We start from the raw sequence: 59,132 nt of genomic DNA, 5'->3' as shown, positions 1-59,132 counted from the left end.
GCGCCGTTCCCGTGGAAATTCGCTTTTGCGCGTTGTAACGCCCGACGAGCGATCGTGTCGCAGACTCGTAAACCGGCTCGTCTATCGATATTTCACTCGTGTCAAACGGGAGTCGCGCTCACGGTTAAAATCGTCCTGCTGGCGCAGCATTGTTGCCCAACTCTCATGCATAGAGTCATGATGGGTTTAAGCGATTGCTTATTGCTTGCCTGGTATAACCAGTCGCCATGGACTGACGCACTGCCTCAAGTCCCGCTCGTTTATCTGCATTGGTACGTGCGTGCGTACATACGCGCGGCTATACGTGCACACGCTGGGAACCGTGCGCCTTGATTCGTGTACTCGAGTATCGTGGACTCTGATACTGTGGTATACATCGGTCTCGATCGTTGGTACTGAATCAACTGTCTGTCCCATGACAGATACGCCAAACTCGGCTCGGTGAACTTTTTCGAACTGTCGGACAGATCATTTGGGACTTATATTGTCGTCCGTTTAAGATTGATCGCAAAACGTCTACGGCTTTTTCTCGAAAATCCAGCATTTTTTTACGTCTTACAAGTGAATCAAGACAACGTTCTCTTTCCGAATTATTACGTGGCGGGAGGCTAATGTCGAGGGGTAAACCGCTGCGGGCATTGTGGCGTACAGATTTGCGGCATTACTGGGCATTTTTTTGGGGGCATTAGTTTGAGCACTAGGCCTTACTGGGGCATTAAAAGAAAAAGTAAGATAAAACAAGATCAAATAAGATAAAGTAATGCCCACTGGGCGTTAGTAGGAATTGGTGTACATGATTTTGATGAGCGGTTTACCCCTCGGCTAATGTATTGAGAGAACGTGATCAATGTCCTATTTATATCGTTGATAAAATGAGCAAAAAAATTTTTAAGTCGTTCACGTTCGATGCAATTCTTTTCAGATATCTGCCACAAATGTCAGGATGTATTACGACTTTTATTTTGACCCGAAAAACTGATGTAACGTAACTAATGAAAAAATTAATACATTGAAAATTGTATAAATTTTCGAATAGCAAGCGTGATATTAAAGAAACCAAATTAATAACTGCTCAATTTGGATATAAAAAGAACGATTGATTGGCCAAGGTTAGTCGCGCGAGTTGATTTTTGACGACTTTGCAACGCTTGACTTCTTTCCGCAGTTGATTAATGTAGATTGAATAATGCGATGCACTTGTAGAGTCAGCCCGTTGCTTTCTATACATACAAAATAAAAGGTGTACATGACTATTATAGTTCAAAATTGCCGGAGATTGCTAATAATTATAAACCGACCGATTATTCAAGACAATACGTCTCTAACATCGAAAGTATAGTCGCGATTTGTGACACGAGCAATTTAGGCGAGCTGAATAGTCATAGGCATGAGTCACACAAATTTAAAGAATAGCTTTTCGAAGTGAATGTTCGCCGATATGCTCGCTTTCGCATTAAGAAATGAGATTGATCCATTATGTTATTAAATGCCACTTAAACTTTTCCTGTCGTAATCCGTTCTGGTCGACAAAACATTTGGTTTATTGTAATAACAGTCCAGACTTTTCCTTGTTTTTTTTTAATAAAAATTTATTTACAACTTCTTTCTTCCTGAATTTAGATACAAATTTACATATTTGGAATGTCTTTAACAATGAATTACATAGCTAATATCATTGTACTAATTAATGTCGTAGACATTAAGAATGATAAATAGTAATCACAAAATTGAAATATTCCGGACTAGTAAAAAAGAGAAACAAAAGAATTAAGTGTAGTCAGAATTGTGAAAACTGAATTTATGTATTTATTTAGATATGTTGAATATATCTAAAGAAATAGAAATACATTTTTTTTTCGTGTGCTACTTCTTTGTTTCTCCTTGAATGTGCTCATTCTTAAAGGCTTTTTCCAAAAGATCTTTCTGAAAAAAGATGATTGTAGGAAAAAATTCAATTTTGCAATCTATAAACCAATGTGTGATTTATTTTACTAAATATTAATCGGCCTCAATGTTGTTTCTTCGTTAAGGCCGATTCGCGAAATGTAGCAGCGTATTATTCTATGGGTTTTGAATGGAGAAGTTAACATTATCTATGATATTAAATTTCGGACAAAAATATTAAGTAAAGACAACAGCCGCAGAAGATTTTCTTATTATGCTGCAACATACTACGGAATTGTACAAATGGTATAATACTGCGAGAATGTCCAAATGTGAAAAGACACATTGTCATATTTAATCTCCGTATAAAAGGAAAGAAATTAATTTTTTTAACGTTTAGGAGTGCAGTATACATGTATATATCACGTAAATTATCCACCCTATATATATTTATTTTTGCATTTATTGCGTTTATTTTTTTAGAAGGTTTCTTCCCGGAACACTTGATAAATAATGCTTAACAATAATGATGATACTCTTTTAATAATGACAATAACGATAATAATTGAGTCTAATAACAATAATAATACTAATGGTAATAATAATAGTAATAATATCTTTTTACACATTCTTCCATACCATCGATAGTAGTGAAAATATTTCAAATCATATTGGATGAAACGTATATATATATATCTGGATATGCGTGCGTGTTTGTTTGTATGTATCTGTATGTATTGCGCGAGTGTATGATATACTGATATAAATATGTATACTAAAACTTTTACTGGCCAATATCTCACTCTGACTTACCGTATGCAAAATATAATCTTTATCTTTAGCTTGCATGCCAACGAAAATGTAGCATTCCCTACAGTCAATCTCCCAGCTACTTGTACAACGAAATAAACTGTGTCTATGTGTTTGTTCGAAACGATATCGATTGGAGAATGACTGTATAGATCCGCCTAAAGTTTTTAAACGGATATCTTTTTAGCTACACCAGTAATAATCTATTAAAAACGGCTGCACTCATACATATATAGATATATGTATATGTGTGTATGTGTATGTGTATATATTATATGTATATATACACACACACATTTGTTAGCCTAAAATAAATTAAACCAATCTAAATTGCGTCCATTTAATCGGTTCGAATTCTGTTACATTTATGTACAAAATGAACACATTTTCATGATGGTACTATCTTTGACCGGTGGTCCAAGTGACCAGCCTTTCCTCGCGCTCCGTCAACGTCGCTGTTTTTCCATCGCGAAAATTGTTCTATATACATCACGATCCTCGCTACGTTATTCGTTTCTATTCACGTTATCAATGGAATTGTAACTATGATGAATATTGTTCATCGTTTCTCGCGAAACCACGCGGACCTTCGAGGGTGTTTCCGCGCGTTTCTTCAGAGACGAGTCGAAATTCCGAAAATTTACCCCGGTCCAGTGACGGCCCTCAAAAACAATTCGCCGTCAAGGACGTACCGGTGGAAAGCGTTAAATCGAGCGGATATGCCGTGGTCTCTTCCTTTGGCGACTTGTCGTTCTTTTCGTCCCGTTCTTCCTCTTTCCCTTCCTTCTCCGGTGATTCTCTGGACCGCGGCGGACTGCCACTCGCCCGCATGCTGAGGTCCATCGGTTCATCGCCGGTGGAATTACTAGGATTAGAATTGACCAGAAGTAGATTGTTATACCTCCATGTAGACGGGAACGAATGTGTCTCCGACGTGAACATTCCCCCTGGGAATAAGAGGGAATGTTGACCTGTCAGCATGAGCATGCCATTGATCGATACTCGCGGTTTGGACGGCTCCTGCTCGTTTGCTCTCGTGGGTGTAGACGGCGATCGACTTGAACTGCTCCTGGACTGCACGTCGCGAAGATGGTCCTCATCGTTGGACTCGCTCTCGGATCCATCGGCGTTTCTCGTGTTTCTCGATATTGATTCCGCCGGCACGGGTGATCGGTGACACTCCGATGAGTAAAACGATGTCCCCGGAGTGAATATTGCGGAAGCCTCCGCGGACGGACTCTGTTGCCGCGGCGAACGATTGTCGAAGGGCGATGACGAGACTTCCCTCGATGTCGGCGGGGGCGTTGTCACGGATGACAGTGACGGCTGATGTTCCCCCAAGTACCAATTGCGCAGATAGAGCTGCTGGTACAATGCTATGTCGTCGGACGATGGATGCGGCGATCCGTCCGATCTCTGCAGCATCGCGGGCGATGGTATGTGGTAGGGATACGGGATCGTTGGATTTTCCTGACTGGTCGACGGGCCATTGTCCGTCTCGTTGCTGCCGTCACTTTGCGGTTGGTAACGAAAGGACGAAGCGATACCGGAACGACGGAGCGATGCCATCTCGTTCGTATTTTGGCTACATCGCCTTATCTGGTCCGAGAAATAAGTGATCTTGAACCAGTTCGAACGCCGCCCGTAGCGCGAGCTCGACTTGGACATACCGACGTCCAGGCATTTCTTTAACCGGCAGGCTTTGCAAGCCGTCCGGTTCCTCTTGTTAATTATGCAATTGCCGCCGTTCTTACACGCCGTCACGTTAGTGGGGTTGTTATACGTGCGACCGAAGAATGACTGTAACAAAAGATTATAATAATCCCATTAATCGTTCGCATCGTAATATTCCCACCCACGAAAAATGTATATTTCAAAAAGTAGGCGAAAATATATTTCATACGTTTGGTATATAAAAATTATATTTAAAAATCGTATAAAAATATACTAAGAACGTATTTAATTTATATTTTTATAATTTCGTAATAACGCTCTTCGCTGCCGCGAGGCGGCGATCGCACGTTACACTTTCTCGTATTTAAAAATCAATCAACAGCAGTAAGTGGCGAGAAATCCGATACTTGGGAAAATTTCATGCAAAAAGAAATGACGGATTTAGCGCTTGGATAACAGCGTTACCATCGACTTCGTATAACCATTCAAAGCGCCTTGGCACTTGATATCTCCAGATTCCCGCCACTTACAATCACACGGTGAGATTAAGGAACGGAATATTTCGCTGACGCATTCGTAGAAATTAATGCGTGTTGCTCGTTAAATTGATCTACAAACGTACTTATCGTCGCATCGGATACCCAACGGCTGCGCGGTTACGGTCGTTGGACGAGCGTGAATTTTCGCGCGATGGCTCTCGACCCGACCTCCGACCCTCGACACGTCCAGAGAATAGCGGAGAGCCGGCGGTGCGGCGCTCATCCATATAAATTAATCGGATTATCGAGACAAACGAAGCATTATCGCGATAGAGGCTCGCGCCGTACTTTCGCACCGGATATTACCAGATACGTCGACGAGAAAGAAACCTCCATACGACCGAACCATATAAAGGGTCGACGGTCGGTGCCAGTGTGTAAGCCACGCGCGTTTCTACCGGATTAAACGTCAGGGTTTAATGTTACGCGCGTCACGTGAATTAGCATGCCTGTACCTAGAAGAGAGGCGCGCGCGAGGAAGAAAGAGAAGGGCTGAGTGACGAAGAGCACGCAGGAGAACGTGCAAAGGGTGAAGGGAGCGGAAGGAGCTGGAGAAAGAAAGCGAGAAGACGAGGTGGAGGAGGAGAGGAGGAGGAGAAAGAGGAGGAGGAGGAGGAGGAGATAGAGTATATACGTGGCGGGGCCGCTCGTAAAGTTAAACGCCTGTCGGCCGACGATAAAACTGCCTCGAGAAGACCCGTTGCTTCGAAAGGTGCGCGCGGTCTCGCTCGCACGGTCATCGAGTACTAATTTACGACGCAGCTTTGCAGTCTTTCGCCGCTCGCACCCTCCGGAAATTTCGAGAGATGCCGCAACGCGAGCGCGCAACGTCCGCGCTCGATAGGTCGGTTATATATCGTTCGATTAGGCTTCTGTATTCGGGAGAAATTTCTGATCTGACCACAGTCTCAGGGTGTATGGTTTGTTTCTTCAAGGACATAAATGAAGCGACGAATTACATTAACATTTAATTCGCATACGGAATGGGCCGTACTGCAAATGAAGTTAACATCAATATTAAATTCGAACAAAAAAAAATGCATTTACCTTCGCAATTGGCCTGAACTAAATTCCAACGTAGACGTATAGATTCAGCTCTCAGCCGTATCAGACTGAATCGTCTTTAAGATTGAGCACGATCGTGCCTTGTTAAAGTGTAGTTATCGCATATGTTACGAGATCACAGGAAGCAATCTCGCGTATCTGTCCGCGTTCCCACGCTTCTCCCGTTATTACGATATTGCGTCACGATCGATTTAGCGCATAACGCACGCGTGTGTTGCGGAACAAGATGCGGAAGGTGGAATGTAAAGAAAAAAAAAATGTCGTGTCGTATCGCCGTGGAGGCTGCCGAAGGACACGGATTCTGGGTTCCACCTGACCGAGGAGCCACGTGGGCGGGCTGGTAACGGACTAAAATCCCGAAAGTTCGCGCGTAGCGGTAAAATGTCCAAGTACGACCAAGTGTCCGCAGTGGCCAAATTCACGGCCCACGACTCGATCGAGTTCGGTGGCACTCGATGACTCGCTGGACTTCCGGATGATCATCGCATCGGTGTCATTGCTGTGAGTCATCCGGAGTAACACGACGATTGAGTGCAGAAAGTTGTTCGTATGAAGCATCGGCAATTCCAAGGATTAACGGATCACACGGTTCTTTTCGCTTGGCTGCGCTCGGAAACCGTCATATAAATGTCATAATTATCGGTACGCTTAAATCGGTTAGTCCAAGCCGACGTGACTGCAATCACGGCTTGTCTCTTTCGGGGAGTCTCTCATTTATCAATTTTGAGTCGTAAACCAAATCCCCTGGTCTCCAAATTGATTATAGTAGTTACCTGGTTAAATCCATAGACCGTGCTACGTTAGGGAGAGATCGTGACTCGATGGATCGAGATCGTAATCAACGAGCGACAGGTGACGGGTTCGTAATCCCCGCGAAACGCGCACACGTCCGAAATGCGCGTTGAACGAAGCGTTGAACGATAATGCAATTTTCTGCCGGCAATCTTGAATCGCGACGATCCGAATGTGTTGGAAATAACTCTCCTCGTACACCAGATGATCTTTAACCGTCGCCACGACTGCGTGAAAGAGATTACGATGCCATTCTGCGCGCGGGACTCTCAAGTATATACGAGCCATCGGTATCGACGCCAAATGGCGCTTCGCCGACGATTTGTCGATCATACAGGAACATATCCTTCGCGTATATTCGCTTCTTACTGGCGTTGGAATCATTAATGTATCGGGTGCAAATTTTGAATACTCCACTCTGGGGAAAAAAGACAGCAACTCATTTTGGTAAGCATTTTGGGACCCACAATTAGTAATCGAATTGTCAGGATTGTTCGTAGCTCTACTCTGGGAAAAATTTTGACCTTTTCTTTTTGTAGTTAAGCAAACTTAACATTACGGTTGGTGCCTCTTAAGTGAAAATAATCTTTGCGTTACTGAACATCGACAGAACTACATAATTGAGAGAATTGATTAGTGTTACTTTAAAATCTTGGATATTGGTAGAAGAGCTAATTGCGATTTTTAGTTACGCGGGGTACAATTCGTAAAAGATTAGAGTGTTACGAACAATCCAAATAATGCTATTACTAATTGTGGGCCTCAAAATGGGTTGGTCTTTTTTTTCTCCTAGCAAAAATGGATAGACTTTCCGCGTATGCTGCTTTACCATTTATGATAATGGTACGACGAGCAAAATATATTATTTGCAACAAGTGTTGATTTGGTTGAACGGATTTGAGAATTCTGTAATTCCAACGTGTAGTTTCTCGAAAAAAAAAGTTGACGCTCGATCGGGTCTGAAAGTGAGAAAAGTCGCGTGCGTGCGTTACGCAACGGTGTTCGATATGATTTACGTGTATCACGGACATTGCATGTTCGATCGACTCGCTCAAAGTCGTTCATGCGGTGTAATTGATCCGGTGCCGCGCTTCTGCCATATCGGGTTTCGGATCGCCTCGAGACTAGGGAAAAGTGGCCGACGTTCTTAAAGCGCCGCGGACGACTTCGTCTTTCGCGGATAGCGATTGCGTCGCCAGGTCCTGGTCCGGTCGTCGTGTGTTTACTCGGTCAGCTGCGCACGGACGGATTCTCGGACAATTCTCGATGAAGGGGGACAACGGGATTCGCAGGATTGCGTAACGCCGTGCGTGCGAGCGCGTGTTCACTCGGGGTTTTCAAGTTTTTGCACAATTCCTCGTCCGGTCGTTGGACGTGCGCGCATACGGGCCCGACACCAGGAACAGCGGGCGACGATACGACGGCAATAGCAACAGCGGCAGCAACAACGGCGGCAAAACCTGATCTCGTCCGCGTGGAGAGCGCACAGTGGCTGGAACACGCGCCATTTACGGGCGCGTGCGACAAATCCGTCAAGAGAAGCTAGGATTATCTCAAATCAGCCGGTATGCCCGGAATCCTGGACCGATTTGTAACGCCATAAAGCGACGCGGAGAAATCAGTATCGTCCGTGATCGTGAAAAGAAATGTAAAAACGGTTTGTAGAAAGTAAAGCGCATCCTCGAATCTGAGTCGATCCGATCGACACTTTACTAACAAATTATTTTTGCAAAAAGTTGGTATAAAAATGTGTAATACACATGCCAAAAGTTACATTGTAGATACAGTTAACCCTTTGAAGCATACATTTTTCTATTGAACCATTTTTTTGTGAAACTTCGTACACGAGGGTTTTAGGAGTCGCTGATTACGAATACGTTATTAGATTTTTATAATTCAAAATGGCGGAATCTAGGTGGCGGGATTCAAAACTTAAAAGAATAACATCATTCAACTGTAATTCAACTATGCTAAGAGACATTATTTAGATATTATTAGGACCCATGGAATCTAAATTCCAGTTGAAAATTCTTTTATAGAACATAAAAAATAGCGCGCGCGAAATGGCGGATGCAAAATTGAAGTTTGATAATTTCTCAGAATTTACTCATTCTTACGCGCGAAGCACAGGGAAGCAGAAACGCTACGTTTTCTCAACGCAGTGATAAAAATGTCATCAGCACGACATTCGGCGAGCCGATCGGCGGCGTGACCGTTAATTTTTCTCGAGGGAGAACCGCGATAGTTTCTCGTGCGTGAGGCGAATCGATCGGAAACCGCGCGGTTTTTGTTACCAAATGGGGAGCGCGAATTGCTGGGATCGACGTTCCAGAGATTCGGTTTCCAACAAAATCGCCAGAGAGCCGATCTTTACGGGCCTTCATCGCGATTCTATCGTCTTGACAATTCTGCAAATGCGTTACGTGCGTGTTTAGCGCGACCATTATTCGCATGACACATCGGATTTCTTCGCGACGAGCTAAGTAAGACGACAAATAGAATTTTTGCTTTAACAACACGACGTGTTGTAGATCGATACATCGTCGCGATTGACAACGAGGGAGGCTGCCTATTCGTAGCTGCAATCATTTCCATCGTACTATTTGCTGTTATTCTGTTGTTCGATCTTCGATCGATCTTAGTCTCACTGAGGATGACCCGACAATGGGTCGAAACGTTTGATTAGTGAATGGTAGATTAGTAAAGTGATTAGTTAGATTAGTAAAGTGAATAAAAGTTGTACATGGGACAATTTCGTACCAGTTTCTGCGTTAGGCTCGCACTGGCCCTTTCTCCTCCCTACACTATATAATATTATAATCTCGCAGCAAGCAATGGAACATTGCTGTTTTATGATTTGATGAAACTGAACATTTCGCATTATTAAAGTTTCATGCATGATAGAGCGTTAATATTCTGTCAGCGCCGAATATCGCGTTCGACAAAACGCGTTCAGTGTCTCTGATGAATACCGTCGGAAGGACTTGATGACTTGGATAACGTTTGAGCCATTTTAATTTCGTTATGGCAATCTTATAAAAATATGTACTTGTCTCTCTTGCCGTATAAAATATCGCTAGACGAGCATTAGTCCCACGCTATGCTGCGCGCAGCGCAAAGCGTAACGTGACGCCGAGCGCGGCAATAGTCACGCTATTTCCTAAAGGGACGATTATCCTCCTATGAACGTGAACGACCCGCGGGAGAAAAAGACGAAAATTACTTTTGAGGAAAGAAACGGAGGCTCGTGGCGTTATTGGATTTCTCGTAAACGTTTTCGCGAGAAAGTCCGCGGCACATATCGCACGGGTTTCGGCGTGCAGCATCCGTCGTGCGCGAATCTGAGGTCACAGCACGAACGCGCGCGATACGGGGAGGGAGGTGGGTTAGACACGTGGTTGTACGCGCGGCGACGGGTGGGACAGAGAGGGAAGATGTGCGGTGAGGAGTCGGAGAGCCGAGACACACAGTCGACACGGCCACACCGCGACTCCAATAGCATCGCTGGCATAGCTGGACAGGCCATTTCACATTCCCACGTCCTTAATATAGATTGTTGATAGGCGCGAGCGAACAAGCGAGACGGGACGAGCGGGAATATACATAATGGCAGCGGGGCGAGGGGCAGGGGAGGGCGACGGGACGGCGGAGGTGACGGGCGAGGGAGAAGGACAGGCGGCAGGGTCACTGCGCGGAGAGCGAGAAGCGGCCGGGAAGAAATGGACCGAAAGAGACTTAGATGCGCGGCGTAGGAGCGACGGGGATGGGAGACGTTGCGTTACGTCGTCGCTGGTGCGACGGAGAAAGGCGCGGCGTGGTGGAGTGCCTGGCGGCACAGGTGCTTCACCGTGCGCCGCGCCGGTGTGCCGGAGCGGGTCGTGCCGACGCGCGGACGAGGAAGTGAGACGGAGCAGGAGGAGAGAAAAGTTCGCCAAGCCGTGGTAGACCAGGGACACGGCTGCCAGCCTCGGCGGTGGTCGCGTCGCGCGATTACGCCGCGAGTCAACTGCGCGCGCGGCGTACAGTTACGCTGTAATCGCGAGTGTCGCCGGCTACTCCGGCGATCGGATAGAGCGAATCGGCCGAGACGCGATCGACAGGTCGTAATCGAGCGTTACCGTCTTGACAAATCGGGACATTCATTGTCCCAATTGTTGTTGGTTTCTTCGCAAAAAGTTAAGGCGCTGGTCGTCGACAGCATCGCCAGAACTTGGCCCAAGTTCTAGTTCCGAGAAACGTGTAGCCAGTCAACTTGCAGCTTCTATCGAATAGCCTACACGTTTCTCGAAACTAGAACTCCGGATCAAGTTCTAGCATCGTGGACGGAGGCTTTAACGCGAAATTGATTTAAATAGACGAAATTAAAATCCCGCGATATCAATAAGATCCAACAGTCTTCCTCGCAAAATTTGAGATTCACGCGAGCAACAATGGCGGATAGTCAACGTCGATTTCGTCGCGACGCGGCGGCTCGAAACGACTCGTTAACATCTCGAATGAACACGATATTAACACATGAATGCGCGGGTATCGGTGACCCTGATACACGATGCCTGTCGCGGACGAGCGCGCAAACCGTACTCGCGCGTCATCCTCCTTATTCGCATCCGGTCATCCTTTGCCCGCGTTTCTTCACGCTGGCTTTCCCAGGTGAGGATGACGTGGCGCCGTAATCCGCAATGATCTGGATTTCGCGGCCCGGCACTACGTGGCACTGTACGCCTGTACCAACTGGCCGCGCTAATAATAATCGATTACACAGCCGCGACGACGGTGTTTCCGCTGTGACGTACTATAATGGACTCGCTAATGGCTCTTCTCCTATTCCCGCTCGTATTATTCCGCAATTTGCCGCGCCACGGATTCCGGATAGAGCTCACGTGCGCCGAGGAAGGAGCGTTGGCGGTCGCGCGTTCCGCGTAAAATAAAAACGTAACTGGATCCGTCTGGCTATTTTTAATCGTTGTTCATGGCAGATCCGCGTCCATTACGGCGGAGTAATTGTGCATTCTCGCGATTATGCGGACGCGCCGCATCAAAACGTGTACGTAAATCACGATTCGCTTCATTACACGTCGCGGAATCCATCCGATGCCTTCGAGATAAGTCCAATTTGCTCGTATCCGCTAATGAAATGCACCTGCAAAGCGTAACGCAACGTAAGGAAATTCAAACACTTCACAGTATGACGTTTGTTTTACCGGGAACGCTACATAATCGGGAATAACCATTTTTTTTTGCCGGATTAAAACTCGAGAGCCGAGATTACCTGGGGGCAATTGTTGTTGCCAATTCGCGCTATCGTTGAAGTGCACTCTGCATTTATTTAAATTTAAGAGTGTTATACAACTATCATATAATAATTAACAGAGGCGGCAGCGAAAACGATGATCAGTCTTCCCGCATTTTGCGTAGCGTACAAATGGAATATAAAGAAACGTATGAAGAAATGCTAGATTAAAGTACGAATTTCTGCAGTACTGCTACGAAGTTCGGAAACCGCGGTGATTCGACGTTGTTTGGCGCGACTCCAAGAAATCTGGCGAAACGAGATCGTGGAAACCGCGAATGGGACGAAGATGGACGGAGACAGACTGACGTCACTCGGTGGAATGGACCTTGAGCCTCGTGTGCTCCGCATACTTATTCCGAGCGTGGAGCACTCTCGTTTTCGTTTCGAGTGATTTCTAATCGAGAGACGAGTCTCAGTCGCTGGCGCGTCGCTATTGATAAATGGCCGATTGGCTGATTTGACGAGGCACTGATATTTCCGCGAATCAAAGTCAACGATGCAAATGCGCGTCGATGAATATCCTGTCTTCGGTCGATTGAAAAACATTTGCGCGATCATTGGCGTCTTGACACAGGAATGTTAAGGTGAAAGATATCTTGGTCAATTAAGTAACGTCGGAGCTTCTAGTTTCTGCGTCATCCGATCTAAACATCCGCGTAATTTTTATTCGTGTAACATGCGACGCGCGTTTAAATATAAAAAAGAAAACCAGAGCGCTAAGAAACGGCCCAGTTAAGATCATAGCAAATTATTCCAGCGGGTGTTTCGTAATCGCGATTATCTTAGAAATCACGTTTCGGATGTATTACACATTCCCGGGGCAGTTCAGTTTATCACGTGCGACACGGAACGCTTCTACGTCCTACGGTATTGCACCGATTGAATTGCAGATAGGTACGCAGCGACAGTCCCTAACTACAGAAACAATGGGCGCCGGTTATTGTATGCTGATTTTCTCTCGCGGATTTTGAAAGTCTGTTTCTCCGAAGAGTAAGCACGCGCCGCGATAAAATTTAATAAACCGGTACTCTCTCGGGAGACCGAAAGTATTCCGTAGCACCGCGCGTTTCACCGCTGGCGCGTCGCACTAGCGGCATATTCCGTTGCGTTTGACATAATAATTCTATTATTCGAGTGTCAAATTTATTTTCGAACGATACGCCGTGATATGTTTCTCTCTTTATCGTGGAATTCAGTTTCCTCGCGAAGGAACGAATGTCGCAGAACGTATAAAAATAGAAGAACGAAATTATCGTATTTACGTGTCGAAATTTTGGCCCTACGTTGAACCTTTAATTCTATTATATAGTAGGAGTAAAAGAGATCGAACTGCAAGTACAAAATTAACTCCTACTTTAAGACTGATAGTGTTGGAAATTTCTACCTTTGCCAATTTAGCATTAAACTAGGTTTTTTTCAAGTAGGAGCTAAAGTAAATTTTTAGAATTAAAGATTCAAGGGGGGAGTAAAAAATATAATGTCATCAAAGTGGGTTATTGCTGGTCTATGTGTATAGATCAGCTAAGTAGGTGTAAATTAGCCTCAAAAGTGTTAAAATAGTACCAAAATTTCGACTCCGGTTGGTAGCAATGAATGAACCAAGTTGAAGCAAAGCTTTGAAACGTCGTAAAATAATACTCCGGAACAATGAAAATGCTTAAAAGGTGACTTGCGGTACGATGTTAATCGTCCAGAGAGAATTGTGTGTCCACGGCGGCCGGTCTGTACTCGCCTTACCTACGCTTTACGGCCAGCGTTGAGAACGGCAGGGTCGTATGTTAGAGATTTTTACGGTGCGCCAATATGGTCGCGGGGATTTGTCCTCGGGAGCTATTTGCTTACATTAGAATCCGCCTCGATTCGAGAGAAGAGGAAGGCGCACGAGCGTACTCGGTCCCTACTCGGGATAGACAGAGCGCGGATTGATGCACGAGGACGATTCGCCTTTGCCTTCGGGAGAGGAAAAGAAACGACACGAGATGCGTGCGCGACTATCGTGATGCGTACCCGGCCAGATCCGCTTCCCGGAGAGGAGAGATAAGACTCCGCTCGGCGAGGAACGCGCGAGAGTAGGTACGAGACTCGCGAAGACAACTGAAAACTCTGCGAAATGGATCACCGCGAACTCGAGAATTATTTCTTCGGACTATTACACATCTCGGACGAAGACCTACCTTGGTACTAATGTAATTCCATTCCCTTTGGATTGTGTCTTGCGACCTAAAGCGCGCCATCACTCATTTACACGGCGCTCCACTCGAATATTGGTGTGCAATTTTCTTTCTATTAATATTTCAGGCACGGAAACAATTTGTGTATGTCAAAATTTTTGATATGCGAACATACAGCACCGGCCAAAATTATATCACCTTTCGATTTTTTGAGCACAACAAGAGGCTTGTTTTGTATTGCTGCACTGGTGAACTAGTGCAGTAAGTTAGAATGAGAAAAAATAGAATTGTCTTACTCTAATTTATTGCACTAGTTCACCAACAGCGATGGAAAACAATCCTTACTTTTAAAGTGCACGAATGAAAAAGTGGAAAATTTCATTACCTTTCATGTACAAGATGCACCTGTTATCAGGTGCTTACTGTAAAATGTTGAGCACATTCGATGCACTTTGACGAAAGTTATACTCAGAAAACCTAAAGGTGATATAATTTTGATCGGTACCGTATATTTTGAACGTAATTATTAAAAAAAAATATATAGCGAGCCGGGATGCTGTACGATGCAGCTCCGATGTTTCGTCGATTTTTTTCAGTGAATGAAAAAACCGGAGAAAGCTATGGGATACTAATCGTGTTTCCAATTCCGCTTTGTGCGTTACACTTGATTGTCCATTAATATACTTTCGTTATTGGAATCGCAATTCGCGTCTGCTCTAGCATAAAACGCGATCGTGTAACTCAATACTTAAAGGCGACTACGTGGCAGTATAGATGGAAACGGTAGTCTTTTACCGCGTTAACGCGAAAGTAATGGAATATGTACTGTTAAGCTTCGAGCAAACGATGCTATAATAGTTTCCGTTTGCGAACCGCAGTGACAGGCACTTTTAGTGGACGTTAGAAAATATGTTCTTACTTGCTACCGTCCCGAATATCTCGCGCGTGTATTAATAATGTATAAAGAACGACAAGTATTAAACAAGCGCGACTAACGACAGCGATAAAAATCCGCGACAAGTGAAAAACAGAAGCGTCCGATTAAGATTGCTACGTTCCTACGATTCCGTGACAGCTAAGAGACGAAACATCTGGAGAACGTCCGACGCTCACGATGGGCTCTCGTTAATCCTCATTGACCCGCACGGTAACGGTAGCCGGCTGCAACCCTTTCGTCCGCGTTTCAAAGACAGCTTAAGTAAATTACATATGTATGCATCTAGGACAGCACGTGCGTCCTCTCGCGCGTCGCACTTCGCCGAGTTTCCCTCGCTCGTCGCGGTCAGTCGCGACGGGAACTCTCTTCTCTTCGACGAATTCGGATGAGGATTGCACCAATCGGTCTCTCTTTCCGTTTGCGTAACGCGATCGTTCTGAAAAGATCGACCGCGTTCGTGAGGTCGACGTCGCGGTTGGACGTCGGTTGCGCGGGGCGACGACGACGACGACCACGAAGACGACTCACGAAGTCGCGCGTCCACTGAATGCTAACTATCGCTTCCAAGGGCGCGCCGTCCGTGTAGTAACAGCGCGATGCGATCGCTCGGGCGTGAACTGGGCCACATGCGAGAACGGTTGGCCGCTCGTGCTCGTCGGGGCTTCGCTATTTAGTTCACGCGATCGTATCAACCCTTCACACGCTGCCGATACCGTCCTTACGTCGTCGCCGCATTACCATTCGAATCTTAAACGTTTCAATTGCCGCTCGAGCGCATCCCGCGTTCCTTCAGAACTTGCGGCTCGTTTTAAGCAAAGAGAGAGATAGATCACAAAAGTATATCAATTTTTATTGTAGTTTGAAGACATTGAAAATCGGTTTTTATCTTTTCTCGTTTATCACGTTTTCTGATTGTAACTTTTGCCTCATTCTTATCGCTGCGTCATTATTTTACCGGCATTGTTGCGAAGTTGTCTTCTATCAGTTTTGGTTTTAAATTAAATGTTACGTCTTCCATTAATTTTCTTTATTTTCCCCCTTTTACCTTAATTGAAAAAATCCCCGTTTTTTTAGTTTTCTGTTTTCTTTTTCTCTTTATTGGTTGGACCATATGGAGACTCACGAGAATCAGCTGTGATGGAAGGATGACTTTTACGTTTGACGTACAGTTTTTTTATTTTAATTTCTTCACGATATTGCCTTACATTTTTATTCGCTCTTTTCTTTCAAGGTACTTAATTGTTATTAAACTAAATTGTTATTAACGACTCGGGAATTTACACCTACATAGACCAGCAACAACCTACTTTGATGACATTATATTTTTTGACTCCTCCCTCTAATCTCTAATTCTAAAAAATTTCGACTCGGGTTTACGGTGGTAAAAAGATTACTATTTTTCACGAGCGAAGATTTAAGTTACAGCGGACAAGGGTGGCATTCTGGAAATGGCGAATTTAGCAATAATTCGAAGCGCCGGTTGTCGACAAGGCGGCAGCGTAGAATGTTGTCGGATCGACAGATCCTTTCATAGATCGCGATTTATTGGCTCGTAAACCGGGCGTAAAGCCGACGGTCGCCGCGCGGTTTGGCCCACATACATACGTGCGTGCGCAGTTCTTCCCTGCTATCGTACCTGCCCATACCGATCGTAAATCGCCGCTTTATACGATCGGCCGATCACCGCGGTGTGCTGAAGCGCGGTTCGCGGTTTCCTTCCTGAACCATGTTTCAGCGTTGCACCGACCAGCGCCGATGAATGCCATGTCGACGCAAGAAAAATAAGTCGCGGTTTTTCTACAGATACGACCGATCCGTCATTTGCGTAGCGAACCCGCGGACCCGGGCTTAGTACATTACGGACATTCATGCATTTGCACGTTATACACGCTTATATACAAACTTTTATGCGAGTGCAAAGACAGCGAAATGAATATTTAAGGGAAGGCGAGATATAAGTTAAATTAAGAATAACGAAAGGAACAAGAATGAGATCCATGTACGCGTTCAATAGACGGAGCGAAAATTAAAGCTGATTTTTAAATTTAGTTTTTAAAAAGTAATAATTTTTTCGATCTTCGATTGTAAGATGATCGATCAATCGGTTCGATGATACTTTCGTAGTCTCGGTTCCATCGCGTGGCCAAAGTAACTCTAGGTGACACAGCGATCTAGAATACAGGATTTATATAGATCCTTATATAGATCAGGGGTATCACGAAATTCTGTAAACGCGTCGCAACTTGCCGGTGCAATCTGCCGTGTCTATAATTATCGAGTGCCACGATTGCGCTCGAGCGGCCGTCGTCGCTTCACAGGCCGGCGCTAAGCTCCTCGAATCTCGCGCTCTCCCGGTATCGCGGTATCTGTTCCGCAGCGGTACTTAAATGGCCGGCAATTAGAAGATGTAATAGCCGCAGTTAAAAAGCGCTTCCACGAAGCCGGAGCGGCTGATCCGCCTCGCGCGTATACTTACGACGAGGCGCGGCGAGTTAGGAGGGCGGGCGCGAGGGGAACTGCGAACTACTCGCGGATTCTTGCCGTATGTTAACACGCGCCACCTTATGCCCATCTTAATGTCGCTTTACGAGAGAGCTAATTGTACCAGGAGAGATATCGCGAGGAGATTGGGTCCATAATCGGCTTTACGGCACTCTTAATACGAATGCATATTCCCTGAATGCGTTCCTCTCTGCCGTTCTTATCACGGTGCCTATTCCGCTTCGCTCTTGCCTCTCCCTCTTCTCTCTCTCTCTCTTTTCTCTTTTTTCACATTATACAGGGTGTTATGTAATATCCGCCCCGCCTCTTATTTACGGATAGAGCGGATTAGACTGAGTTAAAAAGTCCTGTACCATTTTACAATTTTCACACTGGTTAACGAGTTATTAATTATTAAAACTCGCTGTCTTAGCTCCGCCTACCGCCCAATTCAAGCGCGCGGCGAGACATGGCCGTCCCGCGATCGGCGTTGCTAGGCGCGCGGTAGGCGGAGCTAAGACAGCGAGTTTTAATAATTAATAACTCGTTAACTATTGCGAAAATTGTAAAATGGTAGAGGACTTTTCAACTCAGTCTAGTCCGCCCTATCCGCAAATAAGAGGTGAAACGGGTATTACACAACACCCTGTATATTTTATTTGCTTATACTTAATTGTCTATTAATGACAATAACCATAAGAACGTATACAGAGGATTCAGTTCTTTGCTGACTTTGTGCGAATCGATTGCGACAACAGCAGAACGCGGATCGCAGACGGTGACACGCGAGACGCGGACCTACCCGGTGGCGGTGTCTAAAGGGCGTCGCGAGCCGATATATATCGTCGCGGACGAGAGCGGACTCGTATACTCCGAGCTAGAGCACGAAAAAGGGAAAATCCAAACTGGTCGCTTAATCTGTCGTTCGTGACAGGACTCCGGCAATCTGCCGCGGCCGAGAAATCGCCGGCGCTCGAGGAAATCGAACGGCCGGACAATTTTTACCACGCTGCTCTCTCAGAGTGTTATCTCCTTCGCCGGACTACCACTTTCGTTCCGCACGCCGTCGTCAAAGACTCCGAGCGTGCTCCTCGATTTTCCTTAAGTGCGCACTTAATCGCTGGCCATCTGTTCACGTTTTAATCTTTTGGCGATTGTAACGGCAGTATCTTTTTTTTTTATTTATATATATATATATATTCGCTTAATCTCTCTAGCATTTTATGTTATCTTTATGCGTGTTATTTTATCTCGTCAAATCGCTTCGCTGATTTAGCAGACGCTCGAGTGCATAATCGTTAGATATCCAAATGAACACGATTCGTTGTGGTGCGCAGTGGTTAAACATTCGAAGGACAATTTTTATGCACTGTACGTGCATCGTCGACTCTTTAAAGCGTTCCATCCTCTTCCGCCGTCCGATCGTGTACCGCTCGCCGGAAATCGTTGTTGCCCGCTTAAGTGTCTTTTCGAATTCCCCGTCGTCGCCGGAAGCTTAGAAGATTGCCGGCTGAGATGGTAAAAAAATCAAAGTTCAATGCGACGACTTCGCCACGTGGAAAGTAGTCCAGACTATTTCAGTCGGGAATGACGCTTTTGTGCCGACTGTGTCCTCAATCGTTTGCCGTCGCTTCGACTTTTCGGGCGAGTCCTCATTGCCGAGCGATGAATAGACCCGTCCCCTGAATCATGCGCCATTTCTTTACGATCGTGGAGAGGGAGAGGAGCAAGGTGAGAAACCTCGTTGAACAATTTCGCGATGTCGGTCGTGCGTATAATACGCGGACCGTTGAGGCCCCCGAAAAACAATGGCATTTGCATCAGAAATAAACGCGTCGTCCGACTTGGATCTCGGTCGCCTTCCGGCGTGCGATTTTCTTAATAAGCGAGCGAGATTTTGCACTTTAGTGCACCGGGGCTGGCTGAACGACGAAGCCGAACGGGAGGAAGAGGCCGAGCCAGGTCGCTCGCATTCATATGCGACGCGTCACAACGAATAGCTTGTCTTTTGGCGATCCCGCCTGCGGCTCTGTTTCACGCTCGGCCTTCAAACGACCTGGCTCGCCTTTATTTGAACGCGTTCAGGACGACGAATGTGGAATTTGGACGGCACCCGAGAAACCGAGGCATGAAACAGGGACGCACATTATGGTGCAATTAGCCGCGGTTACTCTCGTTGCTTGAAAGAAGCAGCAGCTTTCTACGCTGACATTTGCATTTACCTCACTTATCGTATATTGATTGTGGAGTTCCTTCATATTTATTTCGCGCATGGCTCGGCGAGATGATGTTTTATTCCTACGATCGCAAGAGATATTGACATCACCGCGCGATAATCGACCCGCTCCTGAATACGCGCGTGTTCGAGATAACACAATATATTTTCAATCTTTCGTAAGTTCGCAGAACATGCGCGCGTATGCTCCTCGCGGTACCAAAAATGGAAGAGAGTCGTTGGGAAAGATCCGGAGCGTCGAGCAAAAGGGGCCACAGTCGTCGTCGTCATCATCGTCGTCGTCGTCGTCGTCGTCGTCGTCATCGTGTGCGAAGAGAGCGGGAGGGAGCAGGAGAGATCGCCCTCTTCTCGATGTTACGCAGAGAATTCGAGGCAGTCGTTAGTATGCTAATGAGTGTCCCTCGTTTCTTCGTCCGTGACCGCGGTGTGCAACCGCTGAATTATTTCAAATATTTCCAAACGTTTCTCGTCGCGCGCGAGGAGACTGGATCGACTTGGTGTTAGAGATCGTAGAGCTCGGTGCGCACCTGTGGCGCTCGGTGCGTGTTAATGTACACGCGTGTAATTCCCGCCGCTATTCCTTCTCATCCTTGTTGTGTCCTGTCAGGACCACGAGTGGCGCCGTTATATTTCTCGCGATAGCATCGAAACTGTGAGAGCGTCCACGTAGCGTCCCTTCCCGCTGGTATATAGTCGTACAACCAAAATGACGTACGCGATACGATGGCGATATTAATTTCCCGGGCGATATCGCATTTCGTGCGATCGTACCGGATCATTCGCGATCATTAATTAAACACGGGAGGCACAGGACAATTAATTTCACTTACACACGAGTGCTAATAATCGTATCACGAATCAATGACCCACGGTCGTGAATATGTAACGGAGAGAAGACCGGATTGTACACGCTGCTTTTATCCGAGGGTTCGTGATTAATTGTGCGCAATAAAATTTCTGAAATCTCCGCGATAAAAAATCGAGGGTAATTTCGATGCCGTTACTTAAAAAGAAAACGCTGCGAGAAAATGGGCCGCGATAGATTTTTGACACATTCGATTAAGATACGCGACCGCCTTTTTTATTCCGGAATATATCGTTCCGCGCGGCGATATATTCTCCTTTCGTAAGTCCCCCGGGTTATTTTAGTTCACGAGAGAAGAGTCTAATTGACCCGAAAGGCGTTATCTGCTACTTCGTCTCCAGGAAACCGAACGCGCGAGCCGTAAGGGTAACCATTACCTGTTGTTGCCTTAATGAGGTCCAATTACTATCGGATGGGTCACTTAGTATGCGGTACCGATATTCTACGGTGTATAGCACACATTAGTGGGACAAAAGGACAAGAGCCAAGGGTCAACACCCTTCGAAGATCTAAGCGCGGCCTAACGAGACTCGATCGTCGTCGTTGTCGTCGTCGTCGTTTGTCGGTACGATATGCGTGTTCGCGCGCATTCCGGCGCACGTGCGCAACCCGGAATCCACCTGTTGAATATTACTCCCTACTGCGTCGACCCTCGCGTCCGGCACACGGAAGCGAACCGCAATCGAGACAAGATCCTTCCTTTCGTAGCTTTCCGCGCCTGCGCGTATCCCACTCTCTAAAAATGAATTGTCACTGAAAACAGTGAATAGTCACTGATTCACAGCCGTAAGTATACTACTGCGACTTTCAGTTATTCTCTTATAACTGCAAATCAATCCACTGATTGACTCCTAGAGAGCGTACTTGTCCCGAACGGAACAGACGTATTTGCCCAAAGAGGCAATTTATTTCGCAAAATCCTTCAAGCAACTCGTCGTTTCAGAATAACAGGACGGAGTAAAGCGCTAAGGAGCAACCGAATCGTCTCTTGCCGTACAATTATCGTGGTGGAAGTAACAGCGCACCGCGGCGCATCTCGAGATATGTTATCTACCCATACGTCATTATTTCCCGGACGCTCATCGCGATTCGCCGCAACGCAAAGCTTCGTCGAACGGGGACGATCCAAGATAATCGATTAGTCGCGCTCGAGTCTCTCGTCCACTTACGGATTCGAACCGGGCAGAAGATTTTTTTTTCCCCGGCCGCTTCTCGCACGCTCGCCTTTTCCACATATCGGACTTTCTCACCTCTTTTCGTTGGCCGTGATTACCACGGGAATCCCTACCATCGCAATCTTTTCGTTTTCGCATCCGTCACGGCTTATTAAGTTGCCTCTTCTTTAAACTAGAGTGCGAAACGCGTGCACGCATCGCATACGTCAACTCATCGCCAGCGTATCGACTTTTACGACTTCGCGAAGTCCTCGCAGCAGGTTAATACCGCGTAGAAACTACTTCCGTCCGCTTTTTGCCGACGATTGTCTTTCCGAAGACAAATCGGTAATAAATCACTGTCGCACTTTGTTATATTTCTTCTCGAATTGGCGCGTCTTAGAAATCTATATTTGTCCCTTGCTGAATTGTGTGTTAATAATGGAAATTAAGCACCGCCGAGAAAAGCGAAAAGATAATGCGTTGATTTGTTTGTCTTTAATTTACAGCCCGAAACATTCCAATTTCATATAGTGCGTCATGTACGCGCGTGATAATAGTTTTCTTAGGTTACAGAATTATTGTTATCATCTTTTCGTTTTTTCACCTGGCCAAACTTTGTATTGCATTTATTTATCTGCTTTCGATTATTATGACGAACAGATAATTGTTTCGTGAATAACTGATTTCCAGAGTACATGTTAAAAAGTAGAAAAGTCTCGTAAAACATTTTTCAGAAGCTCATATCAATACTCATATAAATATTGCATGTTTCTTTCATTCTCTCATGTAACCTTGTACCGATTTTCTCTCAGCCGGGCATTGCAAAGTTCGGGTTATAATTTCGCGAAATACGTAGATAGAATTACTTGTTACTTGAAAATGCGACGGAACCGCCACGCTCGACTTCGCAATTACGCTTGCGTTACTCCTCAAAGTGTGTAGAATTTGCATCACAAATGTTATGTAACGTGCGACTCGACAATGAACGGAGCGTGTGACGAGACGTCGCCGTGCGAATTCTCGGCGTCACGTCACAAAGTCCGCGTACGCGAAATGTTAACCCGGATTTACCCGCGGCAGTCTCATTACTCGTGAGGCTTCGTTCAACATCGAATCCCTCTTACCTTGCAACCCTCGCACGTGAACGCCCCGAAATGAAACCCCGCTGCGGGTTCGTCGCATACCCTGCACTGTTGGTTCATCTGCAATTATAGAAATTATACAAGTTATTCGAAGGTGAAATACGTCAGCGTCAGTTACTTCGGCTCATCCTTGGAAGAATGAAGTGCGGTGTTACTGGGTGGTGGGGCGGCGAACCGGTTTTCTACGTTTGCTTCGATTTTTATTCCTCCCACGATATCTTACGGATGTTCGAACAGGATTTGGAGTACGAGAAAAGTAATTGGAAATATGTTGCAACTTGGATTAAACTGGATAATATGATAATATCATAGAGAAATTGTAATATATCGCTATTCACATCCGTCGATCTTGATTTCTTTTTCTTTAGTTGGTGAGGTCACCTAAGTATTTTCAGATTACGCTACACAAGGCGCGACGTAAATGCGCAACGTTCGTACGAGAGTATCCTGTGAATGTTTTTGATCGGTAGAGATTCGTTATTTTTTCGAGTCGATTATATCTTCGCCCATGGGCATGAAATGGATATCTGAGGAATCATTAGGCCCCCTTCTTTCCTGAATCTACGTTTCCCCACCCTCTCGTAACACTCGAATCGAAACCCGTTTTAACCCACTGGCATGTCATAAATCAGCGCTATCTCAGCAAACGGTGCCATCTGCCTCGGCTCTATGTCGGAGAGGGGAACCTATTTTTCGAGTAAACTGGAATAAAATTAGACCATCGATGGCCTGATAAATATGTTACGGTCGGCGTGCCTCGTCGTGCGTATTTCGATCGGTGCGATATAAACATTCCCGATTCTATATAAATTGACGGAAACCGGAGGAACCAGCTCTCAAAGTTTACAAATCGTATCATTACAAAGTTGTATTCCGTTACATATGATTTCGTTGTTTATGGCGCGATTATAACACAACGATCGAGTTTACTGATGTATCCTCTTTCTTCAAGATGAGAAACGCAAGTTTTCGGTTAGCAAAACGTACACCCACAGAAAAAAATTTCCGGATCCAATGCTATTACGCTTCAATGTATCATAAAATAGGATCGATATAGCGCCAATCATATTTATTATAGAGAAAGGAATATTTTAATCTTAAATGAAAAATTCTAAAATCTGGAATAAAATGATAATATGTATTGTCTTTCGAATATCGTGGTGCCAAGATGGAGGGAAAATTTATTCTAAACGCAAGAATATACAAACTTACTATTGTCTCAATATAATAAGTCAATCTTTTTTTAATTCGATAGAGGAGAATAAGAATTATTGATTTTATTTTGATATTGTCTGATTTTTATACTGAATCAGGTTGTGAAAAATATAAATGCGTCAGGAATATTTTTGTCTCGGTATCACGTTTCCTCAATCGTATCTCTCGCAAATGATGCTATATTGTGACAAGCAGCGCACGTGGAATGATATGTTAAAAATGTGCGCCAAAAAAAAAAATTAACTGCGTACGCCTGTCGCGAACACTCGCGATCTGTGTCGGGACGAGGAGACCACCTGCGGATTCGTTGATGTAAAAATATAACCGCGGCCGGTAGTTGTACGGGTTGACGTACCCAGCCAAGAGAGATGAAGTTCCCCGAAGGGATGCTCCTTTTTTTTTATGCATGATGAGAAGAAGAGCACTTTAACGAGAATTTAGAGTGACGGTAATTAGAGCCCCGATACGACGCGATCTCGCGCGCGCCGCGTCTAATAGTCGAGGCTTTGTAATTGCGCCTCCGAAGAAAATGGGCCGCCGCTCGTATTTGTCGACGAAGACGGACGATAAAACGAGGAGAAAACAAACTAGAGAGAAAGAGTCGGTCCGCAGGTTCGTTAAGGTTTCAACTTTTTTCGCGGCGCGGTGTTGCTTAACACCCGCTAACCCTCCTCCTCGCTGCACATTCGTTGATGAAGCGAAAAATTTTTCTCCTCTCTCTCCTATACGCAGTCTACTTGATGAAATTCCCGTTTTCCTTTCGAATTTCACGATTTTCTCTTTTTCTTCCTCTCCCTCTTAAATTAGGCTTGAAGCCTGTTTTTTTTTCCGATTAATTCGTCTCTTGTGATCCGAATGTTCAACTGTCCATCCCTCTCTTTGGGGGTCTTCCTGGGGGTCTTCTGGATGTTGGTTTCCCATCTCTTGCTGTTCTTGCTATTCTCTCTTCCGCCATTCTGGATACGTAATCGTTCCATTCACGTCTTCTCTGTCTTACCCACCTAACGATGTCTCGCACATCGCAGGTTTTCCTGATCATCTCGTTGTACTCTGTCTCTGAGTGTCTTTCCCAGGATGATTCGGAGAATTCGCATCTCTGTCGTGCGGGCCATGTTCTTGGTTTTCTTGGTCTCCGCTCTTGCCTCTGCTGCATGCGTTCACGATTTTCATTCATAACAAATCATTAGGACGACCAATTAATCAGCTAGCGGTTTCAATGGCCGCGCATCTATGCCAATTTCAATTTTTTTCAAGCAGGGGTTTCAAAAGAACACGCGTCTTGTCCCGTGTTGTTTGAGAATATCACATAGATTTAGATCATAAAAGAAACTTGTAACTGTGTAAATAATGATTGTCATATGCAAAATGAGGAAACGTGAAAATGTACTGTTACTGTTAACTACTGGATTTGGATATCAATGCGCTCTCGCGTGTATGTATACTTGCTTTCGTCTAAAATTTATTCGATACATTTTCTATAATAATTTTCCTAACGTAAGACGATAAAAGCACAGACGTAATTTTGTAATATATCCTTACAACATTCGTGTTCGAAACACTCAGCGTCAGCACGGATCTCGGCCGACTATTTTCTGACATTTCTAACGCGCTTGAATTGGACTCGGTCGCTCTAAGTGGGTTTAAAAGTTCGTGCAACGAAACCTAATACAAAACCAAATAAAGCAGAGTATACGTATAACGGAGCCACCGGATCGTGTGCGTGCTCTCGGACCAGCAGATGCAGGAACGGCGCGGAATGCACATCGCGAATACGAAGAAAACAATAAGCGCGAAAGGTCGAGGCGCGAGAGGTAAAGGCCGAGATGCGAGCGTCGGAGGTGGAGCAATCGCAAGCGTAGCCGTAAAAAGTTCCATCGCGCCCTAATAACCATGGGGGGAAGCAGAAAGCCTTCGGGGGAGCGGTGTGCGCGCCGTGATTTGCAATAAATCACAGAGATCGCACGAGTCAGGCCTTCACGGTGGACGGTGCGTCGCGCCGTAACCGGTAAACCATACCATTTACGCGGCTGATCCTATTGATTTTACAAAAGACCACGCTACAGCTGTTATCGGTAGCCCATGGAGGTCAATGTGGGCCAAGGTTAATCCGTATCGTCGCGCCGGATCGATCTCGTTGTACGCGGAGTTGCGGTCGACTTCGAAATAGCTGCTCGTCTTACAAATTCGCGCGATATCGAAGAACGGTTTGATTAACGCGCGCACCGACGATTCACATATTTTCTCCAAAAAGACGAGAGAGAAAAAAAAGCGTGACTTCTTTCAGTCTGGCGCGATGTCGTTGACTTGGTCGGATCGTAACCCGTGGTGCAATGCACGCGGAACAGGTGAAACGGGAGAAGAGTCAAGAAGAAAAGGGGGTCACGGGGGAGTCGATAGTGCAAACACGCGGTACCTCGTACCCCAGTTTCTGTGGATAGAGTCAATATTTGCCCGGCATAGGTGCGTTAATGAAGTCGATCGACTTGCCGTACCTGCTCCAAATATCAACTTACGGGCCTCGACGATAACGACAAAGACGACGGCGAGACCGGGAGGGTCACGCGTGATCCTTCTTGCCTCCCGTGTACGTGCTCACACGCGTCCGCGCGTATACCTGCGGATGGGGGGGCACGTCGTAGTTTACGCGCCATTAAACACGAGTCCCGTGTGACGTTTATCCCTTCATGAGGCGCTTTTTGACCTGAGATTCGGGAGCGCTCCCTTTGTCGTTCTTACCCCTCGCTCACCGCCGTTGCAACCCTTCCTGCGTGCCGACTTTGCACGCCGCTTGATCATCATCTTTGTAATCATTTGGGTAATCAGTGACGGAATTCCTTGTCCTTTGTACTCTCTACGGTGGAAATGAACGAAAAAGTGGACGCGGATCCGTCGGTGAGGGGGGGAAAAAAACGTAAGAAATATATTATATTTATGTGTCACAGCCAAGACTTTTCTCTCCCCTGAAAGCGCCAAGTCACTATCTCCCCGAGCGCGAAATGTAAATGAAGCCGATTACGTAATGTGTTTTCTATATTTGCGACAAATAATTTTCTTGAACCTTGAACTAGTTCACGTCAGTTCGAAGTTCTCGTGTCAGAGTATGAACAATGACTGGTGATAAAATGCGCGTATTATTCATATGGGTCACGAGCGTGGGGCACAGGCGACATAAGAAGAAATGAAAAGATTACGAAAGCATCTCGATCTGACTCGCGATAGTTGCCGGAGGAGGAAGAATCGTTCGATGAAGAGAGACGCGGAGTTAGATAAAAGTAGTGACATCAGCATGTTTGTACAAAGCGTCGCCGTTCAGACAATAGTTCTCTGACTCTTTTAACGTTTATAGCTTAAAGAAGGTGGACGACTCTTAGGGCACTCCACGCACATAGTCGTCCACGAAGTTAGACAAACGGTGATCGCTCGCGTTTGCCAACTCGAAATACTCGAACATTATGCGTGGACCGTGCGCCACGAGGAGTCCTGCTTTACGAGACACTTCGCGCAAACAGTGTACATTAATTTTTCTGCGATGTTCCGCGAGCGCGCGTCCGCCGTTATAATTCTTCGCGGCAACGAGAGAGTACACGTTAGAAGCGCAGTTTGCGCGATATAATTAATCGGCGGTGTATTAATTCACATATTTATTACACACCGCGTTAAGAATGAGCACTTGATTACTGTCCGGCCCGTGATATACGGCCGGCGATTTTTCTCAGTGCGTTAATGAGTCAATGAATCTACTCGAAAGAAGGAGTCGATATATCACCCGGGATTCGCGTTCGCGTACGCTCGCGCACGAAAGTTCCTCGTCTCGATGTTATCGGCGCTTAATTATGCGCGGAAGGATTACGTTCAAATAAATGCATACGCCGTATATAATCGACTATTACCGGATTACATAAAATAAACAGGATCTTTGCGCGTACACGCACGAGGAGCCTTCGGCGAAGCGGGAGGCGAACGGCGGGGAAAGATTTCAGAAAACTGGTTCTTTCACCGAGCATGAGCGATAGCATTAGTTGAGAACGGAAAGTTTTTACTTTCAGGTAGTGTCTAGACGAAACTTCGTAGATAGTTGTGATCAATAAAATACTCTTTTTGTGCATAAATGGAGGTGTGACATTTTGATTTTTTGGCATTTTTTGCGTTTTGTTTTTCCAGATTTTGCGTTATTTTGATGTTATTTTTTGGCATCTTTTGTGTTTTGTTTTTTGGATTTTGCGTTATTTTGATAATGTTTTTGACAATGCTGTGGTCAGAAGTGGGCAGGCCTTCAATAAGACGACTTAATTTTTTGATAGAACAATTTACGGCATTTATTAAGGCTAAACATATGTTTAAAAATGTAACGTAAAACGTAACATATTAAAATAGCATGAACACACAGCAAAAAGTAACGAAGATGGCATCCAGCGCCGCGACTGCAGAGTTGATTTTGAACAATTTTTAACCCTTTTTTTCTGATACAAGTGATGCAACATTGACATTAGAAACGTTTACTAAGGAAAATTGCGATTTTTGACGTTATTTGGACGCCATTTTGCGTATTGAGAGTCATTTTGCGTTTTAAAAACGTGTTAGAACGAAGTTGGGACTCCCAAATGTAAAGAAATGACATTAAAAACGTTCCTGGGGCATTTTGCGATATTTTGCGCATAAAGATAACATTAAAATGTCACATCTCTATGCATAAATAATCATGATATCAATTATTATGTAATTGGATTATCCGATTATATTTAATCGGACATTTTTCTCAGTGTACAAGTAAAATATGTGCTTTAGCTATGCTATTCGTATACGTATCATGAGCATATGATGGAGAATGCAGTTCGCTGTATTGTGTAGTCTACGGAAATCCTGGAAAACCCCTAGAAAAGAAGCCCGAATGCAACACGCGGCCGGTGCAATTTGTATTGGCGTCGATGCGTTTTTAACGATCCCTTTGATGGATGATAGCCGTTCGTTCACAGACGCGTTCGATCAAATCCCTGAAAAATGATCGGCTCGCACATTCTCAACGGGAGTATATAGATGTAAGGATGCGCCACTATATAGGGTGTGTAAAAAGCGGCGCGCTTTTACAGAAATATAATCGTGCGAAATTGAAAGAGTGGTAAATGTCGTGATATAACGGTATGAGCACATAATTTCGAAGTGGGAATAATTACATTAAAAATGAAATATTTTTAACGCAAGCAATAGAAGTATGCATGGTCGGGTTGGATTTTAGTTCCTAATAATAGTTTTGCGTATAATTTTTTGCAACTCAGCAAACTATGCTCCGAGAAAGGTCGATCCTGAGAGAAACACAGTTTCAAGCTAAAATAGCATACAATTAAATTGACGATCAATTTAGTAATAATGACGCTAAATAAGCATCCTTTAGAAACGTAAGGATTCTTGCGAAGAATCTCACATAGCTTTACTTGCAAATGATTCAAGTCGCGCCACGATTAAATCCAAGATGTGGCGTTTTCGTTGAAAAGGCGAAAAAATGTAACGAGGTCACCGATAAGTCGACTTGAAGCTTCCAAATTTTCCTCCGCTGATAGTGGGTGACTTTTCATCACACCCTGTAGATGCACAGTCGCTCGTCCGCGAGCATATGGCGAGGTAGGCAGCGGAGTTCCTTTTCGGTTAATATGTTTTCGCGATCCACAATACGCTCGGTCGGGAGCCAAAGACAATTAATAATCTCCCGGAGTATCATTTATCGCGACAGTTTAGCCTCACGTTAGAGCGAGCTCCACGTCCCGTCGAGGAGCGCGAAGCGCATAAACGCCGTGGCGCAGGTAGCCACGTCGTAGATGACATTGTCTGCCTCCTCGAGCCGTGACCGATCCGATTTTTAACAGCGATTTTGCGTCCGCCACTCGAGAGTCAATCGGAAACGGTCGCCTGTGCGCGACCCTCTCGCACTTGTGGGAATCGCGATGGGTGCTCCTCTCGGAAGTGCCGTGGATTCGTTATGCCCGCGTTATGCCCTCGTGCATGTGACTGCACATGTGCCACGTCGCGCCGGAGTTCTAGCTCCGGGAGCAGCTGCTTCCACGAAGATACGACGCGTTTCGCGAGCGGCACGTTCCGAGGCGCCAAATGAATACATAACGTTGCGAGCGGTCGAGCAACTCGGAGGAAAAAAAAAAGATCCGTGGCCGACCCGAGCAGGAAAACCAATCGTCGCGTCATCGTACTTCGAATCGCATGCCGTATGCGCGATAGGGAATCAAGTGGGACTTAATGCGGAAGAATTTAGCGATAAATATATTTTCGTGATATACGAGGGGAGTGACGCTCGAGCGATCGAGAATCTGCATATGCGTATTTTGCGTACGCTCGAAGGTGCATATTGCACGCGACTGTGACTAAGCAGTGATTTACATCCGCGTTGCGTTTTGCCAGACAATCTCGCGTGATTGGCGAGATCGTGCATGGTCATCTAGATCGTGATACATGCTGGTAATTTACTTATTCAGGACTTTTTCAGGACCCAAAAACATGCTACTTTGTAGTAGCCGAGTATCCAGGCGAAAGAAGCGTATCACGATATTAAATAAGTCATGTGAATGAAAACGTGCAGCGAAACGAGCGTTTCCCCTCCTTTCCAAGAATCTTTCGTACAACAACAAGTGTGTTTCGCCGCACGTTAAATATTTTATCGTCAAATCTCACGAGGAATATTCGAATGAATATACAATTTGATATGTATAATTTCTCTTGGAATAAGAACGGACAGTCGTAGAGTCGGAACTTGTTAAATAATCGCGTATTATAATGCAGGGTTTCTTCGAATATAAAGCTCCGGGTTTTATATCTGTCTTCTGCTCGCTCCAAGACGCACGAGACCGGTATGCCTCGCCGGCGCAATTTAATCTCCCTTTATTTGGCGATTAAGCGCGCCACCATTGATTTATAATCTCATAAAAGGCCGAAGGCACGGTCCTGTAACGACGCCGGCAATATCGCAAACCGAAAGAGCATCGGGAAGGTTTCGCACGTGTATTGCACGCGTGTGTGTACTCGCGTTAGCCGCGCGTTAGCCGCGATACAAGTACGATTTCCACGAAAGCGACATTTAAAAGTATATACGCAATCTCGTTGACGAAATCTTTCAAGTTTTCGATTGTTTAACAGGAATGCACCATTTAAGCGACAGTACTCGGAAGTCCATTTGATTTTTATCGTCAAAAGTTTACCGAATGGAAGTTTTGTTGAGATGTAAATGTTTCCTTATTAAATTACTTCCTCATTAAAGAATTATATCAACATTTTCTATTAAATCTTCACAAATATCAACGTTATATCATTGTAACTTTTTATTTTCAACCTGTGTGGAAATAGCTACTCGCGAAACGATGTTTCTCGGTGCGAGTCTGGCGAGTCCAGGCAACTGCTTCACCAGTTCAAGACGTAAGCATAGTGCGCGATTATCTTTTGCTCTCGTCCGCAACGAGTTTCACGGTGTACGCGATAAGACGATCGGATCATCCACTCAACACGGTCGCCTTCCGCAGGCACGTTGTCATTCTAACGGAAGCGGGACCAAGTGTAGATCAGTGTAATTCACGAGTTATCGCCAAGTGAACAAAGAGCATCGATTTAGATTAGAAAAGTAACGGGTAATTTGCGTGCAGGCCGTTAAACGCGCCTCTTAAACGATCCAGATAAGATAAAGAGAGACATTTCCACGCATTCGCACGTTTCACTCGACTCCTGCTCGACTGCACTGTTTCGACATCTGTTCCAAGAAAACATTCCAGCGTGTTCTGTTCTAAGAATCGGCTATTTTTGTCTTCGCCTAAGCACGATCTAATTCATTTAGGAAACAATAATATTTTCTAAAAGGTGACAATTCAGTTTCGCGCTAAAAAAATTTAGCGCCCCGGTGTTTTCTTACAGATCAGTACGGCGTGGCTGTCATGTGAGAGCGTTGGATTTAAGAATGCAGAATTCTTAATCGAATATTTCATTTACACTTTGCCGCGGCACGGTTAGGTCAAGGTCTTAGGCTCCATTCGGAATCGAACAAAAAAGGATAATACGCGTATTTGTCACGACTCTCTCGGTACTTCCCGCATGACTTGTAAAAGGGTGGCACTGTAGTGGCGGCAAAAAGGCGTTAAGTCAGATCACGACCCTGTGACGACGACGACGGGCCACGCCGGAAGGGGTTAATATGCAAATGAGACGCGACACAACGCTTAGGTCGGTATGCATAAAAGATTTGCGACGCCAGTTGCACTAAGATCATGCAAATCTAATTTTTGCGTATCACTAGATCAGAGATGACGCGATAGGAGATTTCAGCAATAACGCGTATTTATTATGTAACCACAAAAAATACAAATGAGTCAATACGAAAAGAAATGAGATGTAAATACGTTTCAAGAAATTGGTCAATTTTTACCTTCAGTCAAGTTTTATGTTTTATGTGAATGAAAGATTTTACTATTAGTGAATGAAAACTACGTGTTTACTTCTTGCTTAAAAATTCACGGCCGAGAATCGTCGCGCGAAATGTTAAATAGTAGTACATTAACATTTTTTACCTCGACGATGAAAGCTTTGTGGTAAATTGAAATATGTTCGCGCTATGGATTGAAAATTTCCTCGTTCAGCACGTATTAACTATCCTATTGTGAATCCGTTGAAAAAACGCTATTATCTTACTTGACGCGAGAACATCTCGGCGTGTCCTCCTTAGCTCTCGTATTTAACTTACCGAAATAAAGATGCGTCCCTGAGCACGCACGCAACTCGTCGCGCCAGTGTACGCGTGCACGTGCATGAGCGATGAATCGGAGCGGGAGAAAGATTGGAGACGACGAAGAGAGAGAGAGAGAGAGGGGAGAAGGAAGGAGAAAGAGAAGATGTGCGCGATTCTCTTCTCGGACCTCTCTCGAGCATAGAGCTCGCCAGGATATACAAGTGGGTAATAACCGTATGAAAGGGTAACAAAGGTGGCTGACACACCGCGGTCGACGTAAAGAGCAAGGGGGCAAGGGTATGGGCGCGGGCAAGGGAGTAGCAATAAATATATTTTGACATGGGAGAGCCTCGCCGACGGTCTTATGCATAATAATTGTAACGGCCATCTCTCTCTCGCGCTTGCACGGTACGACACGTACGCGCAACGTACACACGCGGGCGAGACGTCGTCGCTCTTGGGACCCTTTGTGTCGCCGAATTACGGTACTGGCGAGCAGTAGGCAAATATTATAGCAACAGGCGGAGAGACGAGGGGTAACGATAATGTTTTCATTTGATGACGACTAACCGCACGTGAGATCGCATGTTGGGGAGAGGGTCCCCCCCCCCCCCTATCTGCCCCCTCGGACGCTCGCGAAAGTACGTAGGCCGTAAGGAGCTTCTCCGGAATTTAAGAATGCGCATTTTGAGTAGGCTCGAATTATATACGTGAATAATCAATTGCCATACATTTTATAATTTATACATATACAAGAAAATGAGCAAAAACACTTTTGAATCCCGAGTCGCTTCACGTATCTGTAATACTCTGAAGAATCATTTCTCCCGCGATCGAATTAACGGTTTCGTATAACTCAATTGTATTACGGAAATAATAAGTGGATACCGTTTGTATTGCAAAAGAAAAGGAAATAATCGAGAGCTCCGTTGCAACACCTCTTCCGCGCGATTTCGTAATGAATACGGAATCAGGAACCGGAGACTTTAATGCCTGACGCGACGTACACTGAGAGATTTAAATGTAAGCTCGCCGAGATATCGTCCGTATCGTGTTATAACGATGTTAATAGATATTTTTCTTATCGAAAGACATCGCTTAAATAACCGTAACCGTAACCGTTTATGACAATACTATTAATCAGTATAGTGGTAAAATATCATACGTTAATATATCGTTAATTATAAATATATTAACACGTCGTTGACACTATCTCTGTAGACTATCGAAATGTTGTAAAGTAAAATGACTCACCTCACTTAAATAAGTTGGAAATCCACGCAAATGTCAGTCCCGTTTTTCGGATCACTGAGTCAACAAAATAAGAATAGTGTTCCCGCCGAAGCAACTGTTCCAATCTGCTATTATATGTCACACATCTCTCGTTCTCAGGTAACGTTATGTTTGCTCTTATTATGCCTTATCTCTTCGATCACATAGTTCTTCAATTATTGAACCCTCGAATTCGATGAAAGTCGTTTCTTCCGCGCAATGGCCGGTGGTTCTCTTGAAAGCTTGGCTGTACCCAGTCAATTTTGTTGTGCATAGACTGCTACCGGCGGTGTCATGCCGGTGGTTTCGATTCCGCCGATTGAACCATACAATTTCGATCGATCGTAATTCACGCACTTCCTCGTCCGATATTTATTCTATTCCTTCTCTTTTTCTCTCCCTCTCCTTCTTTTCTACTTCCCCCGCTGTTTTCTTGCGATTTTTTTCCTTCACCTCTTTTCCTCCTCGGTCGCTGCTTGGTCGTCTTTGTATACTCTTAATCTTTTTCTCTCTCTCTCTCTCTCTTTCTCTCCCCCCTCTCCTTCTGTCTCTCTTGTATGTGCACGTGTGACGGTGCGACTACGACGATGGACGAGAAAGGACTGGTGCTGTACGATCGCTCAGACCTGTTTGACTGCATCGAAGCGCCTGAGGAGAACCGTGCCGTACCGAAGGAACGATTTTCCTCCGTATAGTAAGAGCCATCTGGGGAGCTGTTCTTACCCATCGGTTCACGCCTGTGCCTGGGCCCGCCAACGGCTCCAGTCCGGGCCCGATCGGTCGACCAATCGGTGTGCACCGGTTCCCGGTACCTAGGCTGTCTAAGTGCCACCCATTCGTCCCCACTTGTAACCGGCTCCACCACTCTTGAAAGATCCCAACTACCGGCCCTCACCAACCGCAAATATCGCCACTCTGCTAACTCGTTCGTTGACTACGAGTTGAATTTTTTTATCACGGGAAAATGTGTGCGTGTGTGTGCGTGTGCGTGTGTATGTATATATAAAATATGTGAACAAAGAGGAAGAACAGAGAAAAAGAGGTGCAGTAAGTTGTTATTTTGCACTTCCTGTACTGACTATTTCCCTCTTTTCCCTTCATTCTTGCTAAATGCATTGGGATTAGAAATTCTTTTTATTACGCGCTAATTATAATAATATGAAGCGCTGAATTTTAAGTTTTTGTATAAATTTCTTCGTGGATACAATTATGGGATCTTACATATTATTTTAATGAATAATGAGGATACTGGCAAATATTTTATCGTAATTATCTGAATATATCGAATGTGCAGAAATTGTTCTAAATTTTATAAAACATATGTACTTTTTCATTCCTCCTGTTTTCTCTCACAAGTGAATAAGCACAATTTTCTGTTATTATTACGTCACATGGACGTTCAAACAACGACGGATTTTCCACGTAACACGTTTTTTCCCGGTTGAAGTCATATGTATTTTCAGTTTTCTCCAGTGTGGTGAATATTCTGGCGATTTCTCAAACGGAGAATCAAACGGTTTCCTCCTCTATTCGGTATTCGAAATAGCGCTCTTACGACGCTCCAGAATCCATCTGCGGAAAGACGTGCCTTTTTGCGACGCTCGCGGTTTAAGCAAAGGTACCTTACGTCGCCGATGCGGGCTTTATTTGCGTATGCTAAATGGTGCACACGTACGTGGTTTCCACATTCTCTCGATGGCTAATCACACCGCAAATAATCGTGAGCATGCGCCGTGAATCCTTTAGTTTCCAGACGTACTTTACGACATGGCTTTGCCATTCGGAGCGGACACATTTTTTTTCTATCGTACTATGCGGTAGTTTACAAAGAGAGTTTTAGACAAAGGCTTTTTCGCGGTATTCACAAAGTCTTTTGTGGAAACCTCGTCTCCTGTGGCTCGATCGTGAATCTTTTCCTCTAGCGTGAACTTGTTGGAAGTCAATATTCGTCAATGAAATTTCTCATTTTTCACGAGTTCACACTAGAGGAAAAGATTCATGATCGAGCCCCTCGGGATGATTTGCTAGTCCTCGTACTGCCTAAATCTCCGGTGTCGTGAGCGACAAAGCGGGATAAGATAAATCCTAAATACTATAAGCTCTTATTTTGAATATTATTTTCACAACTGCTCTGCGTCTGTTATTATAATGGAAAAGGTTTGAAAATAATTATAACTTTGACAATTTTATTCAAATTGTTTAGAAGCTAACCTTAAACTATTAAAACATTTTCGTTCTTAGATTAACTCAGGTTTAATAAACTCTACTTTAGTAATCGTGCTACATACTTAGTAACGTTTTTTAATAACGTTACATTAGGTTAAGCATGTCTTATCAATTGGTTGAAGATTATTTGGCACGCAAAAGGAATACAATCGTTTCGAAAAAATAGTTTACGTAAATACATGTATTTCTAGCATGATCTATCTAGCCTAGTCATATAATTTGGCTGTTACTGTAACACATAAGAGTCTTCAATAATAGGTGATATCTGCTTCACTGTCACACAACAATATTGGTAGCATATTCTTATCCTATTTTCATTTAATCGTTTTTGAAAGATTCACTTCCTTCACGTTGCACGGCGTTTATAGTTTGCTTTTATGAAAGCATAGAGCAATGAATTCGTAGCGATGAGTCAAAAACCTAATATCAAAACCGTATGCAATCGAAGCGATCGTTACATTATGGAGGTACATTCTTTCGAAACGCCGAGATCTCTCGACGATGCGATGCGATCGTATTAAAGAGCCAGCAGGTCACAAAGCGCCCAGTCGATCCAATAAAATGTCGAGAGACGCGAGGTCGGGCCGCAGTAGTGTGAGACAGGGTATACCGGCGCCATAAATTAAGAAGATGTGTCCACTCGTGGAAATTAAACCATAGGAACTGGTTTCAAACGTAAAACACATCTCCTCTCGCTGCACGTGACTCTCTTTTTCTCCATTTCATCTTCTCTGTTTTATCTCTCCCCTTTTCTCGTCTCGCTGTCGTTTTTTTCTCTTTCTTTCTTACCTATTCATTCACGTGTCCTTTCACCTTCGCCGCTTCTTATAATCATTGCTTTTATTTTTCTCCTCCTCTACTTACGATTTTCATTCTTTTACATTCATGCTCATCGATATACGAGTCCTGTATTGTTCATTTCGCTTCCTCGATTAAGGTAGTTGTTTCGCGGCAGTAATGCTCGAAAGTTTCTTCCAGACAGGAACCAGCACTCAATTGTTACAATGATAGATCTTGCTGCAATATTCGAAAGATTATAGTTTGAGGCGCTGTTGCCACTTTTCTTACACTACACTTATGTCTACTACACAATTCTTCCCATTTTTCACTTTTAATTATTTATATTGTTGAAACGGAACGGTCAATAATTTTTTTCCAGTTATTCGTTCTATTTTACTTTATAACATATTTGTTAATATTTTAACACATAATAATATGTGTAAATAATATTTCACGTGTACTAATATTACAACGAATTATATTATTACGTGTAATAATATTTTTAACGAATTTTACACGTAATATTTCGTGTAACATAGCAAACTTTAACTTTCTTTTTAGAACTTTGAGACGGTCAATTTTAATTTAATTAGACTTATTTTGTACGTATTAATGTAAAAATTAAACTGAAAATTTGAAACAATTCTCACATAAATGATTTTACGAAATAACTACCTTAATAATTGATTTTGTTTGCCAGAGAAGATAATAAACGAGCATCTATAAAATCTCATTATAAAGATGGACACGTGTGAACAAACAGTGAATGCGAGTTTATGTTATAAAAATGAGGGGATGTGTACGCAATAATACGAATGAGAACTCGCACATCAACGTCCAACTCGCGTTTAGATTGATTTGTTCGTTAAGCAATACATAAAATAAATGTTTAAGAAACATATCTTTGTATTTATACAGTTAGTAATTTAATTCCTCTATCTTGTGGAATGAGAGGAAGAATAGATTAACCGAATGAGCATTCTCGATCGTGCAAGCGACAAATGCAAAGAAGAGTATTAGAAGACTATTATGATTACGTAAAGCTTGAAGACGACGATTATTGCATGGTAGAGTGGAAGAATAAACTTTTTGCAGCAGATCGTATTCTTATTTCATCATTGATCGCGATGCGTTGATGATCGTACGGTGATATTTCCTGTGAAAGTAACTGTTGTAAATCCGTCGGTGTATGGCAACAAGAGAGGCACTGCAGACAACGTTAGATTCGTGATCAATTGGCCGCATATAATCCGGATGTATCTACGCGTTCGACCGTCCGTTCTCCTTTTTGTCTGTCGCAGTCTCGTCCTAGTAATGCTCGCTCATGCAGAAGCCTTTCTGGAGAAGGCAGATGGGACTAATATAGACTCCATTCTGCCCCGAAGATATGAACTCATTCTTTCGATGGTGTCGGAGCTGCCCATCGACACGGAAACAAACAAGATTTATCGTTCGGCGTGTATGTCTCTGATCGCCCCTTGTCGCTCGGAAAACGGTTGCGATAGTTTTCATCTCGTATGGCTGTACAGAGATACTCACGCGTAAAAACCGAGGAAAAATAATGAGGAAAATGACGCGTCTGTGCGATAGGCGTTGGATTTCGAGTATCGATTTGTAATTAAAATGACGAAGAGTCGGGATTATTCGTTTTAACTCAATTATTTACTGATAAATTTAATTAAAAGACGGGAAGAGAAATGTGCATAAATGTGCAATAAAATGTTTTTTATTTTTCCTGTGCAACATCTACATACAATAAATCTAAAGCGAGGAGTTTCACCAAAATCTTCATTTTAAATTAGCATTTATTATGTAAGAGCAGGAGTAGCGAAATTCTAATATTATTCATTATTATCCACTGTCAGAGTAACGAATAAAGTAAAAAATTATAACTTTACAGATTCATAAAGCTTAAGAATTGGTTGTGCAGAAAAATATTCCACGCTTATATTTTAACCATTTGTTCAACCGATTTGAGATTTTCTCAGCTGGAACGGATCATAGATAAAGATGAAAAGAAAAACGGAAAGAAATTAAATTTGAGAGTATCTAACTCCGAGATCCAAATCTCAAATGTCACGGATCTCTTTCGAAATCCTCGTTACAGAACAAAGTTTCAGTTACCGGGTTAAAGAAATGAGTCACAAGGAAAAATGCGTAAAGACTCACATACAACGAATCGTGTTTGGTTCTCAAGGCCCAATTTAATATCGAAAGTCTTTAGTTAATTAATCATTAAAGATTATAAAATAGAAATGCTACATGTGTTAATTGGATTAATAAATTCTAAGAACTTAGAAAAGAAGTTAGAAAACTAGCCTAAAAAGAAAACAATATATAGAAACTCACAAATAGATTTAATATCGCCAGTAGTTTAAAATCATTGGCCAGTGTAGGTCGTTTTTAAAAAACTACATATAATACATAGAAATCTTGAAAATAAGAGTAACTCTTTACCATGTGATCAATTGAAACAATAGCGGTTTAGAGTTAAATAATGCGTCACGTTTGCAAGATATATAACACGCTTGTTCTAAATTTAAGAAAGCGGTGAGTTAAAAATGTATAAAATTACGCGAAAATGAGTGAAGTAAATATTTAGATCTATCTATATAATGTTACAATTTGAACATAACATTATAATACGAATGTGTACATCCTCATATTCATACATGTACGTATGTACATGTTCTGTTTTACACACTTTTTTAAGATCGCGAAAAGTAATAACGTGACGGTTTAAAGAATGATTCGCTACTTCATTCGCGCTCTAAAATGCGGGCCCATTATTTCTGGAGCTACGTACATGCATTACAGCTCATAAATCGCGGAGTGGTATATGCACTCGTAAACATAAAGTGCAAACGTATGTTTTTCACGATCGAGAGCCCACTAAAATCCCGGTGACAGTGATATCGGCTATCGCGCGACTCGCACAACGGGAACACTCGTAAACCTTTCTGCGCACGAAATTCGCGATCGTATTTCCTGACCGCGTCGGCCGCCGTGTAAAAATACGATCCGCGATCGGACGTGAGCGCGGATACCTGGAAATAAATTGGAGTAGAGAAATTACGGTTGCGATCCCGCAATAATTCTCGCGCAACGACCTAATTAAAAGAGATAACAGCCGGCGTGTGTACAATTCGAATCGTTCCGCGCGGATTCCAGATTTCGCAAATCCTTATTGCAATCTCTTATTCGAAACGAATCGCGTTTTATTCGATCGGAATCAGTGTGGTCGAGCGTAGTGCAATCACTCCGATATGCTAATTCATTTTTTATTATTCATTTGATTATATCCTTTCTGTTTTTAATTGGCTCTTTATACTCAATCCAGTTATTTTTTACATCCATAAGCTAATCCGACTTAATACCACTAATAACAGACTACATATGTAGATTCCGACGATATCTTGTTTTTAGGGGGTTTTTTTTTACGAAAACGGAGAAGCATTATCGCCAAATAAGGCAGGTCCACGGAGAAGGATGGAGTTAACGGTTTTACGAAAGCGCGATCGTGCAACGCGGAATTTCTCGAGATAAGATGTATGATCGCTTCTAGCGGAGAGAGGCGCAACATAGGCTCTAATGTCCTTTCGTATTCGAGTCTGGACCCTAGGATGATGCGCTCAAGGAGACGCGGCGAGTGCTACGAAAGTCACGCTGTCTGAGAAATTGAGCTACGACATCGCCTGGCATGCGGCGCGGCGAAAAAATGGCGCGGCATTCGCGAGATTTCAGGAACGCGACGGCGATGCGGCGTGCTGAAAAGCGCCGTTCGCTATAGCGCGCTTGGTCTCATTAATCGAAAACACGCGGAATGTCGTAAGAGCGAGCGAGCGGGCGAGCCAGGCTGTTTCTGCGCTGCGAGCCGGCCGAGCAAACGGGCGAGCGACGCGACGGCGTGCGAATCGTCGTCGTTGCTATAATCGATTACCGCGAGATTATTAAACGCAGTTGGCCTCGTCGAGCGAAGAAATCTCATCTTACGGCGCGAGGTCAAAGGGACACAGCCGAGACGACCGCGCGCCCCGTGAAAACTTGCAAAGCTGCATCTCCGTGCAGAAGAAATACACCGTGGAGGTACAAATAGCGAAATAGAGAACATAAGCACATATCGGAGATTCTTACGAGTTTTTCTGTCTTTTAGCGTATATGTTCTTTGTGTAAAAATTAACTTAACAATCCCGTTCACCTCCCAAATATTCCTGAATTTATTACGTGGAAACATTTATCGGTTTTGCAATTTGGCAAAAAATGCTAGCTCTCGTAAAATGTCGTAAATGCTGTTTTAAATACATGTCAATCTTTATAATTCCACGTTTTTCTTTAATTTACATTTGATGTCTTCTTCAACGTCTTTGTGCGCGATACAAATATAACACACTATACAATCGGCTTATGACATTCGTGATTCCGTTTGCTAAATTGTATTCCTTGAATTACTGAAACGTACAAAAAGTACCGAATCTTATGTCAAGACGAAAATTCCAAAGTAATTTATCCAAGATTCCGACTAGAATGTTTTTTTGGAAATTTAAATGAGAAATATCTTTCGTTTTATTATGTAACTACATTTTATATCTTGTTACTTATTTATCTTAACTTTTTTGGCTAGACAACATTGTAAGATCTCTTCGTCTCCCACGTATGACACATATGCGTATTCATGAAAGGGATATCTCGGCTTCTCAACCGCGATGCTATATTTCTTTGCACTTGGCGATTCCGCGGCAAATTACGGTGATAATAATTAGAAAAGAAACCGGTTCTCGTAACGATGGAGCGATCACAGTTGGCAATACTCGCAGAATAATTCCAATAATAGCGTAAAGACAACCGAGTTAGTCACGATTCATTTCGCACTGTGAGATCAATAATGTAAGATTGCAGGGTAATAGTGTTTTCGCGGAAATTCTGAAGATATACGAGCGATTAGATCACCGATCGACGGCTAGCTTCTTCTTGAATGATTATTAATTTTTATGAAACTTTAGAAGTGTGGGATAACGACATGCATAAAGATTAGCATTTTAATATAAGTATCTAGTTAATAAACTATACATATCTATGCATCGCAGATCAAGATATCACCAACAGAAATCTCGCTATTGTATCCTTCATCTGCCATTTAATAATAGTCACGGTTTTATACATATGTGTATACGCAATACATATATTGATCTGTTAAATAATATTTTATTAAATATCATAATACTCAAAAGAGATATTTATCGGACTCTCGCTGGATATCTGAAATTAATGTATAAAATTCGAAAAGACATTGTTGAAAATATTGGATTCATCCTCTCGAAGCAGACGCCAAGAAAAGAAAAGCAACCGTCAGATTGCGCACGGTGGCATATCGATTTCGCGAGGGTCGAGGTCGAAGGAGGATTATTTCGAGGGCGGACGAGCCGCGAGAGGAAACAGGATCTCGCGTACGCGCGTCCTTCGGCGAGGATTCTTCCGCGGGAAGGGCGTAGGCGAATCTTCGATCTCGAGAGCCGTTGGAAGTCAACCTCTCTCGGCATACGAGCTCACGGGAACTGGGAGCATGACCGCGTATCTCGAATCTACTTTGTGTCCTTTCACAAAGCGAGGAAAGGTACAGGTACAGGTATACGCCCGCCCATCCGGGAGGACGTACTTCTCGGTGATCTACAGTGCGACTGAGTCGAGAGGGAATCGCGATCTTTGGCAAATTCATGCGAGATTTTGCGGACTCGCAGAACGTGTCTCACGGTATCGTTCACGAGATTCCACCAGCCGAATTTAAACCCTAGTGAGAAACTGCTACGATAAAGGAAAGGTATTGTACGTACCACGCGATTGTTTCGATTGTTATATCACGAGACATTTTCACGAACGAGTGAAAATTCAAACATAGTAAAAAATCGAAACATTGAAGCTTATTAAATGCAGACTTTTAACCCTATGGAGCATGGTGGTAACCCACGTTACCACGTCAACTTCTTTACTTTTTGGCCATTTAATTTCTAGTTAACGCATTTAGGTCGGGTTTTTTGCATTTTTTTTGGTATCTTAGCAATAAAAGAAGTTGGGTAGTCTTTAATTTTTATTGCAAAAGTTTTATAAATAAACAAATATGAAAAAACAGCAATTTTTTCGGAAAAATTTTTTATTGACCAAATTTTCAACTGGAATTTAGATTCCATGGCTCCTAATAATATCTAAATAATGTTTCTTAGCATAGTTGAATTACAGTTGAATGATTATTCTTTTAAGTTTTGAATTCCGTCATTTTGAATTATGAAAATCTGATAACAGATTCGTAATCAGCGACCCCAAAAACTCTTGTATACAAAGTTTCACAAAAAATGGCTCGATAGAAAAATGTATGCTTCAAAGGGTTAAAACAAGAGATATGCATCCTCTCTCTAGAAAGTACACATTTGCTGTGTAAAAATTTTGAGAACAGTTATCGCTGTTTGTCAAGGGTGGGAAAGAATAGAAGATCCTAAACGTCTCTTTATACCGTAATTTTTCATAACGCAAACATAATAAAGATTCGTATGGATCCCGCCATGCTCCCCACTGTTACTTACAAGCCTCAACTAACGAGTTCGCCATATCGATCGAGAAAAAATCGTCAGGGTAGCCTCGACGGGCGACGACCGGATGACGAGTCAACAATCCGATCGGAGCCAGCCGATTAACGTCCGCCTGAAGTGCCGGTGTCACGAGGTACCACGGGTACCTAACTAAACTTCGACATCTGCCCGATTTGTCACGGGACGCTTTCCCTCGCGATATTTCAAGCAAGCCCGAGGACAGCGGCAGCCACAGGCTCGGGCGCGCTGTGAATAATTTCTGAATACCGCTAACGAGAGTCTAGTGGTGGATTCGGTCGAAGCCGCACTCTCGAGACCGCGTCCAATCGCGCCGCCGCATCACGCCGCGCCGCGACGATGGAAAACACTTCCGCGACGGTGAAAACCAACCGGCCTGCGGTCCCCGCCGCGAACGTATCTCCCGCGCCGTTTCGTGACAAACCTGGGAACGGTTTATTTCGCGTCTACTCGGGGGGATCTCTTCATGCGTCTCTTTCGATTCTCAGATAATCCCGCCGGCAGCGGTTTACGCGGCGTGCGTTTTCCGTCGTCTAGGAATCAGCTGAGTGAAAGTCCGCTTGTACTCCTCGCAAGAGAATTCCACGATCCACTCGATGTCCATCTCAATAAAAGTCGATCAGTCTGATCACGCGTTACTCCGAATACTTTCCAATACTCTTGCCGACTTTCCAACAACGGGAATTCAATTCCGGCTGCGATTTTTTAAACGGGTCTCAGCGCTCGATTTTAATACGGTATCGAGAATCGAAGTTTATCCCGAATAAGAGCGAGACTGTCGATGTTCTCGTGGACGCGGCATCGGGCTTGAAACGTAATACGCGCGTAGGGACCACCAGGCCCCTCCTGCCTGAAATTGAATATTGTCTCTCTCGCGGTTTTCGCGATAAATCGACTGCCCACTCGCAAGCCCCTGTAATATTTGATTACAGAAAATCGTCCGCGAACCTCTCGAGCGAACCTTTCCGCGCGTTCGCGGACTTTTACCCTCGCGAGTGTAAAATAGAATAAAGATTCGCACGAAACGCCACAAATGAATATCGAGTGACGATAATAGTCGCTGCGACTTCTGGTCGTCGGTTTAACGTCGACGACAAGAAGCAGCGATCCATCTCGTCGGTGACGTGGTACCCCGCTGTCTAAATACACTTAATGGATGACAACTATAAACTACCGCAGCAGCACATAACACGGAACCACGGAACGAATATCGTTCCGCACGATTAAACGCATCCCTCTCCCCTCGCGCGAGGCTCGATCTCGCTGGAGCACTAGAACCCTCGTTGGTCGTTATCGTCACGTTCCGGTATCTGGATGTACTCCGTAGGTTCGTCCTGCGTGATCGCCCGATGGCGAGAGCTTGCATAAGTGATTGAGGCACGAAAGTGTCTTCTATAAATCTTTAAGAGTATTCGGAATCGTACATCCATATATAAATCGATGAGATAGAAACGAATAAAAATTGATGACGGAAGCGATAAAACGGGCTCTTTAATGTTAAACTATACTTTTAATACAAGTGTATCGATACCGGTTTCAATTTCTACCAGAGGGTTCATCAGTCAGTCCCGATTGAACTGAACGGAACAGTCTAGCAGAGGTTAAATGTAGTAGCGCGACGATCGTACCATAAATGTATATCAGCCTAATTTCTTACCTGCGCAATAACGATTTCGTCGATGAAATCAGGCGATCCGCGATCACGTTCCATAATGGTGGCTAAACGTAGAGTTCGTTGCAATTGGGCTGCCCTTTTGCGAGGTCCCTTTTATTCCGCGGGACAAAACCACAAGAGCCACAAATTTAACCGCACGGACGCGCGGCGTTGAACCGGCGACACATCGTTCGATAAATCTGCTTGGCGCGCTAACATTGAAAGTTGAATGAATGGCGTTACGGGCTGGCGAGCATGCTGAATGCGGGGACGCGACCGGCTCGTTGACACGGTAGTCAAAATATTGGGGGAGTGCCGAATCGAATCTCCACCGTCGCGTTTTCCTTTTTATTTCCTAGCTGAATTATCGAGCATGTGAGCGGCGAGCAGCGCTTACTGGAGACCCTCGGGACTTCAGAGTCGTAGAATCGACGTATCATCTGCGCCAAAGCTCGCAATATTTGCCACTTGATAGAACTAGATATTGTGCAATTCGTACGGATTCTATTTAACAAAAATACACCATCTGAAAGGATTTCTGTTATTGAGGCAAAAAATATTCTTGACGCATTTATATTTCTCACAATCTCATTTAGTATAAAAATAAAACGATATCAAAATAAAATCAATAATTCTTATTCTCCTCTATTGAATTAAAAAAAGATTGGCTTGCTATATCGAGAGTAACTTACATTCGACAAAAGACGATTCTAAATTTTACAATTTTTCATTTAAGATTAAAATATTTCTTTCTCTATAATATGTTTGACGCTACATCGACCCTATTTTATGATACATTGAAGTGTAATAGCATTGGATCCGATAATTGTTTCTGCGGGTGCAGAAAGGATTTCTGTTACTAATTATTAGATGCTTCTGAAAGAAATTTTTATTTGATTAATTGTCTCGTCCAGAAAAAGACAATGCATATATAGAGCAATTGATTAACTCGATTTTCTCTTGAATATTTTCTGTTGAGCTTCTCTGACAGAAGAAACTAGATACATTTAATATTATATTGTTTTGAACGCGGAAAATTATCATATAATGTATTAACGAACCGTGCGGTGTGTTGGCTCCGATGCAAATCTGATTCAAATCTGGCGGAAAGTCGTGTCGTGGTTGGCTAATGGTCGACGGTATGACGCACCACGAATACGTGAGACAATGTAAAGAGAGAGAGAGGTGAAACTTTCTCGATGCTGCTTTGTTCCGTGATGCGTAGATTAGCATTTAAATTGCCGGAGCTATCGCCGACCCGACAAACTTTAGATAGGACTTTTTACCGGCGAATTAACTTCCCGCCTTTGCAATGCGCGCCGGCCGACTTCAGAATTCCGTCCGGCTAAATAATTCTCATCCTTCGTCGCATTCCGCAATATCGAATCACTGCTCTTTCTATCGCATTTCGAAGATGTCATACTTGATTAATCGGGTAATTCGCTAAAGCCTTTACGATTTCAAGCAATTGCTTGACGTAACGTGTGCGACAATGATGGAAACGCATTCGTTTCCGGTTGAGCGAATGGAAATACTCGGCAACGCGTAAAAAATACCATTATCGCTGACAAGACTCGTTTTGAACGCATAATCTCGCAAAGCTGCGTCGTAAACACGCGGATGCGCTCGGTGCGATTCTCGAATGAGGAACGAATTAGTTCTGAATTTTTCTCGACGGGAAGGAGAGCGAAAGTGCGAAAACAAAAATGAGAAAATCTAAAAAAAATGTGCTCGTTATCTTTTTTCGCTTACGTCGAACTGCGCGAGATCGTGGAAAAGGTGCGGCGATTTGTAAGACGCACTACCATACAAATTGGGCCAGCGACAAATCGAAGAAGAGCACAGCAGATAGGAAATAGACCCACAGAAAAAACTTTCAGATCCAATGCTATTATTTTAATCTTAAATGAAAAATTCTAAAATCTGGAATAAAATGATAATATGTATTGTCTTTCGAATATCGTGGTGCCAAGATGGAGGGAAAATTTATTCTAAACGCAAGGATGTATAAACTTACTCTTGTCTCAATATAAGTCAATCTTTTTTAATTCGATAGAGGAGAATAAGAATTATTGATTTTATCTTGATATTGTCTGATTTTTATACTAAATAAGGTTGTGCGAAATATAAATGCGTCAAGAATATTTTTTGTCTCAGTAACAGAAATCCTTTCTGAAGGTGTAGACATGATCTGAAAAGAGGATTCAGGAAGGAGTGATCTTTTTTTAACGATTGCGTGTGTGTGCGAGTAAATCGCCGCGACAGTCTCACTCTGGAGCGTTACTGTCATATATTTTCGGCGTGAAATTCTAGATCTACTAAACTCGAGATCATATCGCTGTTGTCTAAAGAGTAGGATCACAACGAGGTATGATTACAACTTCTTATATGTATCTGACGTTTCCGACCGTAGTGGATTCCTTACCAAAGATGGCAATACGCCGGTAGAAAGCCCAGTTTCGGTGAACTACGGTAGTAATTGTAGAAAACACGTTTGATCTTTGTGAGTCAAGAATGTTCGACATCTTATGCTTACGAAACTTGCGCCTGTTTTTTCCTTCAAACAATAAAGGATCTGAGAAAAAATAGTTTAAATATTAGGTATAGAAATTGAACGCCATCAAAATTTTGTGCAGATGTTAATAACTTTAGGAGGCTTCATGCATTGTTTTCTTTTTAAATTTTACACATTCAGCCACCGTCAATCACGACGATCGAACAATAGCAGCGTCGGTCTGTTCCGCTTCAAAAGCTAAGGAACTTTTATCGCTCGTAGATACATCGCCACCGCATAACGCGACCGCAGCCGCTCGTAAAAGCGTTCTGCACGATTCGTACACATTCATCAGTTCAGGGAAATAGACGCGTTAAAATTAGCTAGGTAAGATCGGAATTTTCTGGGAAAGACCAGAGTTCGCGGGTTCATGGAAGACTCGACGAAAGGGAATGAAATATAGAATTAATGTTTAGAATTACGCGACATAATTTCTGTCGTGGTGCAGTTGTGAGCTTCTCGTCTGAAAAATCTAGAAATCGACAAGAGCCAACGGATCAGTAGCTTGCGCGTGTCGGGGGTTAGTTTCCCGTGTGACGATTGCAATATCAGGACTTACACGATTCTTTACTCGGCCGACCCTTCTGTCCTGACTATCCTCGGCCGTGTCGCAATTACAGCTTTCCGCTATCTCTTCTATCGCTACCGTTAAAACATTTCCGTTTTGGATCGTGACGATGCATGAACACGTGGCGAGTGTTACTGATCTGTGCCAATGTAAGTCTTAATGAGCACGAATTCTAATGTACGTACGCAATTCACGTTCTAATATAAAAATTGCTTTCTCTGCAATGCTCAAGTTTGGGATTTTGAAAATTTCACTCTTAAATCCCTTCGATATGGTACATACCCTTTGCTTTACTTAATTGTAACACATTTGAGTCTCTAACGTTTATTCTAAAGTGCACTATTAAAATTGTGTATTTTGAAAAAATACATTAATTTTAGCTGAAAGCTTTCTTGCAAATAAAAAAACGCCGACTATTCACAATATGCCGACACAACGATACTCTCTAATGAATGAATGAACAATGCTTTACATTATGTATTAGCATTATAGCTACTGTAAAATGTATTACAGATTTATTTCCTTATTATGGACCTGTTTAGATAATTTGCTCTCGATCATTTTCGTGTCAGTTGATGAAAAGAAAGGAAAGAAGCTGTCATTTTTTTTGTTTCTTACGGTAGAAAGAAATTCGTACCTTTCCCTTACTTTCATGTTTTTTTTGTCTATTCACCTATACAAGTCCATGGTCCATGTTGGACAGGGGGCAACTTCCAGTTCGGCTTTTGTATATACAAGTTCTGAATCCTTTCTTTCTTTGTAGACTAAGAAAATAGATTTGGTTCGATGTGTACGAGTATTTAAGAAATTCGAAGACTTGGAAAATGTGGTCGATTTGTTTTCCGCCAAACTGGAAAGGAAATACTTTCGATATGGTCAATCCCATTATCCTTGTGAACCATTGTTGCTAAACCGAAGTGTTTGGAGAGGGAGTTGGAGAATGAGAGAGAAAGAGAGTGTGAGTGAGAGAGCAGAGGAAACGCAAAATACTTTAGAAAGCGGAAGTCGGGCGAGGTGGCGTGTGTGTGTGAAAGAGGAAGGGCTGGCGAAATAGATTTGCCAGCTCTTATATAAGTAGTTAAGTTGGCTTAACTTAACAGTTTTTTTAAATCTGGGATCGAAAAATTTTTCAATTGTAGAAACACGCCAATATAAATAAACGAGCGCGTTAGTTTTAATAAAATTTGACATAGGTATTTAGTATTTTTCTGACGTTGTATTCATTTCTTTTATGGCCGCTAATTACTGACTTAGTTCTTGCCTCAATTTAACGCGGCCTAACTTCGGCTTGCCAAGTACACTCGGTTTCAAGAACGACGATTAACTGCTTGCTAGTCTTGTCGCATGCCCGACACCACGTTCCTAACATTAACGTTTTTGTGGCGCGGTTCTCCGCGCGGCGCGACTTTCCCCGGCGCACAAAGTTCCGCGTTCAACAATTAGACGATCGTTTTAGAATTTCACTCTAATGAATAATAATCGACTCAGGGGAGAGGCGCGTGACCGGCGCATGTTCCATTAGGTGTACAATTTCTCAGGTATGTTATCGAGCTCGCAAATTGATTTCGCTTTCCTTAAACGAATCGCTGTACTAATGGTGAGAGTATAGCGCTTCTGGGCAAGATAAAGTCATTGGTCCTACTCTCGAGTTGTTTTAGCCACATCTCTGGATCTCATTTCGTTTAACTGTTAAATTTGTCTTTTGTTACACTTTCAAATGAATTTACAAGATGAAAATTATAAGTACCGATGAGTAAAGGTACAGTGACCTCCATAAGTTTGGAAACACCCTATATTTTACAGATAAATAGTGGCACAGCAGCGATCTGTGCACATGTTTGGTATAAAGATATCATAAGTCGTTTCAATAACGATGTATTTACGATAAATAATTATATAACGATAAAATTACGATACGTTTACGTAACGAATTAGACGGGAGGATTCGCAAAGAGCGAATTACGAGTGAAATGCATCCCTGGGAGATTCTCCAGCAAGAATGGGAACGTATCCCGACTGAATCTCTGCAAAAGTTAATCTATCGTATCGCCGCCAGTATGCAAGACAGTCATTAAAGCAAAAGGTGGTTACTTTGAGTAATCTAAAATTTTATTTTAATCTACATTAAAAGCTCGTCGTATGTGCGTTAGTATCTCCGTTTTAATTTTCTTTAGTTAAATAAACACTTACAAAGCAAAATACATCGATTTCATTATGTATTTCTATACATAATAAATTCAAACATAGAACAGGTGCTGTAACTGTACCCCTGCAGTACAGTTTACCTTTATATAATATAAGGATATAAAAGGATATAAGAAAGACTATAACAAACTAAGACAAGACTCGATCTTGTAGCTTAATTCGAGCCGACTTTGACGTAACCGTCGGAATACACCTCACGCATGAATTTGAAGTTTTGCGAAACCGCTGGCGGGAGATTGATGACGATGATAGATACATATTGTTTGCGACGCCATATGGTGTAGATACACCGCGCTTTCGTTCCACGCGTTCCGTATTTGGCGCGGCCGCTTTTTCGTTTGCGAATGATATAAGGACAAAGTAGGTTTGGAGATATCGCCGGTCTTCATACGCGGCGTTAGTTTGATACCGTCATTCATTATTAATGGCGCGTCACGACGCTTGTAATTTTACCCGGCGGAAAAACTGGCCGGCAGCGAGACGTGTCCGGCCGAAGAAAATTGCCACGATATTTATATGACAATAACCGCGCGCGGACAGGTGCATGAGATCCTCTGGGAGCTGTGGGACCCGGAGCGGAGCGGAATCGCGCCGTCGATCAGGCCGTCGATCTGGTCGGCGCCGGCTAATCTCGCGACAAACACTTGGATGGTAATGACCGACCCTGATCTTCAACTTCGTCGAGTAGTACCGTATATCTCGGCGCTAAGTAGCCATTAATACGACGTCGCTCGCGTGTCACTCCCAGCGACGCTGAAAAAGACGAATGGCCGTCGGTGTACGTTACTCCTCTCGCGTGGATCGTTACGGCTCCACCTATACGTTGCAGTTAGCCGCCGTGACACCGCCGGTGATTTCCGACGGGCTTTTAACTCAAAACCGCCGATTCCCGCCGCGTTGATTCAAAGCGCTCGAAGATAGATGACGGTTGATGGACAATCCATTAAGATCGATACGCTGTCGCCCATTTCTCTCGCTCGTTGCTCGTGTCGCCGGCGTGTTTGCCCCGCGGATCTTGTCTCCTGCGCCATGCCGATCGATTGTCGAGTGATCGAACGTAAGGAGAGCTTTAAAAGAATTGATTTAGGGCGCAACACGTGGACTCTAGCCCCCGCGAGCGCCGATAATCCGCGAAAAGTTTAGAGATTTATCACGCGGGACATCGTAAAAGTGTTTTATCAATGATGATGGAACGGCGCGATGGTTACATAATCGATTACTTAGCTGGTAAAAGCTTACTTTTTTTACGATCTGTATAAAACTGCTATAAAAACCGAGAGGTTTCCAAACGCGCGGCTATAAAGCAGAACGCCGCTCGAAACGATAAGCGGCTTGGTGACATAGCGGACACGAAACCGCTCGTATGCGGTATCTATTCGGCCATCGCGATCCCGCCGTGAATCGTGTAACCGCAAATCGTCGCGCGCGGGAAGGACGTGACCTCGAGAAAATATGGTAGCCGAGAGGGAAAGAGGAGAAAGACTGAGGGCTACATTAAAGGGCCTCGGAGCTTAACCTTCCGTTAACCATCTCCGTGGAGATTTCCCCTCCTATTGATATCGCCCGTTCAGTCAATTTCATTCTATTGCCGGAGGCCCGCTAACAATAGCAGTGTTGAGAAAGAGGAAAGACACATGGTTCCTTCTTTCACCACTGATAGACAGGATCTTATAATCTTATGAAAATAAATGATATAGGTGCAAATATAGAGATAGATGGCTATTTCTAAACTTTTCTCGCCCGCGTCTCGTAAAGAATGATCATATAATCCTGCAAGCTTTTAATTACGATATTATGTCGATGAATAAAAAATTAATGAAACGTAAACATCGTGAGATATAACGATAAGGAGGAAACTGTTGTAACCCATAAAATTTTCTCTCATCCGAAGAAAGGCGAGAGGATAAGAGGCAATACCTTCTCGGTATCGCTTCTAGATCTTAAACGTTTTCCGAGTCGTTGTTGCCGCTGCTCCGCGATCTTGCTCGGCCGTGCAAGTCCACGGTTGAAACCGTTTGCTTTACTACCGTCACGTATAAGCCGAGCGCGGACGTGGAACACGGACGGAAAAGAACGATCGCGTCTGCGCGCGGCATAGAGGAGCCTACCGAGGGCGCGTCGGGCTACCGGCTAGTTAAGATAGCGATCCGAGCGCGGCATCGAACAATGCCGTAAAGTACCATGAATCAAGCCTTATGGCGAAAACGTGAACGATTAGCGCCGATCTGTGTTAACACACGGGACCCGTACGCGACACCGTCCATTCCGTGGTCCAGCAGCTTCCAAGCTGCCGGCTGCGCCCCGGCGGATCTTCCGCGACGCCGGGTTCCCCGTTCGCCGATCCCTGTCGAACACGCCGGTATCGGCGCGACGTAATTGCGCAATCGGCCGTGCGTTTTATAATAAATCGCGTTTTCTCCTCGGTGGTCGCGATTACTTCGCCGGTCGTGGACAAACGTGTACCGGACGCCTGTAAGCGCCGTGATTATCGCCGGCCACCAACGACGCGCGGCGCCGATCTCGTGGTATGAACGATCCACGTGGTGTATCTCTCCCGATAACGGAATCGAATCTAAAGTGACGGTAACATTTTAAGAACCGTTCAAGAGGAATTCACGTCGCGAGACTTCCGGACAGAGAAGATCCGTATCACTGCTCCTGAATACTTTGTTAAGACAGAATCTTTCCTGTGTTCTCACAAAGATAACTGCAGCCAGCAGGACAGTTTCGAGCATCGTGTGCAAAAAAAGATTTTTTTCCTAAATCGTTTTCAAAGAATGATCAGGGCAGTCTACAAAATTGTCATAGATCGCAGCGATCACGCGCGGAACGATTTGTATTCTCAGAAATGCAACGATGAATCGGCGTAAATGCGCGCGATTATCATCGGCCGTCCGGAAGTGAAACGGGCACGGGGGAAGAGTCGGAAGGTGAATCGGTAACGGGAGGGGGCAAAAAAAGGGCACCGCGAGGTACTCGAAGGGCCGCAAAAGTCGAAAGGACAATCGCTCGTCTAAAGCGGCCGTCAAAACATCCCCAAGGATCCATGGCGAATCGAATTCTCACAGTAGACGGGCGCGGAGCTGGCGAGCCAGCGGCGGAGGTTCCGCGATAAATGAAGAAGGAAGGTTCGCGCGAAGAAGTTGATGCCCCTCTTCTACATCACGACAATATGTGACCGCAAACAAACGAGTGGCAGCGATAGGGGGCGCCAATGCGCATTCAAGACCGGACAGACTGTCATTTGTCACGTCTTTCACGGTCTCTAATGACACGAACTGCTTTTGGATGCCTTCTTCTTATGTCAAGCGGGCACCTGGCACTGACTCGCTTTATTATTCTCCTTTCCTACTTCGGACCCCCTCCGCCTTTCGTCTGCTCTCTCGCCCCATTCTCTCCTCCTGTTTCTATCTCCGTAACGATCGCGCGATCTATCTCTTCGTCCTTCCGCCGCGCTCGCTCTTTCTGGCTCTCGTGCGTGGCGTTGCGACGGTTAAATTCGATTTGTTAGGATTAAGGAGGACGTCGCGACGGAAGTGTCGTTGAAAGCCGAGAGATTAAAAAAGGAGAGCGTTCGAAAAGTTGCGCTGAATGTTAAGGAGAGCGTATTTCCAGGGAGGTATTGGGTTTCTACACGTCCCGCTTGGCAACTCTTATCATCTTCTCCGCGATAATTTACGTCATAATTTCCGCGACGCGTGAGGTCACTAGAAAGACCGGTCACTAGTTCTTCGAAATGCCATGAAATAAATTCGCAAGTCCCCTTTGTGCCTCCAAACCGATCTTCGTGTTTCTCTCCTCTACTATTTAGCCGCGTGGAGCGAATTCCGCTCCGGTAACGCGTCTCGTCGGCAGTCGGCATGATTTAAACTCATTGGGTGCCACATTCGCGCGCGCGTTTAGCTCCGACGCGCGTTCACGCATACGCGGCCCGAAAAGCATATGCGACGGACGGTCGCCCGTGTTCGTAGTAGTTTGTGATCGCTCTCGATCACGACGTAAGCCTATTTTGTAGGCCCGTGCGATCGTCTATTCGCTCTTGAATCGCCTTGATCGTGTTAAGAGCGATCGATCAAATATTGATAAAAATCGTGACGTCACTTCTAGTTATTCCAAATGAAATAGGATAACCAACCATTTCAGTAGCTTTTTGTCGCCAGTGATAATCAACCAAGAGGAATTTTTTTTAAATCGACCAAACTTGCAAAAATGATGTTTATTTTAGTCGACTCCTTTATCGGGTACTTTTCAAGTACAGTCTAGAGTTGACTGAACATTTCAATTTATGCCGAAAGAGAATGGGTTCATGAGTCTGTGGTAGCAAATTCATAATGTCACATATGTCTCGGTAGTCAGTGAATTTGGGGATGTCAATTTCTAAAATTTCCAAAACTGTTTTATTCGAGATGCGCAAACGGGAATTTTAGAAATTGACATTATAAATCCACTGACTACCAAGACATATATGATATTAAATATAAATTAAAATGTTCAGTCGACTTTAGATTGTACTTGAAAAGGACCCGATAAAGGGGTCGAAACGTCGTGACTAAAATAAACATAATTTTTGCCAGTTTGGTCGATTTTTTAAAAATTCCCCTTGGAAATAGGATAATATATATTATTCATAACAGGTACGTTGTTGCAAGACGCATATTCTTTATTCCGAAGCGATGCAATCGCACATTTGCGCTGCGTAAGGAATTTACTTGACGTAAGAATTTTATTACATGCTCGGAGAAGGTTCGGCGAATTCATTTATTCGAACGGAAACGTTGGGATGTAACTTGCCGGAGGTCCGAGGATACTTCGTTTCTCAGACGTATTAACAGATTGCTCATTCGCGACGTTACTCATGAATCGCTAAAGAGTGATTCGATATTTCTTCGCCGGAAGGAATGAGAAATGGGATGATGCGAAAAAGGCCTCGGAGGCCTCGATACTCCCGTGACGTGTGCTCTCGAGTAGTCGTACGACAAACGACCGTCGTTTATCATCGAGCAACGCCTAGAATGAGACGGCATAGTGGAGCTTCGGTACATGGCACTCTGCTCGTTCTGGACGCCGGACCGATACGTCTACCGAATGGCACGAACGGACACCTCGCTGTTCTAGCTTCCATTCCGTAATGTCTTACACGACTTCTGATGCAGGCATGACTTTCGGCTCGTCGATCAAGATTCAATAAGTAATTCGATAAGTTTGCCGCGCTGAGAAAAATGTCCGATTAAATATAATCGGATAATCCAATTACATAATAACAAACGGATATATCCGATGAAAAATATGATTGGTTTTTCAATCAAATTTCATCGGTAACTGCATTTCATCGGATGTGTCCATAATTTAATCGGAAAACGTAATCGGAAAAATGTATCATCGGCAACACTATTTAAGCGGTTTATCCGATGAAAACTTTTCTCAGTGCGTAATTCAACGGATTCGTTATAACGTAACGTTGGTACATTTAAAAAGGAATTTTTAGTTTGTTGCTTTTCGAGTTGCATATTTTCTTACATTACTTCGGTACACTGAGAAAAATTTCCATCGGATCAACCAATTAAGTGGCGTTTCCGATGGTTAATTTTTTCCGATTAACTTTTCCGAAGAAATTTATCCGATGGACTGCAGTTACCGATGAAATTTCATCGAAAAACCTTTATATTTTTCATCGGATATATCCGTTTGTTGTTATGTAATTGGATTATCCGATTATATTTATTCGGATATTTTTCTCGGCCTAATTATCAAAATCGTTTAATTGCGTGTAGCGTCAACGAACAGTTCTCAGTTATTCGATTTTTCAGGACCATGTCATAAAAAAAATACATTTTGGTATTATATGTTTACTACTGACGAGGTTTGTACGATTTAATCAATTTCGCTCTTCAGAAATTGAAAATAATTGAAAATAATTTACGGCTCTGAATGCTGGTCTGAATTTTGGGTACGGAATCGCGAAGGTGACATATAAACGGGCAGATAGATATTATCGTGCCGCTATTTATGCTCCTGGTTCGGGATCCAAAAGAAGAAAAAGAATGGGAGATCGGGACGATTCGCGGGAGAAATCGCGCGGCGAGAATCTCCGTTCGCAAAACAGCCCGTCGGATCGTTTGCCGATTATCCGCGCGTAACCGATCGGACGGCCTGCGGACAAAGCAAACAAGTTGTTTCGCTACACTTTGCGCGAAGCGGAGCGGAGAGAGGAGGATACGAGGGAGGGAGAGAGAGATAGTGGCCGTGGGCCATCGCGCGCCGTTTCGGTCATAAAACCAGGAGTTATGGTTATTTAAAAACTTATTGGCCCGCCCATGCGGGTGCAGGGAACGGGCCGCGGGGGAAGCGGGGGGAGGGGGGGGATGGAAGCGGGGGCGATGGCAAACGCAGGGAGAGGAAGAACGCCGTGACCCAGCCGAGATAAATCAAAGGATATTAAGATCGTTCCTCCCCCTTCGCGATACCCTCTCGCTCCTGCTCGCGGTCGGAGGGGGAGTTCTTAGCCGAATGCATTACGGGGAGGCAGAAGGCCGCCATAAAACTATCTGCGGTACCGCGCGCAGGCCATATGTACCCGCGTGTACCTGCCTACTTCGCGTTCCGATCGGCGACAAGAGACCGGGAGCAATTCACCGGATCTGGTGGAGCAAAGTGGATTCGTGATAAACGGATATTGAGTTTCGCGGGAATCCCTCTGTCGTAGCGCCCGTGATTCTAATCCCACGAATACTTCTGCGCCAGACAACGCCGTGTGCCACGTTGGCCCTTGGTCCTGAATTTAAGACGCGCTTATATTTGCGCTGGCGCACTGCGTTAGGTGCTTGTCGGGGATAGAAAAGGATAGTTACTTTTTAAAGGCACCTAATTCCCGTTAATCGGACATTTTTCTCAATGTGACGGTTTCTTCCATCTACAGTGTCTTTCACATTTTCCGAAAGATTTTATAGCCGGATAGAAAAAATATCTGTCACGTTAGGTATTTTGCTGAGACAGTCAGTTATCGTACTTCGTCGTCATATCCGTAATCCGGCGCCTAATTTGCATATCTTACATCGTTGATTCACGATTAAATATCTGTATATCGTATCAGAGTGAGACAAATTCGAAAGAACCTTTTAGTTTTTCTCATCTTAATAAGAAAACGGCCTTCGGCAATCCGTAACAATTACACGCGTCAGCGCGGGAGGAAGTAAGAGGGAGAGAGAGAGAGTATCCAACGATCTATGAAGTTACGCATGGGACGTTCCTCGCGCTCGCGGTACGTTACGGCATTTAAACGCGAAGGCGAAAGCCCGTGCTCGAGCGACCCTCGACTCGCTCGCTTCGCGCGCGCGCGCGAGCGCACACATAGCACGGGGGATTATTAATGAGTGCATCTCAATCCGGCAATTTTTCCACGTCGCGCTGGGTAATGCACGAACCGCGGGGGGCGAGCAGGCTATATTGCCCGATCAATCAAAATAAGCCCGGCATGGCAACTGCCGCGCTCTCGGCGGCGTTTCGATCCGAAAGCCTTTTCCCAGCAACGGTGGAAGCAGCGCGCCCGTCTGAAAATCCCCGGCCGCGATCCGACGTCCTTTGCCTATCAAGGACAAGAGATGCGGGGAGCCGGAGGCACCCCCGACTCGCGCGGCGAAATCGTCAAGTCGCATAGGTACACTGAGAAAAGTTGCCATCGGATATACCCGAGGGAAAAGCAACCGCAAATGTTCGTCTCTAAAACCACTTGAAGTTTTTCAAAACTGTTATCTCACGTATTAGAAAAATATATTTCAATGTAGAATAGAGTATCGCAGTTATCATTGAATAAACGGGTATAATTTATTTCTTCGATCGTACGAAACCGTGTAACCTTAAGAAGATAAATCGCGAAAGGTGGAAGAATGTATCGCGAAGATCGAAGCTTGTTCTCGTCTTATCTCCGTGCATTTCAATCGGACACATTTCGAATCGTACGTACGATGTAAATACCGCACGTGCATTATCGGCACGACATTAATTTCACTCGCGAGCATTTACGTTTACGCACGTGTAAACTGCCGGTCGCGCTAACGCTGAAGGAGAAAGTCACCCCGTCGCAGTTACGTGGTAATTATCCTCTCCCAACTTTTGGCTGCGTTTGACTTCCCCGAACTCACCGCTTACATTTTTTTTCACGCACGAAAAAAATGGGCGTTGCCGCAAGTCGGTGGACAGGACGGACAATCGTAGAAGTCCCAGAGAAGTGACCAGAGAAACGTTCCCTAACGTCCGTATGTACTCGTATCATAGACGTATAATATACAGGGTGGTCCTGAAATAGTTGG

General features: G+C 44.1%; 1 protein-coding gene across 1 annotated transcript; it reads right to left on the bottom strand.

Moving 5' to 3' along the window:
* Positions 1-1,571: 1,571 nt before the first annotated feature.
* LOC105570130 (zygotic gap protein knirps-like) lies at positions 1,572-34,959 on the bottom strand. The gene is made up of 3 exons (XM_012027094.1): positions 34,226-34,959; positions 23,029-23,106; positions 1,572-4,494 (listed from the first exon to the last, which is right to left on the bottom strand). The coding sequence occupies exons 2-3, from the start codon at positions 23,104-23,106 to the stop codon at positions 3,358-3,360; spliced, it is 1,215 nt and encodes a 404-aa protein (XP_011882484.1). The 5' UTR covers positions 34,226-34,959; the 3' UTR covers positions 1,572-3,357.
* Positions 34,960-59,132: the final 24,173 nt, after the last annotated feature.

The sequence above is a fragment of the Vollenhovia emeryi genome, unplaced genomic scaffold, assembly GCF_000949405.1.
Source record: "Vollenhovia emeryi isolate VEMERY1.0 unplaced genomic scaffold, V.emery_V1.0 DF939121.1, whole genome shotgun sequence".
Taxonomy (NCBI): domain Eukaryota; kingdom Metazoa; phylum Arthropoda; class Insecta; order Hymenoptera; family Formicidae; genus Vollenhovia; species Vollenhovia emeryi.
Note: the sequence above shows the minus strand (reverse complement) of the source record. Positions and strands in the feature narration are given on the sequence as shown.

Bases quoted from the DNA above. Each gene is read 5' to 3' on its own strand.
- LOC105570130 (XM_012027094.1), bottom strand. From the start codon at position 23,106: ATGAACCAACAGTGCAGGGTATGCGACGAACCCGCAGCGGGGTTTCAT. The intron at 4,495-23,028 runs GTAAGAGGGATT...CTTTTGTTACAG, and splicing joins TCACGTGCGAGGGTTGCAAG to TCATTCTTCGGTCGCACGTA.